This window comes from Epinephelus lanceolatus, chromosome 11 (assembly GCF_041903045.1).
Source record: "Epinephelus lanceolatus isolate andai-2023 chromosome 11, ASM4190304v1, whole genome shotgun sequence".
NCBI classification, from domain to species: domain Eukaryota; kingdom Metazoa; phylum Chordata; class Actinopteri; order Perciformes; family Serranidae; genus Epinephelus; species Epinephelus lanceolatus.
The window spans coordinates 175,225-247,313 of NC_135744.1; the positions used below are offsets into that span (position 1 = coordinate 175,225).

The 72,089-nt window shown below is 41.2% G+C and overlaps 2 protein-coding genes and 1 pseudogene across 3 annotated transcripts; 2 read left to right on the forward strand and 1 right to left on the reverse strand.

Annotated features, from left to right (window-relative positions):
- Positions 1-1,750: 1,750 nt before the first annotated feature.
- acer3 (alkaline ceramidase 3) lies at positions 1,751-54,195 on the reverse strand. Of its 2 annotated transcripts, none has more exons than XM_033643891.2 (11): positions 54,031-54,195; positions 30,962-31,072; positions 30,699-30,751; positions 30,403-30,455; positions 22,667-22,748; positions 22,521-22,556; positions 17,901-17,959; positions 17,659-17,760; positions 15,169-15,273; positions 15,032-15,077; positions 1,751-4,366 (listed from the first exon to the last, which is right to left on the reverse strand). In XM_033643891.2, the coding sequence occupies exons 2-11, from the start codon at positions 31,047-31,049 to the stop codon at positions 4,313-4,315; spliced, it is 678 nt and encodes a 225-aa protein (XP_033499782.1). In that variant the 5' UTR covers positions 31,050-31,072; positions 54,031-54,195; the 3' UTR covers positions 1,751-4,312. The 2 variants fall into 2 exon arrangements, with proteins under 2 accessions (XP_033499782.1, XP_033499765.1); XM_033643874.2 differs by lacking the exon at positions 54,031-54,195 and adding an exon at positions 52,833-53,090.
- LOC144464578 (zinc finger BED domain-containing protein 4-like) lies at positions 10,589-11,508 on the forward strand (annotated as a pseudogene).
- Positions 27,219-29,103, forward strand: LOC117267853 (uncharacterized). Its single transcript, XM_033643904.2, has 4 exons — positions 27,219-27,399; positions 27,527-27,760; positions 27,864-28,016; positions 28,123-29,103. The coding sequence occupies exons 1-4, from the start codon at positions 27,310-27,312 to the stop codon at positions 28,321-28,323; spliced, it is 678 nt and encodes a 225-aa protein (XP_033499795.1). The 5' UTR covers positions 27,219-27,309; the 3' UTR covers positions 28,324-29,103.
- Positions 54,196-72,089: the final 17,894 nt, after the last annotated feature.

Here is a 72,089-nt window from a genome sequence, read left to right on the forward strand (position 1 = left end):
ATCGAAAATACTTCGTCGTCGCTCGGGCCCTAATAATAATAATAAACAGCGCGATTACAATAGGGTTCTACACGGACAACTTCATCGTCCCTTGGGCCCTAATAAACAGCGCGATTACAATAGGGTTCTCACGGATGGCTTCGTCGTCGCTCGGGCCCTAATAAACACTGCGATTACAATAGGGTCCTCACGGACGACTTCGTCATCATTTGGGCCCTAATAATTAATAATAATAATAATAATAATAATAAACAATGCGATTACAATAGGGTCCTCACGGACAACTTCGTTGTCGCTTGGGCCATAATAATATTGTCGTCGCTCAGGCCCTAATAAACAGCGCGATTACAATAGGGTTCTCACGGACGACTTCGTCGTCGCTTGGGCCCTAATAAACACTGCGATTACAATAGGGTCCTCACGGACGACTTCGTCGTTTTTCGGGCCCTAATAATAAATAATAATAATAATACTAATAATAAACAGTGCGATTACAATAGGGTCCTCATGGACAACTTCGTCGTCGCTCAGGCCCTAATAATAATAATAAACAGCGCGATTACAATAGGGTCCCCACGGACGACTTCGTCGTCGCTCGGGCCCTAATAAACAGCCCGATTACAATAGGGTCCTCACGGACGACTTCGTCATCGCTTGGGCCCTAATGAACAGCGCGATTACAATAGGGTCCTAGGCGGACGACTTCGTCGTCGCTCAGGCCCTACCAATAATAATAATAATAATAAACAGCACGATTACAATAGGGTCCTACGCGGATGACTTCGTCATCACTCGGGCCCTACTAAACAGCCCGATTTCAATAGGGTCCTCTGCGGATGACTTCGTCATCGCTCTGGCCCTAATAATTCCTTCAGTTTAATAATAATAATAAAAAATCCTTACATTTCAATAGGGTCCTCACACCACTAGGTGCTCGGGCCCTAATAATAATAATAATAATTCCTTCAGTTTCAATAGGGCCTTCGCCTGGCCTTCAGTCGGTGCTCAGGCCCTAATAATAAATGGAGCAGTTTCAATAGGGCCTTCGCCCGGCCTTTGGTCAGTGCTCGGGCCCTAATAATAATAATAATAATGATAAATCCTTGCATTTCAATAGGGTCCTTGCACCACTAGGTGCTTGGGCCCTAATAATGATAATAATAATTCCTTCAGTTTCAATAGGGCCTTCGCCCAGCCTTCGGTCGGTGCTCGGGCCCTAATAATAATAATAAACGCAGCAAAAACAAGAGGGACTTTGGCCAAGGTCCCTAATAATAATAAACACAGCAAAAACAATAGGGTCCTCGGCCGAGGTCCCTAATGATTACCTCCTGGTACAAAAAAACCTTTTGGTCTCTATATCTAATTTCAACTTTCATGACATTTATACAGGTTTGAACTTCTGTTTACATTTTATTGAGGCTTAAAGGTATGCATAATTAAGGGCAGGCCACTCTGAGTGACAGGCTGTCTGCTGATGGTGTTCTCACCACCCCTCACTCCTCCATAGAGCCAGCCTCTCGGCCCAAATATGGTTACAAAATCCAAGATGGTGACAGCTGAAAAGCCAAACTCCAGGCTTCAAAACAGGAATCCACAAACAAATTGGTAACATCACATCAGCTACGTCCATTATTTTTAAGTCTATGTTACTGACACTGCAGCCTTTTTGATATATTTAAATTGCATACATGTGTGTTATGGCACTTTCCAAGTGAGAGGCTAAGAAAAAGTTCTTAGGTAATCAAACTGTCTGACACATTTGCTTTTATTTGACTATGCAGGGCATCAGTAAAGACTGGCACATGAAGTTCAACAAAAATCACAGCGTTTGATAGAGTTGATGATAGAGGCCAGAAGAGCAGAGTTTGCTCCTCTGGACTCAACACATACATTTTTTTCACTTACAGCTACAGTTAACATCATTAGAACAACCTGTAACTAAAACGTTGGACACATGAAATGAATAAGAGGCCAAAGAATCGGGTACCGACTTTGCATTTAAAGCCGATAGTGTTTGTCCTCATGGCAAAACTGCTTGGAACCAGAGGACGGGCACACAAGGGACAGTTAAATGGTTTGTTTATCATGCACATCAAGGCAACTTGGATCACTTGGACTACAACAATAAGGCACCCTCCTTGACAACAGCTCACCTTTACTGATGAGCAGCCATTTCAAGACAGTAATGTACATTAAAGATTCCACAAAGACATTTGGACAATAGTTATCTTTCATACATTGTGCTTATGAATGTTTGTAACACTGGGTTCACATTGTTATACCCAAACATATAAGGGTTAGTTACATAGCATGTAAGTATAATAGAATATGAATGTATCGTGTTGTCTGGAGATATCCCTGCACACAGCAGTTTAGGAGGCCACACAAATACAAATATCTCCATACAACAAAGATGTTGTGCATCTTCAAACAGTTACTTCAAGCTCCAGGTTCTATTGTTTCAATTACATATCCATGATTTCACAGCAGCAAAATAAACATGTTAAATGCAAAGCCCTTCATTTCACACCACAGATGCAGTACATGAAAACTGAGTCCAAGATTCAAAGAGTTCTACAGTGGGTTTACAGTAGTTCCTCCATGTACAATGGAATGTTTGGCAATGTCTGAAATAAGCTGGAAAAGTATGCAATCTAGTGGTTGGATCATAAACTGTTTTACAAAGATATTCCCCATCAGTGTGCATGTGTGCCGCTGGACTCTTCACCTGGATGCAATGATGTGAATAAATAGACCAGAAAAGGACTAATAAATAAGAGTGTAATACATTAAATGTAGTAGTATTGTTGGATATGTTTAAGTCTTCACTACCTGTAGATAAAACAATGTCAACACGTCTTTAATGAAGTACTTTTCTGACAAGAAGGGAAGGACCTTCACTTCCATTTCTTTTTTCTCACAGAACAGCAAATCTTGAAGAGATTTGATGTTATGAAGGCAGGAGGCAGAAAGTCTTATCAGAAATGGCTGTGTCTGGCAGCCCATTTCCTGCAGCTCATGAAGATGCAATCATTCAGACATGTCCCATTTATTTGCTTGGTCCTTTGATTGAATATTAACAATTAGAAATAGGAAATCTTCCTCTTAAACAGGTTGTCTTTCTAGCTGGCTTCATTCGCTGGACTTCAATTATCTATAGTGGAGCTGATGCATTTCTACTGACGTTTCTGCACATTTACAGTATTTGATCAGACCATGCAGATGTTAGTCACACCCCAACAAACAGGTTTCTTAACACAACACACACCGAGGGAGGCTCATTGTGAGTCTTATACAACCCAGTACTCAACCCCTGTGGGCTTGAGGGGTGGCTGTAAAATTTTAGTCCTTCACAGAGCACAAATTTGTGTGCAGTATCACTTTAAAGAATGTGAAAGTGTTTCTCTGTCTACAGAAGCTCGAGCTGTAGAAAGTGGTTCAACTTACTTTATATGCCTGAAAAAAGATGTGGAACCCTGTCCTAAACAAAATTAAAATTCCATATGATGATGTATAACAAAACCATGAGAATTGCATCTCTTTCTTGAATACAACAAGGAAAGGCTTTAACATGTCTCTCACATTACATGACTGTTTTAAATCCCAGAACAACTTTGGCAAAGGAAAAAACAAAGGAATTTTCATTCCAGTCTTGGCATGTTTTGATAGGTAAATTTCAAGTAAAAATGAAGCCTGTGGCCAAGGAAATGAAGGAGGATCTCCTGGTCAAGACAGCTGAGCCACAATATCACAGTATCACTTTCCCTTTCAAGTTGGCAGTTTCTGTCCCAAAAACAAGACAATACTCCTTGAAATGGGATATGACAACACTATGTCATAAGTAGAGCTCCCTCTGCAACTTGTAAAACTACACATAAATAAGAATCTTAGTTGTATTTTAGTTCAGGAAGAGATCTGAATACCTACAGAAGAAGAATCATAACAAAAAAATATTCTGATGTAAATTTTGAATGACAGTTTTCCCTTTTCCCAAACCCTAATTAAGATAACACCAAAACTCCCCTCAACATTTACCACTGCAGCAGATCACACGTAATGTTTGCTTTGAAAATGAATAAGCAAATGAATTTATTACACCTGAATAAGATCACAGAACCCAATTCTAACAAATAATGATTTATGAAAAAAAAATCCCAGCAGAAGCAAAGGGTCCCTGGGGTGGTACCTTGGGGTCTACCTGTCCCCTAGCTGTGTGGAGTTCTCAGCAGCAGGCACTGGCAGGTCCCTGTGCCGAAGGTGTCTGGATATGGCAGTCGTCATTCTTCAGTTGATCCCCTTCCATTTCATTTCAACTTGTCTTCTGTGGTTCAATGTGCAACGTGGGCCAAACTCCACAAAGAAACTAGTTGGCATGAGACAGGACAAATAATTAAATGAATAGATGAACCCAATAATAAATTAATGCAATTAAATAAAAGCTGCTATATGGGGCGTCGGTGGCTTAGTGGATAGAGTAGGCGCCCCATGAACAAGGCTGTTGCCGAAGCGGCGCAGGTTTGACTCCAGCCTTTGGCCTTTTGCTGCATGTCATTCCTTCTCTCTACCCCCTTCACACGTAGCTGTCCTATCAATTAAAGGCAAAAACGACCAAAAAATATCTTTAAAAAAAATAATAATAAAATAAAAACTGCAATATATACAAAGGCTAAGGGCTAGAGCAGTGATATTGATGAAATGATGTAGTGAGTCCCCAGGACCCACAGCTCGTCATTTTAGTGGGTCCAAGAAAAACTGATTTGGCCCCAGATAAAATTTGTGGTTTTTGACAATTTGGTTTTGGTCTAATGGCATATTGTTATAATTATGGTTATATTTATTTATGTTGGAAATCTATCTGGAAAAAAATCCCAAGTCTGAAAACTATATTTAGAAAAAAACACACAGAGTGTATATGTTGTTGTTTTTTTTTTGTTTGTTTGTTTGTTTTTAAGGATTTTTTTTTTTTTTTTTTTGTGCATTTTTGCCTTTAATGCACAGGACAGGTAAGTATGAAAGGGGGAGAGAGAGGGGATGACATGTAGCAAAGGAGAAACATACAAACATACAAAATCATTTCAGCACAATTAAACATACACAAAACAAAAAAAATGCACTTGCACAATTGCACTAAAATATATTCTCCCATCTATTACTCTCCCTTTCATTTTATAATGTGTAAAATAGGAACATTTGAACAACAGATGTCACACTTCCTCATTTTTCCATCAAGATCTTCTGACAGCAATTTTCAGTCGTCCCAATAGTTAATAGTCTAGCCATGTAATAAAGGTACTTAAAGCAGTTCAGGTCTCCGTGATCTTATATATCTGATCCATTTTGACCACCATCTCTTAAATTTCTCAGATTGTAGTTTTAAAGCGAACGTCAGTCTCTCCATGATGTAGATTTCATGAACAGTTCTTTGCCAGTCTTCCAGTGTCGGTGCGTTGGGTTGTAGCCACTTCCTTGTTACAGCTTTCTTCACTCCAATCAATAATATCTTCATTAGATATTTGTCTGCTATTGATTGAGTATGCAATGCCATGGTACCAAAATACATTGAGCTGACATCAAATTGTATAGTAATTTGAAATATGTATTCCAGACAATTTTTTTTATATATATATACTTTATTAATCCCGAGGGGAAATTCAATTTTTTACTCTGTTTGTCAATTACACACACATGCAAAAACTGGACCTATACATGCACTAAGTGGAGAGATGTCAGAGTGGGCTGCCCATGACAGGCGCTCCAAGCAGTTGGGGAGTTCGGTGCCTTGCTCAGGGGCACCTTGGCAGTGCCCAGGAGGTGAACTGGCACCTCTCCAGCTACCAGTCCACGCTCCATATTTTGGTCCAGACGGGGACTTGAACAGGCAACCCTCCGGTTCCCAACCCAAGTCCATATGGACTGAGCTACTGCCGCCCCAATCATGAATGTCATGCCAGTAAGACAAAAGTTTCGGACAATCCCAAAATAAATGATAATGGTTGGCTGTATCCGAACCACACATCCTCCAACAATTTGTTCCACTACCTTGATGTCTCTTCTGAGCAGGTGTTATAAAGAATCTCATAATGTTTTTCCATCCAAACTCCCGCCAGCTGTGTGAAGTTGTGGTTTTCCATTGTAATTTACAAATGTTTTCCCATTCATCCTCAGGCATGACCAGATCACCCTCCCTTTCCCATCTACATTTAATATGCAGGGTGTTCGATTTTGAGGAGTATTGGAAACTTTTGTGTAATCTAGACATTAGTCTCTTTACACTCCCAGATTTGTAAGATGAAACAAAGACCTTCAGGATATCACTTCTCAAGTACTCTGTCAAAATTGTATTTAATCGATGCCTTACTTGAAGGTATCTGAAAAAATCTTGCTTCTCTAAACCATATTCCCTTTTGAGATCCTCCCTCTTCTATTTTCTTACACCTGGCCCTGAACTGCAGGTCACAGAGATACACCAAGGATCTTATTTGAGCCGCATAGTAGTAATCTTTTAAATTTGGCAGTGCCATCCCCCCTTTGTCTTTTGATAATTGCATTACTATATATATATATATAGTATACATACATACATACATACACATATATATATATATATATATACATATATATACACATACAGTATATATATATACATATATATATATACATACACACATATATATATATATACATATATATATATATATATATATATATATATATATATTTATTCTTGGTTTTTTTACCCATCCAGATATATTGAGAAACTAATTTCTGCCATTCAATGAACTGTCGATCACTTATTTCAATTGGCAGTGATAGGAAGAGATACAACAGGCGTGGCAAAATCACCATTTTGACCGATTCAATCCTTGAGGTTAGACTGAGAAAAGGTAAGTGATTCCATTTGGAGATGTCAGACTTAATTTTAAGGTTGAGAGGAATATAGTTGGCTTCAAATAATTTTGTAATGTCTTGGGTAAGATTAATTCCCAGATACTTCATTGATTTCTTGTTACAACTCAAGCTGTATTTAGTTACCAAATCATCTGGTGGGTTAAAATTAAAAATCATAGCCTGGGTTTTCTGGATATTTATCTTATAGCCTGATAATTGACCAAACATATCCATCGACGACATTAAAGTTGGTAGTCACTACTAGAAGACCAGGAATTTTAAGAGAGAGTGGACATCCTTTTTGGAAATAAATGACTCTCCAGACACCTCTGCAACTTTACTCTGGCAAACTGGAAAAGCTGTTTTAAGGGGCAAAATAATTTCATGCTCATCTTACAAAAAACGAAAAGATACAGCATTGCAAATCGAAATAGAAAAGAAAATTAAAGAACTTGAAAACACCCATGCAACTAATCCTACTGAAAGCATCTACTATGAACTACAGAAGTACAAAATGGAACTGAATAAACTTAAATTTCTAATTGAAAGACTAAGGGCTCTAGTTTCACAGACCAGGCGAAGCACACCTGTGCTTCGCCAACTGGGTGTGGCCAGGCGGATTTTGCAAGTTTGGCACACCGTGCGCCTGGCGCAGCTACTCCTCTTTCCCCCTTCTGTCCCTCCTACCTGCGCAAGTCGGAAAGAGGGAGGAGAGAAGGCGTGGAGTGGGTTTTACACACATCACACCAATCAAATGAGCCCCTCTCCTCGCCCTTAAATGCTCCGCGTGAAGGCGTAATGAGAGTTTACTCAATTCGCCATGGCAGAAGAGAGCAGCAGCGTCAGATGGCCAAACTTCTCCCAGAAGGAAACTGATGTTTTGGTCCAGGAGGTCCAAGCTCGCAGTGTCCGAATATACGGAACTGCAGACCTCCTTGGGCTGATGATGCAAAGGTAGCCTGGGAGGAGGTCACCACAATCGTAAATCAATGTTGGGTTTCTCTCGTGCGCGCGTGCGCTCTCTCTTTCTCTCTCGCAGTCTCACTCTGTTTCTTTTCTTTTGACTTTTCTAAGATGACAGATGCTGAATATATACTCCCTATCTGATGCTGTGGCTGTTTGTGGTTGGCTGAGAGGGATGTGAACTCATTAGTTTGCAGCTGTGTTAATCAAATCAGGTTGGGTTTCCATTACACGTGCCAAACATGACAAACAGTGCCAATCCCCTTTGATCTGACATCAGATGTGACGGGACAGTCGATATAGAGATACATTTATGTGCTGATTGCAGAAAGTTGCATTGAATAGTGTTTTTTGGGGTATTTATTGCATTGTTAATGTGCCTGATATTCTGGAAACCTGCCTGTGAGATTTTGGTGACGTGTGCACACTGTCAGCCGGTCAGCCAAACTTCAGCTTACACCGCCTGCACTCTGCCTGCGCTCCGCCTGCGCTGACAGTAGACCTGGTTTCAGCTGGCAAGCTTTTAGCGCACCTTCGGTGAAGCCTTTTGGCACGAAACTGTCACTGCGCCAAGCTAGATCTGTCGACACCTCCCCCTGCTGCGCCGCCAGACCCATCTCAGCGCACCTCGGTCTGCCAAACTACCAAACTGAGCGCGCCTCGGGTTGCGCTGCTCGAAACTAGCTCTGAGCGGGGTTCGCCACCCTGCACCACCCTGCGCTGCGCCGGGAAACTAGAGCCCTAAGACTTAACACATCTCAACACAGTAATAGATAAACAGCGTATCTGGCAAATCTGGTTAAACAAAATAAGGATAGAACAATCATAACAGTAATTAAGGACTCAGCAGGGAAGCCACACCATGACCCAAAAGACATCAACAATATATTTAAGAATTATTATCAAGATTTATTCACACTCTCTCACAACCCAAGTACTCATGATATACATAAAGTCTTGAGTAATATCAATCTACCCCAATTAACACCAGAACAAACTAAGTCACTCGAACAGCCATTAACCTCAGATGAATTTCACAACACACTCAGTAAAATGCAAAACAATAAGGCCCCCGGTCCCGATGGCTTCCCTGCTGAGTTCTACAAACATTTCTGGTCCACCATTTCACCTCTTTCTTTCAGAATGATTGATGAATTCCGCAAAAATAAAAGAATATCTCCTACCATGAATACAGCCTTAATCACCTTACTTTTAAAACTTGATAAAGACCCCACTCATCTAGCTAGTTATTGTCCTCTCTCTCTAATCAACACAGACACAAAAATCATAAGCAAGGCACCAGAGATGGGGACTCGAGTTTGCGACTCGGACTCGAGTCGCACTTAAGTCTCACACACAGAGACTTCAGACTTGACTTGAACTTGTGCTCAAAATACTTCAGACTTGACTCGGATTCGTGTTTTGGGACTCGTGAACAATCATTATATTTTCTATTTTTGGCGTATTAACATTAAGGAAACTTTGAAACGTCTGACGAGTTTCCTTCCATAGTACTATAGTAACCATAGTAACCATATTACGCGGGTGCGCGCCTCACGCACGAGTACCTCAGATGACGGTAACACTATGGCGACCGGCAAACCTGCAGCTGCTGCTGTACCCTTTGTAATTACATTTGGTTATAAGAACTTCAAACAAGACGGCACCAACAAAAGAAGCGCAGACTGCAAAGTCTGCAGTATCAAAATTAAGGATGCTGGATCAACGACATCAAATTTTATCAGGCACCTGAAAACTCACCTGGAGGGGTCAGTCACATTAGCGCATATGGATGGTTAGCAAACATGTTTAGCTCAGCATCTGCTATGTAACGTTAACCTAGCTTGCTACTAGCTTTGGAACTGAATATTTGAAAAGATGAGTGAATGTTAGTTTGCTTGTCACACTTGTTTGCACTGAGTGGTGTTGACATGACGTAAAAAAAGGTCGGTAATGTTAATCATCTACGTTCCGCTGCCACCATCTACTAGCTAACGTTAAACGTAGAAAAATACATACATACTGTCGGCTTACAGGCAGGTTACAGGTTTATTGTTGACCACGTAACGTTAATGTTACAGGTTTATTAGGTTACCATTACACTGGGTTTGAGAGAGAGGATAGTGGAATGTGTTAATTTATAGTAGACTTTCCATGTTGTTCATCTACAGGTTTTCTGAATTCAACAAAGTGAAAAAACTGGCCAGTGGAGAGGGACAGAGCAGCCTTGATGCGTTCTTGACTCAGGCAAAAGGTGTGCAGATATACAGCCAGGGCCATCCCAGACAGAAGGCCATTACTGAATCCATAATACAGGATCTCATCATTTCATGCAATCTGCCTCTGTCTTTGATTGGCAAGCCTAGCTTCAAGAATTTCATGTCAGTGGTAGAGGAGAGATACTGCCCAGTAAGTCGAAGCACCGTAACCAGACGTCTGAGTGAACTAGCAGCAGACAGAGTCCAAGATCAAATCCAAACTAGAAAAGACAGACAATGTGTCTGTGACTGTTGATATCTGGACTGACCGAAGCATGCGTGGCTTTTTAGGGGTAACAGCCCACTTCATGGAAATAGAGAAAAACAGCCCAAGCCTGCAAACTGTTCTCTTAAGTTGTGAACGATTCACAGGGTCACACACTGGAGAAAGAATAAGTGAGAAATTTGAGGAGATATGCGACAACTTCAATATAAAACACAAATTAGATGACATTATCTGTGACAATGCAGCAAATATGAGGAAAGCCTTCACAGTTTGTTTCCCCTCTGCAACAACTGAGAGTGAAGATGGTGAAGACGACCTGGAAAACAGCAACTTATGGGAGGATATAAGTGAGAATTTCCAGGACGATGTGGAATCTATCCAGAGCAGCTGCCATCAACAGCGACTACAGTGCTTTGCACATTCATTACAGCTTGTTGTGTGAGATGGACTGAAGGACACAAAGACTCTGAACAGTGCAATGGCAAAAGTGACAAAATTCTGCAGTTTACTTCATTCCACTTGTGGGCTGAAAGAAGCATTTGAGGGAGAGTATGGAGCCAATCGAAGCATCCCCTTTGCTCTATCAACACGATGGAATTACAACTCTCTGCCTTGTGGAGGCAATCACTGACCTGGATCCTCAAAGCCTAAATACTCTTCTGGAAGCCCAAGGACATAAAGGCCTGTGCTTATCAGCAAGAGAATGGAATCAGCTGAAAGAGCTTGTGGAAATTTTGGCCCCATTTCTCAAGCAACAGACCTCACACAAGGGGAGAAAGTGGTGACTCTAAGTGCGGCTCTGCCTTGCGTTCTCTCACTCAACAGCCACCTCAACAGTATGCTGAATACAACTCGGCATCTGGCCGGTTTTGTGAAAGCTCTCCAGAAGTCACTGCAACGCCGTTTCCGGGGGATCTTTGCAAATGTCAGAATGGATGACTCAGTTCAACCCGCAGGAGATCTTCCATTTGGAGATATGGTCTACATGATGTCTGCACTACTAGACCCATCATTCTGCGTCTTTTGGCTAGAGCAAGATGTCCTTGCACCAGATGAAGTCAAGAGTGAGGTGAAGGAGATGATAATAGGTAGGTGAATGCACACCATTTCCAAACACATTATCATCACATTATGCATCATTCATGGCTTGGAGTTTTCAGGCACCTTTCATTTCCTTCTCCTCCCAACTTTTCAGGCACTCAAATCTTTTCTCGCTTTCAATAACATCAGTAAAATCTCATTTAGACTTACTTATCGTTCATTAACTTAACCATCACCACTGTCAACGTCATAATATTGTAACTAACCATGATTTTTGTGCAACTTTTTCAGACCTTGTCTTGGCTGAGGCTCGGAAAGTCACCATACTTGCTGAGAGCAGTAGTGGAGAGGATGATAAGGATGAGCCACCTGCTAAAACTCCACGCCTTTTCACTGGCTACAGGAAATAAAGCAACAAGAAGGATGACCATGTATCATCTGTCAAGGCTGAGCTCATTCGCTACATCCAGGTGTGCTCTGATGAAGAAGAAGCAGACTGCCTAGGTTTCTGGAAAAGGCATGCAAAGGTCTTCCCAAGGCTCTATCTTGTGGCTATGAGAGTGCTCGCTGTTCCTGCCACCAGTGCACCAGTGGAAAGAGTATACAGTCACGGAGGCCTTATAATGCGCCCTCACCAAGCCAGGCTTAGTGCAAGGACACTGTCCAGCTTGATCTTTTTGAAATGTAACCATTCTGTTGCATAACACTTTTCTAGGTCTTACAGTAGGCCACTGGAGGACAACTACAAGCTTGTTAATGTTTTGTGGCCCATACCCAGTGTATTGAGAGAAGAATAACGTAAACCATTCTGATCTTATTGCAGGTTTGTTATTGTTACATATTTTGTTCTTGGCAAAACAACACAGGTGATTGTTTCCACAAAAAGGTTACTGTTTTGTTAGTAAAGGAGTCAAGATAGCCAATAACTCCAGTGATATTCCATATTTTGTTCCTTGAGTTTTACTTTTATGCAAGGAATCATTTTTGTCATACAAAGAAAGGTGCCAATTTTCACAAATGGTAGATATCTCTTTTGGAACAGGTCATGTATATTTTTGTAATTCTCTGAGTTTGGTATATAGAGAATTGAGCCTCCCCCTTCTACATTTTTTTAGTGATGAGGAAATAGAAATTATTTTCCCCCTCAGGACTGCCTTGAATGCATCCCACACCATAGGAGGGGACACATTGTTGTTTTCTTTAAAATAGGTATCTATTGCCTTTTCCAACTCTCCTTTTACCTGGGGGTTATTCAATAAACTTGAGTTCAATTTCCATAGTGTCGATTTTTGGTTATTATCAATATTAATTGTCATTACTATTGGTGAATGATCAGATATACCAATTGTTCCAATATCACGACTGAATTCTAAATCGTTCTCTCTTGAATGCAAAAAATAGTCAATCCTTGAATAAGCAGATTGAGGTGCAGACAAATAAGTGTAGTCATGGCCTGTTGGATTAAACTCCCTATCTTTAGTCTCTGAAATGTGTTCATATTGGACTTGATTTGAAATAAGGATGGCAGACCCTCTTCTATGTCCTGATTTATAGGATGAGTGAAATACATATTTGAAGCCTCCTCTTCTCAGTTTTGCATGTTCAGTTTCAGATAAATGTGTTTCCTGAAGGAATGCTACCTGAGCACGCTCCCTTCTCAATTCTGACAGTATCTTGCCTCTCTTAATTGGATTGAGTATTCCATTTACATTGAAGGAGACCATTTTCAAATTTAGATGGGAGATTGTGTGACATCTCTATTCCTGCTCTGAACTGCAGCGAACACATGAACAAAACAACAACTTTAGCATAGGCTTTTATTTGAAAGTCTGTGTCACTGTCAAACAGCGGTAGGCAGATGGCAAGCAGCCAAGAGAAAGATGATGAGGATAACATTATTTACTCAGGAATAAATCAGCAGAGTGGAAGAATTTTGGATTTCGGAGAAAATACAGGACAACAGTTACCTGCCTGGACCAGCCTCTCACTCCACTAACCTCTTGCTTTAGCAACATTAGTACATTAGCAACATTACAATAGTTTTAACTAAGGGTGTCCCCGACTAAGAATTTTCATAGTCGAATCTGAATTGACAGATTTTTCCTTTAGCCGACTAATCGTCGAATCATGTTATTTTCCCCCTCATTGATTAATGAGCTCATTTGCATCAGTTTCTGCTCCAGAGAAAAGAGCTAAAACACCCAAATAAACAAATTTAATTCTTCAGTTGGCATAATAAGATAATAATAATTATAAAAGTAAAAGTAAAACAGTTTTCCTTATTTCTGACTTCAAGTTACTTCATTAATCAACTCAGGTTCATACAAGTTCATCCACACGGACCGTGTGTCACCGCTCTCAATCGTCTGACAAAAGTAGCCAAATAAAAAATCAGAGTCTATCAAGAAAACAATCAGCGGTGAAATTCGGTTCAAGACTTAATAATCCTTCAAAAAAGTTTGATTGGAAAGCACATACCTCCTCCAAAGTGTTTGTTTATGCGCTCCACCACCGTTAATCATCACCACATGATTCCCGAGCACGGCACCGCTGCTGCTCACCGCTCTCTCGGGAAAAAAAATCTCAAGGAAAAATATTTGTGGCTAGTGGCGGGAGCAAAATAAAATAAATAGATTCCAATAAAGCCACCTTCCTCCTCTGATAGGTTAAGAACAGTCCCTTCAGTGCGGTGAGGTTTGTGGACCATTACCTGCCACAAAGAGAGAAATGTGAACGGCTCCTTTCTCCTCTCCTCTCCATGTCACATACCTGTGTGCCGCCACGGCTCGGCTGTTCGGGTATTTCTGGGCAGTCATGACACCAACGAAAAGGAAATTATTGGACCTGGAGCCGGGCTTCTCGGTGGCCAGTAAACCGTTATCTTGTGGTGGCCATAGTGCTCCGCCGTTTTCCTGTATATGACCCCTGTTCAACCCACAACTGGCAGGATTCTGCTTGCACAGAACTATTTTTAGTCGCAAACGCAAGTAAAATGCGTAGAGCTCTGAATGAGGCTAAAAACAGAGTTCAAATGACGTTTTTCCAGACAACTTTTTATGTCAGGGCTTCAGGACACATGGATCACTACGGACGAGCAGTATGGAGATATTTTGTGGTTTCAATTATTTGTTTTTGGACGTTTGAATCTGGGGCACCGTAAGCCTCCATTAGGTGGAGTTTTGTTGCTACCTCCTCTCCCTTTGGATCTCCGCAAATGTTGTGAGGACTCTAAAACTTCACCTGATCCTCCATTGGCATGAGGGTGAGTAGATAATGGGTGAATTTTCATGTTGGTTGCACTATCCCTTGAACAGGTGTGTAAACTAACTAGCAGCTATCGCTCGTTCATGACAGAGTCATGGAGGACGAGGGGCGAGCTAGCTCTGTTGTGTTTGATAACATTGTTGAATGTAAACAGAAGTGAAGCCCAACGGTGCTTAGCCTGCCTTTAATACTGAATTAAAGCCAAGTCCTTTCGAGTCATCTGTCTCAAGTCAAAGTCAAGTCTCAAGTCATGAATACAAAGTCAATGTCAAGTCGAGTCTTTTATCAACGTTAGTCAAGCAAGTCTCAAATCATCATATTTGCGACTTAAGTCTGACTCGAGTCAAGTCATGTTACTCGAGTCCCCCATCTCTGCTGCTAGACATACCTTTACATTTGGTCTGTACTTGAGGTAGGTTGACCTGATCTGCAGGCTAGAAGAAGATATAAATAAGATTTCAATGCAAATAAACATGTCTCACCACAACAAAATCACTGTGGCTGTCTCCTGAAATGGCAGCTTACCTGAGAAGTATGTGCAGGTAGGATCCAAGGCCTGTAAAGATGTGCCACCAGGCATGGAACTGTGTGATTACTCCAACACCAGGGGGTAGTGTTTGCCTTCTGGCTCTGAATAACAAAGCAAACTAGAATTACTGTCCCGCAGTTGTATACCTCCATGCACCAGTCAAGTTTCTCTTACAGTTTACATCCATGTCAGTGAAAATACGGATGCTTCACACGCGTCTTCCCCCCAACAGCACAAACGATCTACACAGTCAGCACAGTTTCAAGGTGGACACCCAAAATGAGTGTCACCAATATCTAATCAAATGTCTCCCCTTCTAATCCTGAGATATGACATTGAGTAATGGCCAAAAAAGTGTTTTTGCAGAATATTACGATGTCACAGTGAAGCTGACCATTGACCTTTTGGATATAAATGTCATAACATCATCATTTTATCCTATTGGACATTTGTGTGAATTTTTGTCATAATTAGCATGAGAATTAGAATTATAGCTGCTGCGCAGCAATGGTCGGGGCCGGGCAATTTTAGGCAAAATTAGGCAATTCTGAGCAACACACACACTAAAACAAAGCATATCACAACATAGAAGTTACATCATATAATTATGGCATGACCTTCAAGTTGTGGATGAGTGGCTGAAGTGATCAGACTCATAAAAGACAAAGGAAAGAAAAAACTCAAGAACAAGAAAGTAAGAATAACATTAACTGCTAGCAATTATGAACAAACTGGCCTGATCTAGCTTAAAGCTAAACATTATCCATGGTGACAAAGATGAAAACATTTTTTAAAATGTAAAAGTAGCTATTGGATAGACTCTGCATATTGACTGATAGCTAAGCCAAATAAACAGGGAAAAGAGACAAGGAATAAGAGGGGAAAGTGTTGATAAAGAGTATTTGTCTCTCTGCGAAACAGCCTGGATCATAATTATTTTAACCTTAGTAGTCTCTAATCCACATAGCATGATGCCTGAACATAGGACTTTCACATTAGAATGTCCGTTCTGCCTTAGCTGAGGCTTGAACTCACAACTTCTGAGACTGAGGTCCGTCTTCGATCTCACTGAGCTAATTGGCAAGTGACAGTTCATGTGTGGCTTCACAAATTGACTAAGTCAAGCATCAGGGTGCCAGACAGTAGCCATCCATGCTATGGAAAAGCAAATTTCAAAGTGAAAGTTCCAAAGCTGTAGCACATATGGTTGATTTGTTATGAATTTTCAAAGTTTTGGAATTTAGAGGCTTGCTGTAGCGCCACCATCAGGACTATTGTCTTGTGTTTCCAGTTGAGGACATGTGGCATGGGACTGGACCTTTATGAAAAGTTTGGGTAGATTTCTCATATGGAAATGTTGCACGAGCTGAGGCTTGAACTCACAATCTTCAACACCAAGAACCATCCTCTGTCTCACTGAGCTAATTGGCAAATGGAAATGTCACATGTAGCTTCACAAATTGACTAAGCCAGTCACCTGTGTGCAAGACAGCAGCTGTTAGTGTGTAAAGGCAGATTTTAAACGGCTGTCACAAATTCAGTTATTAAGAAAAAAATCCAAAAATACACAAATTGCATCTAGACAGCATGGGGATGTTGGTAATTTGTTTTTAACAATGATTTATTGGCTCCATAATGAAAAACTGATGTTTAAAAATGCCATTTTTGCATTGACTCCAATTATTCGCATGAGAGCAAAATTCAAAATGCTGTAAAAAATTTTTACAGTAATTTTACAGTGTTTACAGTATTAACAGTTGACGTTCACAAACAACAACCAGAATCACCAGTGCGTTCCATGGGTTAGGTTGACCTCTGACCACCAAATTTTAATCAGTCCATATGGACATTTGGGTTAACTTTGGAGAAATTCCCTCAAGGTATTCTTGAGATATCACTTTCACAAGAATGAGACAGACACACTCACAGTGAACTTAACCTTAAACCTTTGACCATCTAAATCTAATCAGTTCATCATTGAGTCCAAGTGGACATTTTATTTAAAGAAATTCTTTCAAGACGTTTGTGCGATATCGGCTCATGAGAAGGGGACAGCCGTACATATGTGAGGATGGATGAACAACCTGAAAACATAATGCCTCCAGCTAGAGCTATTTCCAGTAGAAATGTATCTCCAACAGTAAATGATTCTCTAAGAGATGTTGCTAAGAAATTGTTCTGATAAATGTTTTATCTTAAACGTGAATCAAAACCTAAACAGGCATTTTAGATTAGTTGGTTCGGTGTCTTATTCCACAGTAAATGAGCTGATACATTTTCAGGCACTGATATTACTGAGTTTTCCTGACTTCTCCTTGAGAATAGAAAAAAATGATTTACATTATTGTTGTGATGTCACAACTGACACAGCTACTACTGACACAGCTACTATTAAAAGGATGATTATTAACTTTGCTCTATGAATTCCAAAATTAAGCAAGTTAATATATAATATCCCTTATTAATTTTTCACAGCAAATACTTACCTTAATATGTCACAGAAGATATTGTCAATGTTCCACAGTAGGAACCCTAACATAAAGACTCCTAAGGAGGTGTAGCACAGCGGTCTGAGCCATGGGTACACCCTAACATTGAAACAAAAACAACAAAGAAAACACTTCAGGAAGTTGTTACGTGACTCATTTTCTCAATTATTAAATGTTAACAAAAAACACATTTGATATGCTTATGTTTTTAATGTTAACGGTCAACTTGGCAAACTTACCATGTAACAATGAAGATAGATCGCATCACTAGGCAAGCTACTAGAGCACCATACATGACCTAGAAGAGGACATGATTATTAATTTGGCTTTGATACACCGCAAGGGCGTGTGGGCCAAGATGAATCAAACTGTGTACAAATTTTCATCAACATTTTTTCTCTCTGGCAGCCAAAGTTGTACACTGAGATAAATGTTAACAGTCTGCTAGCTTTTCCAATACACACAATGTTGTCTCTAAAAAGTTTTCCTCTCCAACTTTTTTTTTCCTTTGGGTATTATAAGAATTTACACTTAAGTGAGAGCTTTCACTATTACAGCTGTAGACTTTTAGACAGTTTACAGGATAAATGATTTCAACTATTCATCTTTTATCAGTATTATTTTATCATTTTATTTAGAATTTTTGGTAATCCTTAAAATTAGGCGATTGGTTTAAAGTGCAGGTACTGTTTGAAATACACACAACTCCTGTCCACACCAAGGCCATAAAGGTTACAAATAGTCTTGGCTTCATTTAAAAGAAGTCAATAGTATATACATATATATATATATATATATATATATATATATACATACATATATAAATTCATGGGTATGGGTACAGGTATGGGTAAGAATGAACTACACGTGGGCGGGCAGCAGATGAGAACAAAAATATTTTTCAGAATACAACAATTGAAAAAGATGTGCAGTGTATGTGTGACATTTTGACATGTATCCCTATTATGAAGCTGCATCCTTTTATTTTGAAACTCAACAACACAAGTCAATCCTTTGACCCCGTTGTCACATTTGTCACCAATGTGGAGGACTCCAGTGATGAAACTTTGCAGCCCGAGGATGAGGTGGCAGCCTACATCCAGTTCAAGACAGCCAAGGAAGATCCTTTTGAGGTTTTATGGTGGCGGAAGGAGCATGCTAAAATGTTTCCTATCCTGGCAGTGATTAAATGTTTTCACAAGCGCAGCCAGTGAAATAGACATCCCCTCCTCTGGATTTGTAATTGAAGAACAGAGAACTGAGCTTAATGTGACTGACTGTAGCCTTTGTGTAACGGGTTGGTTCTGGTGCGGAAATTTACAGGTACAGGCGGGTGTGGGTTTTCAAAAATGGACCTGTGCAGGCCTCTGTTGGGAACCACTGTGCTGTATTACTGTAAAACACAAGTATATGTTACATTGCAAAAATTTGGAAAACCAACACGAATGCTATGTGCATTCACTACAATCCCTATTTAAAGTACAAAACTACTCATAATTAAAGTGGCCATTTGGACCACACTCTGTAAACTAAGCACAAAAAGTAAGGAAATTTGTGTCTGGTAGATTATTTCTTTGTTGTCAAAATGCTTCTTGGCAATAAATCATATACTATTGGAAAGCCTGTCTATTTCCCTTTTAGATGGTGCCACATTTGTAAGGAACATGCATTTGTGGGATGAGTCACAAAAAATCGCAAAATCTTTTCTGCCAATTCCAAACAGCTGTATTTTTTTGCTGTTGCTATTGCCTCTTGTTTTGAGCCTCTGGTACCCCCAGGTGAACATGGGCCCTGCTACAGTGGCCAGTTGGTGTATGTTCCAAGAATTGGCATGCCCATTTGACTGATCTGGATAGGACCCGTGCAATAGGGCAACTTCAAGCTGGTGTTCTGCAAAACCAAGTTCCGGCATTATTTGGAGTGAGCCTTAGTACCATCTGCAAACTGAAGGCCAGGTTCCATATTAACAGGGGATGTCAGAGACAGGCTGCAAAGTGGGCGTCCCAAGAAAACGGCACCCCAAGAAGACTGTGTCCTCATCCTGTCAGCACTTCCGAACCGTAGGCAGTCTTCTACAGATTTGCAGTCAAGGTTTGCAGGAAGACATGACTGACGGCTCTCTGCCCAGACAATCCGGAACAGACTGCACGCAGCCAATCTCTAGTTTCATAGGGCTGCCAGGAGGCCTGCCATGACTGGCCTTCACCATCAGGCCTGTTTGCGCTTGTGTCAGCGAGGAACGGTATGTTCAGCGATGAGTCCGGATTCTGCCTGCGGCAATTGGATCATAGGGTCAAAGTGTGGAGAAGAGGAGGAGAACGCTTTGCTGATTGCTGCACCGATAGAGTAACATCTTTTGGTGGCAGTCTGATGGCAGTGTGATGGTGTGGGGCAACATCTCCCTCACTGGAATGAGGGAGGCTTGAGGCTTGTCATCAACGGAGGCAATCTCAAGGCAGAGATATCAAGATGATAGCCAGCAGTCCTGACCTCAACCCCATTGAACACTTGTGGGATCAGCTTGGGTGTGCTGTTCGTGCCAGAGTGACCAACACAACCACGTTGGCTGATTTGCGACAAATGCTGGCTGAGGATTAGGATAGCGTCCCAGAGCAGTGTTTGACCAGGCTGGTGACTAGCATGAGGTGGAGGTGGCAGGCTGTTGTGGCTATGTATGATTCTTCCACAGAATACTGAGGCTCCTGTTTGTTAAATGAATAAATTGTTAAATTGCCTATATGTCTTGTTTCTGCAGACTTTAATCATCCAATCCACCAAACAACACCAAACAAGAGTCAACAGCAAAAAAAAGCCGTTTGGCATTGGCAGAGATGATTTGGCAAATTTTTCATAGGCGCAACCTACATACTCAGCTCTGCTACTCATCCCACAAATGCATGTTCCTTACAAATGTGGCACCATTTAAAAGGGAAATAAACCGGCTTTCCAACAGCATTAGATTTATTGCCAAGAAGCACTGTTCCAACAAAGAAATAATCTACCAAATACAAATGTCCTTACTTTTTGTGCTTAGTTTACTTGTTCACTGTGCTCAGTTTTGCTGAGCCATCATAGAGCAGTGTGATCGGTAAACAGTCAGTTTACTAAAGCAAATTTGACACATTGTTCTGGCTGTTATAAAGAAACACATACACAATGTGAGACTCTACAAAACTACAGACAAAATCTGTATAACAGAAGTGGCCGTGCACATCTTTAAAGGTTTATATGCTTACTGTATATGGTTAGAGCTATGCAATTCTTCTTGGCAATAATCTTCACTAGTTTGATCCCACATTTATGGATTCAGCACGGCATAGTATCTGGGTTTTTTAAATGCTACACGTTAATAAACACTTTAAAGTATATCATGCAGAAATTGTCAGCAACTGTTTGTAAATAGTATCGTCAGTGAAAGTGAACCCCACCTTTGTCCATCTGGTGTTTCATCTCCCAGCAAGCAATAGTCATGATTTAAACGTATTGGCTATATTTAGCTCCAATTTAGTCTAGCTACATGTAACCCAAATCTAGTCAATTTAATTTTGAAATTGATTAAATGTAATTTTCACCATTGCAATCACGTATGGAGAGTCAACAGTAATTAAAATATATTTATCTCCATTTTTTGGACATGGTCTCTACATAGCTGTATAATTGATGATGTCTACACTTTGGCTATGGTTAGACGTCTACCAAATTTTCACTGACAGCCCAAATTCAGCCGTGATTTAGCCTAGACGTCAGGTCTAGACGCTTTTTAAACCAAAAAATGCTTGGTGGGCTTGCAACATTTGCATTTTTCAGTGCTGTATACGCAATTTTTGTAGCTTCCACTTGGATGCATGCTGCTTCACGTCTGGCACCTGGTCATTGCCTGTTTATTGAGTCCTGACCCAAGATTAGTGTCACCAAATAAGTATTTGACCAAATATTTCCCCTTCTGTTCCTGATAAATGAGGTTGAATAATGGCCAGACAAGTGTTTTTGCAACATTATGATGTCACAGTGAAGTTGATCTTTAATCTTATAAAATGTCATCAATTCATTATTTTATCCTATCAGACATTAGAGTAGAGTTTTGTCATATTTAGCAAATGAATACTTGAGTTATGGCCAAAAACATATTTTGTGAGGTCAGACTGACCTTGTCCTTTGACCTTCAACCAAAAAATTCTAATCAACTTATTCTTCCAAGTGGACGTTTATGACAAATTTTTAAAACAAAATTGACCTGAGGTGTTTTTGAGACATCGCGTTCACAAGAGGCAGATGCAAGATTACATTGACCTTGATGTTTGACCACCAAAATTGAATCAGTTCATCATTGAGTCCTATTGGACATTTGTGCCAGATTTGAAGAAATTCGCTTGAGACGTGAGATATTTTGTTCACAAGGATGGACTGAGGGACGTACAGATGACACAAATACATAATGCCTCCATCCACGGCTATCACTGACACGGAGGCATGATAAGAAAATCCAGGCAGAGGACAGAAACTCTGCAGATAAATACACAGCCACACACTAAGCGTGCGTCACAAGTGACATTTAAGAGGGATTACTACTGTATAAGTCTATAAATTGTTTTTTAGGAAATTCCTGCAGAGTATACCTTTAACTGATCATCATCAAACAGTAAAATAACATCAATGATGCAATATTTTGCATTTTTGCTTTGGTATGAAATGCTGCTTTATGTTTAACAAACAGCATCCACCAAAGTGAGAGATGTACTGTATGCTGCGTTGACAAGTCCAATGTTTACCCAAGGTAGTAATGACTTAAGGTAGGCTGAGCCCTAATAGCAAACAATGAGCGATCTGAGCCAGTTGAGCATCATGCAGAGCTCTCTTACCTGGTGAAATACTGGCTCCTTCCACTGTAAGTATACCTGCAACATGAAATACAGGAACTACTCAAGAGAATATGATGCATGTTCTAATTTATTTACTTCATGGTTAAAACTAAATGATCACCATTGAAGTAAAAGTGGATACTCACCACAGTGACTGAGACACTAAAGATGAATAATAATGCAATAGGAAATAAGCTGATGCCCTTCTCTTGTTTGAAACACTCGTATCTGAAAAAGAAAGTGATTACGTGTTCAACTTGAATAACCATAAAGAAGAGAGAGCAAATAAGTTTGTCCAAGTGGAGAGACTATCTCTCAACTCTACATGTGCACAGAGACTAACCCCTATAGAGGAAGCTGACGTGGATGTTCTTAATGACACATCACCTGTGGTGGTCGCTGAAAGACACACCGCAAGAAAACCAAACACATCCAGCTACTCCTGTGGTACCATGAAATTTCAAATGTGATGTCACTACCACACCATGCAGTGTTTCCCATACATTCATTTATCTGTGGCGGTGCGCCACGAATAAATTATCTCCGCCACATATAGATTTTTCTGCTTTTGGTGCTACCTGTTCGACCTCGCTCATAAACACATTATAATGGGACTCACTGTCTGTGAATGTAGCTTGTCGTTACAATTCCGGTGCAATAGGTGGCGGTATGCATCATAAACCACAGAAGACGCACTTAACGCACCTGGTCCGCCAGAAGAAGAAGAAGAAGAAGCAGACGTAGTAGCAGAACGGATCCAAAGACGAAGGTAAGACCTCTCGGTACAAATATGTGGGCAAACTAACTCATCATGTTATATTAGCCTGTGTCTGTATTAACATAGCTGAAAGCTCAAAATGAGCAGAGACATTAACTCACGCTGTTAGTAGTGTTAACGTTAGCCAACAGGCTAACCACTGCACACGTGTTGAGCTGCTGCCGCTTAAGTTTAGCCGGCGCTGTACATAGAGCAGTTCTGCTCGTTAGTAATTAACTCTGACGTTGGATGTTCACTCCTTCACACAGATGAGTATTGAAAAATATTTTCAGCGGCAGAAAAAGCCTCATCCTGAAGAGGAGGTACAGTCCGGACCGCAGGAGGTATTATCAAAATGGTGTAGACACTTAAGAAACACACATGGAAGAGTGAACAGACGTCCATCAGTGTGAAAATGAATTTGCTTCCAATATTTCCAGGCTTCAACTAGTGCCGCAGCTGTGGCAGCTGAGGCAGTAAGAGAGGGTCAGGAGGAAGGGATAGGAGCGGTAGGTACTCAGGGAGATGTAGGGAGGAAGGGGAGGAAGAGGAGGAAGACAGCAGGCAGCATGCAGTAGTGCCAGCTAGGGTAGAGGCAACAGGTGAGACTCAGCAAACACAGGGAAATAAAGCAGGGGTCAGATCAGAAATGCATCTTTCTCAGGAAAAGGGTCCTAATTTCTATTCTTTTGTGCCTTATAGAGATGACTGCATCAGCAAAACACAGAGTCACTGGTTTTGATCCAGAATGGCTGAAAATGCCCCAATTCAAGTCCTGGCTCTACGACACACAGCACGGTAAATTTAGTATCTGCATTATTTCTTCAATTATTGATAACCATGTTTTGTTTTTTGTTCTCTTTGTAATGTTATGATTGCTCTACATTTTAGGGATGTTTTGTTGATTGTGCAGACAGCACAAGCCCGCTGCTAGGAAAGGCCCAGGAAAGAGGGCCTTTGTTGAGTTTGGAGGAGGAGTATATAGAAAGGACTACTTAGAAAGGCACATCACCACAGAGCACCACCAGGAGAGTGTTAGATGCCAAGCATCTCTCGCATCTGGTAGGTTCCAGTTTCAACATCAAATAATGCAATTATAATAACATTTGAGTTTAACATTATAAAACATTTAATCATTTACAGGCATCTCGGTGATGAATGCCTTTGAGCCCACAGTTGTTGTGGAGCATGAGGCGGTAATTGGTGGCTTCAAGTGCCTTTACTGGCTGATCAAAAATAAACTGGCCCCCCACACTAACTACCCCAAGCTTTTGAGCCTGGCTGAGCTTCTGGGGTGTGATTTTTTTTTAGGAAATTGAAGGTAAAGGTCACCAAGATATTATTTAAAATAAAATTAGTCTTTACATTAATAAATAAAAATTACAAAACAAATTTTCTCTTTTTCCTAATGTCAAGATTGACCAGGGCAAAAACTACAGATCTCATCGCATTATCGATGAAATGCTGGAGATCTTGGGAGAGGTTATTGAGGACCCAGTCCTCTCTGAAATCCAATCTTCAAAGGCAATTACCCTGGAGGTTGATGAGAGTACAGACGTCTCCACAGCCAGGCAGCTCGATGTGCATGTCCGGTATGGAAGTAGAATTTCATCAAAATCCCACAGATCCTGGGTCATAAATGTGAATACTAAATACTTTGCTTTCTCTCAGATACCTGGATAAAGAGGGGCATGTTTTCAATCAGTTCCTGGACCTGGTCGAAATTGCTGATGGCAAAGCAGACACTATTGTGACAGCCATAAAGACTGCAATCTGTAAGAAAGGCCTGCCAACAGAAAAAACTTTATGGAGTGGGGACTGATGGAGCAGCTGTTATGACAGGTATTATTATACATATCATGTAAAATTGTTTGTTATAACCTATGTTTGTTACTGATTTATTTTAAAAAACATTTTTTTTTAATTCAGGGTGTGTGAATGGTGTTGTGAAGCAACTTGCGGACAGCTACCCAAAGATCGTGGGTGTGGCTTGTGCAGCCCATAGATTAGCCCTTGCTTGCAAGGACTCATCCAATGATGTTAAGTACATGGCCACCTTCAGAGATCACCTGCAAGAGCTCCACTTTTTCTCCTGCAACAGTGCTAATCGCACTGCAGCGCTCAAGGCAGCGTCCATCACCCTGGGTGTTAGTGATTTAAAAATAAAGGTAATCGTAATTTGATACTGTAGTAGTTATCTTTTGTTTATTCATAATGTAGTCTGAGTGGGCGGAAGTTCGCTGCATAGATCAGTCTCTCATTGGGCGGAACGAGCCACCCGCTGAAGTCCCGCCCTACCACCTCCGGTTGCAGTTTTAAACACGTCCTTTACTAACTTTTGCGGTGTTTGATCTTGCGGGGATGTAGCCATTTTTCTGCCTGTAGGCGATATTTTTGTGGGCGTGTTACACGAACACCTGTTTCCCCCTGGCAATATTTTTGCAAGTGCACCGTTGCTGTGGCACCACCCAGAACGACTGTGATTAGTTGAAAGAAATACAAGCATCCAGGGCGTTTTTTTTCTCCAATCTTAAAGTGAGAGTCGGCCCAGCCAGACCTTTCTTTTCTTGAGAAAGGTCTGGTGAGCGAGACTATTCATAATGTAAAATGTGATACCATAGTTATTTTCTGTCTATCAGTAACTATATCCTCTCTTTGTTGAAACATTTCCAGGAAGTAAAAGATACACGTTGGCTGTCTCAGCACAAGGCAATTTAGAACTTGCAGAGAAACCTTACAGCAGTCCTGGCAGCCCTGGCAGAGGAGGCAGAAGTGTGTAGATGTCCGGTGGCAAAGGGGCTCTACACCTTTTGTGCCACCTACAGATTAGAGGGTGACACGGGAGTGGATTTTCAGTCCCGTCCCATCCCATCCCACTCCCACAAAAATAATCCCATCCCATCCCGCTCCTGTGTTGTGTTTCAGTTACAGTAAAAAAATATCTATAGTACATGGATCACACAATGCCTACCTTAGTTGAATATAAACCCAAATATGACATCTAATGTTGTGTTTTGATGTTTATTGCCTAATTATTTTAACATTCACTCCACCTTGATGCTGTTCAGAATGACAAACACATTTGATTTCTGATGTGGTCAGACGTCTGTCATTTGGTTTAAATCCAAAACGCACCCACACAGGGGCTGTGGCATTTGGTTTAGGAACAAGTTCCATGTCTTTCTCTTACGCACAACTCTCTGTTTTCTTCTTTGCTTCGTCTCCCCCTCACAAAGATCACACTGTGTGTGTGTAGCCCAGAGCCCCGCCTCCCCCACAGAGACAAAGACACTCGATGACAAGAGCTTTCCCTCCGTTCATTACACTAATGAACCAACTCACCTGGCTGCCAGACGATGCACAGAAGTGAACGCTCTTGTCATCCAGTCTCTTTGGTGGAGAGAGACGAGGAAAACAAACACGCATGAATATGGCAATTAATCCCTTTTAATTTACCGTGCAATTAACCGACTTATCGCATATCACGACAGGCCTAATTATGATTCCCAGTCCCGCCTGCTCCCGTTGACTTTTTTCCCATCCCGTCCCAATCACATCAAGAATAGTGAAACTGATTCGTGGGAATCCCACGGGAATCACATGACCCGCGGGACTCCCAGAAAAAGTCAGCCTCTACTACAGATATGTGGCTGCTGTTTACCTACAGGCTGATGTTTTGCCCCACCTTGCAAGTCTGTCTGAAGGGAGATGGCGTATTTCAAAAAGCAGACGTCAACTTCCTTCATATAAAGGAGATGGTATGCTGAATGTGCACATTTACTTGAAACAATTAGTGTGATAAAAGTCAGTGTGTTTTGATACATTGAAATAGGGGTCCTTTCCATGTCTGACCAGTAACAGCAGCTATGTTTTTTTTTTTTGTAGTTGTTTTTTTTTTTTTTTTTATTTAGGTCCCTGTCACCATTGATACTCTGAGGAACATCAGAGAAGCTCCACTCCCGAGATCATTCCTGTCTCGCCTCCACCAGGACCTGGATAATCCCTAAGGACCTGGGGCCTTTAACATTCGGCATGAGGAGGAGAGGAACAGGAGAGGACAGGGGCAAGGAGATGTCCAGGAAGCCCCAAGGGGGGGAGCAGTGGGCCAGATTCCAGCAAGAGGTAAATAATGATTGAAGTAATGATTTACCTCTTTCATGATTTATATTTGTATTCCTGACTCTATGGTCTGACCCTTAATGACTATATTAAAGGTGGCTGTAAGCTCATCTTCCTATGTTCATTGTAGGTCATCCACCCTTACCTAAGTGGCCTGGAAAAAAACCTTCACCTGAGGTTCCATGACCTGGACATACTTGGGGCTTTCAGTGTCTTCGGACCTAAATCGGCTGCTCTGCAAGATGACTCTGCAAACATTGCCAATCTGAAGATTCTTGCCAGAAAATTCTGCCCTGAGCAAGAGAATGAGGTCCTGCAGGAGTGGACATCATTTAAGAACCATGTCCTTACTGGGGCATTCAAGGTGGGTGAATTAAACTGATTTATAATTATAGGATTCATAGGATAGGATTCATAACACACTCACACACTCACTAACTAACTAATCCCAAACCTGTTTTTTGAAGGACAAGAACCAGGCTGACATCCTTACTCTGCTGGCAAGTGAGTTCGATGAGTGGGATAATATCTACCCCTGCCTCAGCCTCCTCGCAGGCATTGCCTTGGTGATCCCCGTTTCAAGCATGAATTGTGAAAGGGATTTTTCTACTCTTAATAGGGTAAGAGCATCACTTTGAGGAGCAAAACAAATATTTTCACATTTTCTTTATTGGTGCAGTTTATGACATATAAAGTTTTTTGTTTTTTTTTTTGATGAATCCTTAGGTGAAAACAGACCTTAGAAACCACCTGCAAGGAGAACACCTGGCTGCCTGCCTGAGAATTTCGATCAAGGGGCCTGACCCCAAGGACTTTCCATACGATACGACGAGTATTTTTTTTAGGAAGCCCCGAAAAATTCATTGCCCTGACAAAGGGTGCAAACTGCAGGAAGAAGGGAAACACAGGATTAACTGTAGGGAGTAAAACTGATGACTGCAGGCTATCTGCAAGCTATCTGTATATCTATTTATCTATATATCTATATCTGGATATATCTATATCTCTCTATATATATATCTATATATCTGTATATGTATATGTATATCTCTATATCTGTATATCAATATATGTATATCTATATCTGTATCTGCCTGTATTCAATGAAAGTGTTGTAGTTCTATTCAAACTCCTCGTTTTTCTTGGTCGCACCGCTGCCACCACAAACAGATTCCTGTCCTGTGGGAAACACTGCCATGTGCTCAGATAAAGGAACTATTCATAAATATTCCCTATGTACATTAGGGATAGGCACTAATTATGTTTTCTAAGAGAGAGTGATCGCATGAATTACTCAAGAGGGCATAATTTTCTTGTAGAGGGAAATCTAATTTTAGGTCACATTTTAAGGAGCATGGCAGCAGCAATAACAATGCACAGCACTGATTCTGATGCATCATGCTTATTTTCAATTAAAACAATTACAATTGCCATTTAAGATAAAGATATTTTTTACAACTAAACATTAAAAAAGCATTAAATAATAGCCTGTGGAGAGCCTGGTGTGCCACCCACAGCTCGAAGAATCCAGGATTTACATTGGACTTTGTATTTTGGAGGCCAATATGGCTGCTAATATGAAATAGACATATACATGAACATAAACATGTTCAGATGTAGGTACAGGATCTGTGAAGTGAGTTTAATCAGGATTGCTCAAAAAGTTAGTGAGCTATGAGTTATGGCTTATTTCCCTCCAAGCCCTGCCTTTTGCTAAGTAATTTTGATAGATGGCTGCTTTGTTTTTAGGACGATCTTCCTCAGTTACAGCAGGATTTGTAACTCAGTCCCACAAGGCTGCAAACCAAGTTTGGTCTTCACAGAATCAAAATCCAGGAAAGTCTATTCATATTAGTGTTTTTCACATCATACAAATTGGCAAAGTATTCATCATGGTGTGACTCATGGCGTAAGCACCACGATCAGGCTGACTGGGATTGAAATTCTTGTAAAGTATTAGAACATAATTTCCAGTTATGGTGCCAAGTTTCCTTTCTTTAGGTTATGCTCAGTCACAGTAATTTGAGTAAAGGCATAATATAGCATATAATGCTAAGTAGGCCATGCCCACATGCACTAATCATCATGACACATTAGATCTTGGTTAATACTTCCCCTGAGAGCATGTGTACCGAAATTGAAATTCTGTTCACCAAATGCTTAAGTGCCTTTACTCCCCAACATGTACTGAAGGTATCTGCCAAGATTTATGTTCACTGGAAAAAACAGTTAATGAGTTATGGCCAATTAACTTATAAGCCCTGCCCTTTCAAAGTTTTTTTTTATTTTTATTTATGGTGACTGTGTTTTTTAACTGATCATGCTCATTTATTGTACCAATGTGTATCACAGTCCCACAAGGCTGTATAAAAAATTTGGTGTCAATAGAGTCAAAATTAAGAAAAGTCTATTGTTTTTCACATTATGCAAATTAGCAAAAAAATCCATTATGGCAGACTTTTATGGTCCAAAATGATTTGTTGTAGAGCACATTCAGTTGGATATGTTTGCCAAATTTCAGGTGGATCGGACTTACAGTGTGAGGGGCGTGGCCTTTCTAAAATCCAATTTTTGGTTGTTAATTACTGCACCACAACATGGCTGATTTGAGTCATATTTCTTGCAAGACATTTGCACATTATTTTCCAGTTATCAGACTACTAATCTTTCTAGCTCATTCCAGCTCCCAGCAATGTAACTCACAACGGAAAACAACTAATACTTTATTAGATTTAATTTTGTCTTAAGAGGTATTGAGACTAATCACATATTTGTCTCATCATGTCAATGTATGAAGAGTTTCTACAACTGCAGATTCAAATAATAAATAGTTCAATTATATACAGCACACTCTACAGCTACAGGGTGATAATATTCTCTTTGAGTGTATCAATTGATCAGTAAGGTTAATGGCTCATTTTACAGCCACAGTCACAATGAATATGTTCTCAGTGACCATCAGTTACTGCTTCAACAACAATACATCCACAAAGTTGAGCAACTTACAGGCAGTAGACAAAGACGCATGTACTGTAAATCATCGGCAACTCATCCAGTAACTGCAAATGAGAGTAAGAAGAAAACATAAATACATTGTTTCAGCATAATGTCACATTGCGTTAGACAGCAAATGTTTGACCTCTCAAATCCACATTGCCCAAGACAACAATGGGTCTGATTCATGCAGTTTCAGCAAGACATTGATATTCAGAAAAGATAACACTCAACAATCACCCCGTCGTGATTCTGTAAGGGTACTTTTTGCTGACATATTAAGGTTTTCATGTAACACTGTAGCCCACCTGCATCTCATATAGCAGTGTCATGTGGAAGCACCAGGAACCAACACCAACAGCTGGGGGACACACAGGCAACCCCACCAAACATTAAAATTGAAAGTCAGGACATTCTCATGTGCATGTAACATGACTGATGGCATCAGCAGGATATACTGTACAATGGGAAAGTCCTCTGTCAACAGATACAATATGTAAACAAGAGTTGTGTTTGCTTCAGTATTGTCACTAATGTAAAGCTAGGTACTTCATGGTTGCAACATACTAACCCGCAAGTCCGAGGAAAGAGCAGATGTAGCGAAGCTCAAGGCCGTCACGAATTGTCTGGATGGCCCCATAAATGGGAGGAAGAATCATGATCAGGTTGCTGACAGTGTTCCCTGTTCAAAAAGACAATAGAGACAAAGGAGAATATTTGCATTTTCTGAAGAAAGTGCGTGTGAGAGCTGAAAGCTGTTAGCTGCTGCTGCTGCACTTGCTCCCACCTGTGGCTGCTGCCAGCTGCAAGCTGCTGCTGTTACAACAACAATTTTTCAAATCTTTTAGGGCCAACTACAGGTGAAATCGAATGTATCTGTATCAAATGATACAGACTTGGTTAGCACCCCTATCTGTAGTTTACTAAATTTGGTTACCCTGGAATATTACATTTAAGAGATATGGCACTTATTACGTAGTGTGGTGGTGTTGATGATGGGGCTATTGGTGTATTGGTGACATCATTAAATATGTCATACACATGATCATGGAGAACTTGTTTACCACGTTTAATTCTATTTAAGTACACAGAGTTGTAAACCAAAAGAATCCAATTGTGATGTTACTGTGGCACAATCTATGGGTAAAACTGTATGAAAATTTACACACTTGTACAATGTGCACAACATTGCCAAATTTGGTTGCAATCTAATTTGGCATTGAAGAGTTTTGTCCCATTAAGTGCATCAGGCCACACCTACAAATCTTTGGTAATCAATTAAAAACACATGGTAAGTGATACCCGAAACAAACTTATCAGTTTTGTTTGAGGTCATCTAAATATGCTATGTACTGTGGTGTGATTGCTGCGAACTGATAAGATGCAGCTGCGGCTGATTGCATGCATTTGTCTGTGTGTCTGGGGAGCAATTTGTTGTATGTGCGGCTACGTTCATCCTGGAAGGGAGGGTGTCGTTCGCGGCTGGAAGAGCCGCCGGCGACGAAGACAGCTGAGTAGGTTTAACCGTTCCTGTGTTAGGAGGGGAGGCCTGCGCCTCCTTTAGATAGTTAGGGCTGGGTTGATAAGAGCATTAACCGCCAAATGCTCTCCAGTTTAGCTGCCGCCTTCAGCACGCCACTGCTGGCTTTTCCTGCTGCTCCTGCTTCAATGGGCATTTCTTCCTCTTCCTGATGTGCCGTCCGATGAAGCTGTGGTTCCCCCGGGGAGTTGGACGGTGCCACAAGCCTAGACTTGGTGCTACTTGGTGCTACAGATTTGCAACTTTCACCAAAATGTAGCCCCAATACTGAAGAAACTTTTGTATATTTAAACCTATTGCAAATTATGAAGTACATCACTCTGTTTTTTTTCAAAAACTGTAAAACATCTTAAACCTATCTCCTCTCACAATTTTTGCTCAATTGACACCAAACTTGCTACAGAGCATCTTCAGACTGTCCTACACAAACGATCCACACAGATTTTTGATTTATCGAAAATTGAGCCTACAGTGCATCAAAATGTTTGACTGTAAACGGTATTGTAAACATATACTTGCAAATTCTTGCTAAATACATTTTCAATGTTCATTAAAAAAATGACAAAATTTTGGAGTCATGGTAGATGATGTTTGGAAAATATCAGAATTTTATCTCAAAAACTGAATTTTTTAACAGCATTTTGAATTTTGCTCTCATGCGAATAATTGGAGTCAATGCAAAAATGGCATTTTTAAACATCAGTTTTTCACTTATGGAGCCAATAAATCATTGTTAAAAACAAATTACCAACATCTCCATGCTGTCTAGATGCAATTTGTGTATTTCCAGATTTTTGTCTTAATAACTGAATTTTTGACAGCCGTTTGAAATCTGCCTTTACACACTAACAGCTGCTGTCTTGCACACAGGTGACTGGCTTAGTCAATTTGTGAAGCTACATGTGACATTTCCATTTGCCAATTAGCTCAGTGAGACAGAGGATGGTTCTTGGTGTTGAAGATTGTGAGTTCAAGCCTCAGCTCGTGCAACATTTCCATATGAGAAATCTACCCAAACTTTTCATAAAGGTCCAGTCCCATGCCACATGTCCTCAACTGGAAACACAAGACAATAGTCCTGATGGTGGCGCTACAGCAAGCCTCTAAATTTCAAAACTTTGAAAATTCATAACAAATCAACCATATGTGCTACAGCTTTGGAACTTTCACTTTGAAATTTGCTTTTCCATGGCATGGATGGCTACTGTCTGGCACCCTGATGCTTGGCTTAGTCAATTTGTGAAGCCCCAGATAAATTGTCACTTGCCAGTTAACTCAGTGAGATAGAAGATGGACCTCAGTCTCAGAAGTTGTGAGTTCAAGCCTCAACTAAGGCAGAATAATGTGAAAGTCCTATGTTCAGGCATCATGCTATGTGGATTAGAGACTGATAAGGTTAAATTGTCTATGTAATGCAGTTCAATAAAATATCTTGGTCATTGTTCAATATACTACTTCTAAGCTCCAATCAAGTATTTCTTTACAATAAATATGTGAGAGTTGTTAGTCTGTTTTGTGTGTTAACGTGTCATTGTGGTTGTTTGTGCTGTTTTGAGACCAAAACAATATTTGCACAATGACTGTTTTAGTGCAGGGCTGCCAGAGCTTTACATCTGTCCCACGGACAATAGGCCTACACACAAACAGTGCCTGGAAGATCAGCTCTGCACTCAGGATTTCCGGTAAAGAGGCCATTATATGGTGCTTGTTGAGGTTGCTTAGCATACTCAGATGCAACCTGATGCCACGCACTTGAAAGCTGGCACAGAAAAGGCACAAGAGTCGCACCTAGCACTTGACCTTGCCTTTTCCAGACAGTTAAAGACACAACATATGTAAAAAGATATGAAGATTCTCTCCACTGGTCTACATCGTAAAAAAAGTACAATATTTTAAAAATGACAAATAGTCATAGTCATATACTCTAATAATAAGTGGCTACAGATTTGGATGGATGATGAATGTTATTGGGTTCGAATGGACTAATATTTGGGTAGAGGACATTTGATGAAGTCACCTTAGGCTATAGGACACTGTGATGGGCATTTTTTGCTGTTGTATGTGTTGTATGTTTTATAGACCAAGCAATTAAACTGGCAGATTAAGCAATAATGAAAATAACTGTTAGTTGTCACTCTAACTGTTTTACAGTATGTTGCTGCACTATTTTGTAGTGCCCTGGTTGTACTGTTGTCATTTGTGACAGACTGGTGTATTAATTTTGTCATTTTTGAAGAAGATGAACTGAACAGAAGTGTGACAAGAGCACTGCTGATTGGAAACCTGATAACAGCTAAGAAAACCTGGGGTGGGGATGTGGGGATGGCCTCAACAACATCAAAGCCTTATCTGCAGAAGTGGCCTATGGTTGAGCAGGTCATAGTGTCTGTCTACGTAAACCTCTCCCCTAGGCTATTGCAGAGTTCTTGCTGTGCTGTTTTCAGGCCCATGGGGAACCTGATAAAACAGAAGTCAGCACTGATCCTGACGTTGGTCATTCTAGGTGTGGTAAATGATGCACAAATATGGGCATGTAAAACAATCTGCTCAAAAATTCTGCTTACTAGTATTTACATAACCAACATGACACTTTACCTTTATCTGCAGGTGTCCGATAAAAGCCAAAGACCTTTCCAGGAGACTTCAGAGTGGCCATTTCAAAATGTGTGGACTTTGGTTACTGATAATAAATGCACACATGCCACACATACTACAGCATGTGTTTTGCTTTTCACATATCAATGTCATTAGACACCGTCTTTATGACCTCTCTCTTTGTCTGCATTCTCCCATCACCATGTGCTGATGTTTTTACAAAGAGAGATAATACATAAAAGCACACAACACATAATGATTTAATCCATGCTGGTGTCTCTTTTCTACATGAACAATTCCACATTCCAGCCATGGCAATCTGAATCAACATTTAAATGCCAAACAATTCTCCTACGGCAGAAAACAATGATGTCGCTAGGCCACCATGTGTCATTTATATAAATAGAAGCTTCAACTGAGTGTCCTTTATATAATAATAATATATATAGTAGGCCTACACAACTTGCACTTCACAACTAATTACCTAGAGTTGGACTTTTTAGGACAATAAAATGTAGTGTATATCACTGCAAAAGCCTCTTAGTTAGCATGGATGAAATAAACAGAATATAAGAAGGCAGCAATACAACTGAACTCTGACCCACTTGGCTTCAGTTTACCTTGGACTAACTGTTGCATCACTGAGCACCTTGAGTACCATTGACAATAAGACAGCAACTGGAAGGCCCTTGATATACAATGAATAAATTGCACTCCAAAGATTTAAACTTCAATCGGGGTTTCCAAACATTTTTATCAGTGACCCTTTGCTGCATGTCGTCCCCCCACTCTCCGTCTCTCTCCCCATTTTACACTGTCCTGTCCATTAATGGCAAAAAGCCCCCCAAAAACGTAAAAAAAAAACCCACACACACAAAAACTTTACTCATTTGTTAGACATTCCCGCTGCCACCTGAGTTCATCAGCTGAACTCAGATAAAACAGAGCTTATTGTCATTGGGTTCCAGCACATCACACAACAAATTCTGCCTTTCTGTCTGGTTTGACAGTAATTTAAGTTTTAGGTTAAGGTTAAGGAACCATGTCACAAAGTTTGTGCAATTGTGTTTCCATCACCTTAGAAATATTTAAAAAAAAAAAAAAAAAGACCCATTTTAAAGTGCAACTTGCAGATTAAATTTTTTAAAAAATATATACATAACCTTGTCTGAAAATTACCATATGAGAAGTTAATTCAGAATTTATTATGGTTTACACGACACAAGGGCACAAATTCAGAGGAAAAAGTGGCTCTTTTTAGCTTCTCTTCTAAAAACGCCTTTTTTTTTCAGCATCGCCTAATACTACGTCACGAGAGGGACTCTGCCTCCTTGACCCTGCCTCTGTCCAATGTGCAGTAGTAGGTGGTAGTGAGTCTGAGCGGTAGTAAACTTGTGAGTTAGTATTTTTTTGGTTGTTAACAGTGCATTTCACCATTTGTGATTATGCCGAATTATTGTGTTTGTGCAGGTTGCACAAACTCGAGTATGTCAGGGCATCGAGTCCACCGTTTTCCAGACAGAAAAAGGAGTGGAGTTAGTTTTCGTGTCTGGGTGTGTTTTGTGCAGGTGAAGAGGCGCGATTTCACAGCTTCATCTGTGACCAAAAAGGCGGTCATGTCATATTTTGGACAGGAGGATTATGTTCCTCGCACATACCCCCGAGCCTCGGGTCTCCCTCTCAGGGCGGGCGGGCTCTGCGGAGAGGGAGACCTCCGTGTTTGAGATGGGAGCGGGCGGCGTGAGGGTTGATGGGCAGTGTGAGGCATATTATGTCTGGTCTGGGGGTCAGATTCTCCACCAGAGCCCAGAAGGCATCCACCTCCCTATCGTACAAAAAATTATCAGGAAATCTTCGTATCTCTCTCTCTCTCTCTCTTCCTCTCTCCCCTGCGGACATCAGTACACCGTAATGCAGAGTTATAACACACATAGCAAGATACGTCTGATACAAGCTGATATTTGCACATTAGTTTCTGTTATGGGTAAGTAGCATTAGTTATCTAATACTGGCAGAACTATTGGTAGCTTTGTTATAACCTAATACGTGATGGCAAACTTAATGTTGTGATGTGAACACAGCGTTAGACATTGTTAGCTGTTGTTAGCTAACGCTAGTCGCTACATTTTCAACCTCTTCAGTCTCAAAACTAGTACTGGGATCCATGTTTATTAATGTTACACTCAATCGCACTAGGCCGGACTCCCTTACACTACGTCACTTCCGGTTAGTGGCTTTTTAGATTCGGAAGCAAAATTCTCTCACAAAAACGACCCCAAAAATCACTTTAGTATGTATGTTTTTGTTTTTTGTTTTAATCGAGTTTCTACATAATTTTCCTACACATTTATTCACCATGGTCTCCAACCTGCAAGTTGGGCTTTAACTTTTTTTAAAGACACACAGACAATTTCACACGCCTTCATCTCTTCACGCCTGGATTACTGCAACAGCCTCTTTTCTTGTCTGAATCAAAAATCTATTAATCAACTCCAGAATGTACATAATTCAGCTGTCAGCTGCTTCACTACCTCAGCGACTTCTGCCCCAGAAATTGGACGACCCGGCCCCGAGACCCCAGCTCTGTTTCCTCACTGGAATACATGTTGGTGGGATTGATTTGATTTCCTCAAAATATTCCTTCCACCGCCCGACAATGTCCCCAGTTGACGTCAGCAACTGCCCTCGGGACGCGGTCGAAGCTCTCCCAGAGGTGGGAGCTGAAGATCATCTGGACAGGTTCTTCCACCAGGCATTCCCAGGCAGACCCTCACTGTTCGTTTGGGCCTGCCAGGTCTGCGTGGCATCCTCCCCTGCCATCTGATCCAACTCACCACCAGGTGGTGATCAGTTGACAGCTCTGCTTCTCTCTTCACCCGAGTGTCCAGAACATACGGCTGCAGGTCAAATGATACGACTACAAATGACATACGGCGCCCCAGATTAACGTCCAAGAACACAAAATTGAATCCACAAAGTACCTCCATACTGCTCATCTGTAGAGATCCAAGTGTGCTGCAGCCCTGACATAAAAAGTTGTTTCGAAAAACGTCATATGAACTCTGTTTTTAGCCTCACTGTAGCCTGTAGCTCTGACTGCTTCTCTGTGCTCCGTGTTCACGTGTGCGCGCTCAGGGTGATCGGTGATGCATGGTCTCTGAAGAGCAGCAGTCTCATCAGTACTGATGTCCAGATTCTCAAGTGCAGGCATCGCCAATTCCCAGTCTGAGCAGCAAAGACTTTCCTCATTCGTTGGCATTGCTTTGCATTTGAAACAACGACACCACCAGGTTTCCAGTGCTCGACTCCGGTATTCTGTGGTTGGCTGAGGGTTAGGCTCATAAGCTGCGGTGGCTGCTTCGTCCAGTAGCCTGAGTTCCGTCCATATACTCGTGCTCAAACAAATACGGCTCAACAAAGAAATAGATAGTAGATAATGGCTGAATTTTCATTTTTGGGTGCACTATCCCTTTAACTGAATTGACCGCTACTCTTCCTACCCTTCCCTCCATGTGTGTCTGCATGCTGGCCTGGTGGATTGACAGTAAGTGCTGGAGCGGATCACTGGAATGGACTGCTTGAATCGCGGAGCCCTGGGCTGGCCGGAAAACCTGGATCGGACTCCATGAAAAACTGGATCGGAGTTCTGGGATCAGCATTTTTCCATGCAGTCCAATATGATGCACGTTTTTTGCTAATATCGGTGGCCGATACCGATCCGAATATCGGATCGGGACATCCCTACATTTAAAACCACTCCATGATCCGTCTGTGGATCCTGAAGAAGAGCGAACAGCGAAAGAATATAGCCCTGAGGGGAACCACTGTTAGAAGTGATGGGGGTAGATGTGTGGTCATTAACGAAGACACGCTGCACTCTGTCTGTTAAAAAGTTTAAAAGCAACAATAAGATCTGATGTAGTGCAGGCTCCATCACTGAATTCTTTTAAAATTAGACTAGATAAATTCTGGTCAAATAAGGATTTTTTTTATAATTATAAAGTAAGGATATGATTTTTGTGGATTTGGATTATTTTTGAGATAATGTGCAATTATCTTGGATATATTGTTATATGTATTAAGTGAAATGTATGTATTATTGAGGTTATTAACTGTATTGTGTTTTGTTTTTCTTGTATGGTTGATAGTATTTTGAGTCTGATGTAGAGGATTTATATCCTGTATGTATTTTCATTAAATTTTCATTAAATTTTCATTAAGCATAAAATCATCATAAAATAAGAGGCTAGCCGTTCAATTAAAATATGGGGCTGCATCTTATTAAAAGCGGAAGAAATATCGGCAAATAAAAGTCTCACGTGGGTTTGGGTTTTTCCAGGTGCTTTAGTGCTCTGTCTAAAATGAAGTTTTGCGTCATCAACACCTTTACCAGCTTGATAAGCAAACTGCAGTGGATCCAGTCTGCCATCAATTAAGGAGACCACTTTTTCTTTTAAGATTTTTTCAAAGATCAAAGTCCAGCTGGAGGTGTCCCGGCACATCCCACTAGTAGGAGGCCCTGGGGCAGACCCAGAACACGCTGGAGGGATTACATATCTCGTCTGGCCTGGGAACACCTTGGGGTCCCCCAGGAGGAGCTGGAAAGCACTGCCAGGGAGAGGGATGTCTGGGGTGCTTTGCTCGGCCTGCTGCCCCGCGACCCGGCCCCAGATAAGCGGATGAAAATGGATGGATGGATGGATGGATGGAAATTGAGCAATTTTGCTCAGGTTCGGGCCCACTTGACATGCTGCTGTGTTGTGCAATGCCCTATTCACTAGGGTTGGGTACAGAAACCCAGTACTTTTTGTACTTGGTACCAATTCACGTCGGTACTACCGAGTACCGATTCACTTAAAATGCATCGGTGCCAAATTTCGGTACCTGAGGTGGAGGCAGAGCGAGAGCGCATGACTCGCACCTCAGACTCAGCAACAATGGCGACAAAAAAAATGTGTAGACAAAAGTTAACGTGCAGCACTGTTCCTAAATGTCCTCAATAAAATGTTGACTTTAACCCTATGGGCCTGAACGATGCATAGTGCGTCACACCCGTTCTTCTCTGTGGATTTTCTCTGCGACCGTGCGTCATAGCGAGAAGCCACGCATATCACATGAAACAACGGAACTGTAGCTTTCCGACAAGGTAATCCAGTGGTTTCACAGCGAAAAAAAATGATAAAGTTACAATAAAATGATGTATACAGCTTTGCACAAACATTACTGTTGGATGGATTACTCGCGAACGCAGGCTTGCCACGCATATCACATGAAAGCGCAGGACCAGAGCTTATCCAGATACCACACATATCATTGTGCTGTCATCCCATCACGCCATAAATCCAGATCAATTGTCTACAAAATAAAAACCTGACGAATTTCTTTACAATCCATTACACATATCTTGTTATCAGTTGCTTCATATAGTGAGGAATATCGTATCTTAACACGTCTTAGGCTTGCGTGTGTTTCTCCCTGTCTATCCACATTTGTAGTCCGGCTTTCAAGATGCAAATATCTCCATATTGTCCAGTTGACACTCCATCAAACTTTGTATGACAAGACAACCCAGACAACCGCAGCCTAATTATGCATGCTGACAGGGCAGTAGTCACCATATACATTGAGGGGGACACTAGCCCCCCCACCAATGCCCAAAATGCACCCCCAATATAAAACTGAAACTGAAAAACAAATATTATCTTGGAGGACATCATTGCACTTTGTTGACTATTTTTTTATTATCTTAGATGTAAATATTGCATGTTTCTTTCAGATAAAATAAATTTTTGACTTGTGAACGAGTCAATGGAATTTCTTGCAATAATGAAAAAATACTGGCAATTATGTCCGCCCGGCACAAACCACGTTTTGGACAGCTGTGAAGTGACAGAATGTCCCACCATCATGGTTCTTATATTGCCAGATTCCAGAGAGTCCCCCCTCTTCATATATGGCAGAATATGTCAACCTCCGACTTGCTATGGTGAGATACATGTAAAAATGTAAGAATTTAGGCACACAGATTTGTTTTTTCATTGATATAAAAATGAATATAAAATAGAGGCACATAGAAGGAAATGGAATGGTGGCAAATCTGGTTACCCCAGATTGTCCTGAAAAAAAAAACAAGATATAGCATGTGTATGTAGCCTTTATAATGACTGTGATATGAGCTTAAAAGTAAAGGCAGTAAAAATACCCCAAAAAGGCCTAGGGTCCATAGGGTTAAAAAGTACCGAAATAAGGTACCATTTGGTACCAATACCGAACTCCAGATACCGGTACCGGTACCGTATCGGTTCAATTATGAATGGTACCCAACCCTACTATTCACATGCTGGAATTTATCATTTATGTGACAACACCTAAACGCAACACAGACTGAGTGTGTGTACAGTGCCGTGCTGCAATGCTGTGCGAGAGCCATGTTTGACTGTGCGTAACAGCAGTCTGTTGATGGTCATTTACACACTGTCCATAACAATAACTGTCAGACCAGTGCCCCCCTAATATAATGTAGGGCAACCATTGAATCAAGCAAGAAGACCCATGATACCATTTATTTATTATATTGTAATTGTAATCGCAATCGCAATCGCAAATCGCGATATTGTCCATCAAAACTGCAATCGCACATTTTTATCAATCATGCAGCACTAATACAGTACTAATATATCGCACAAACCTTTGATGGAAACATGATTATCATGTCCAACAGCTCTAAAATCAGTAATGTGTTCATCTCTTGTGTCTATTTTTGGAATTAATTTGTTTGAATGGGACAACAGGTTTTGGGTGAATGGGAAAGCATGGTTTTGGGTGATAGGAACAGTGCTATAAGACTTTGCCAATAAAGAAAATGATCAACCATGCAATAGAGAACCATTGTGTATGCAATGCATGGTCTAGTTTAGTGCTTCCCAATCTCTTCATGTGCGCAGAATCCTAATCGAGTGGAGGCTGGCACGTCTTGTTGCCGCTACTCACCGGTAACTTTTAAGTGTTTTTACGGCTCTCAAACTGTCCATGCAACTCCCCTCTAGTGGGAATCTAACCCTCTACCTTCGCCTGATGTTCGTTATTCGTGCTGCCATCGCCCATCGTGTTTCTGAGAGCAGGCTAACTTCAGCCTACCTGCTCGGCTCACCACCTGGCTCCACGTCTCATCCTCTCCGCCACGCTCCACGATGTGGGTCAGCGGGGTCTAGGTGTCGGCTATTCTGGTGTGGACTGTCTTGTCGCTCCTCCATCTTCCCGTGGAAGGACTCCTCCAGTACTCACCGGCAGAGCTTCTCAGGCTCCGCTCCCAGCAGTCTGGATCTCCACCGGCAGCTCTGCACCTCCATCCGGACATCGCCCTCCTGCCTCGTCGGAGATACATCCACCGCGGGTCTCCGTGGGGATTCCACTACAGCGGTTCCAAGGGGAATGCCTCCTTTTGGTCCTCCACTTGCCGCCCACCCAGAAACACCGGCCGGTCTGTGGACCACAGTGTGTTAGCCGGCCTGGCTAGGTCGGCTAGCGCTCCCCACAACAACAACACCGGCGTCAGCTTCGGTCTGCTGAACATCCGATCCCTCACCGGCATCTTATCCAGGATCTCCTTAACGACCGTAAGCTTGATTTTCTTTGCTTAAACGAGACGTGGCAAGTTCCTGGTGACTATTCCCAATTGAATGACTCTACTCCAGCGGGGTTTGTTTATATCTGCAAACCTCGTGGCTCGGGTCGTGGGGGAGGTCTTGCGATACTCTACCGCGAGAAGTGGAAGGTCCTTCCTGTTTCTGTGCCTCCCCTCTCCTCACTGGAATGCCTTGTCTGTCAGATCCCCGGACCCACCCCCACAATCATTGACACAGTTTACCGTCCCCCCAAGCCTCACAGTGACTTTTTAAATGAATTCTCCGCCCTCCTTACCCACCTCTCCACTCTCTCACCCAATATAATTCTGCTAGGAGATTTCAATATCCACATGGACAATACTGCTCTTCCCCTCACCATGGACTTCTCATCACTACTTCACAGCTTTGGTTTCCAAAAGTTTGCAGACTTCTCCACACACATAAAAGGTCACACAATTGATTTAATTTGCTGCTCAGGTCTCACCCCCTCCAACTGTACTGGTGACAAACTTCACATTACGGACCATTTCCTCCTCTCTTTTAACGTCACCCTCCAGCTCTCCATCTGCAAACCTCTCCGTATCATCTCATACCGCAATATTAACGACATTAACATGGACTCCCTCTCCTCCTGCATCACCACCCTGACTCTGGACCGACTTCCACCCCCGATGATCTCGTCACACAGTACAATAATGGACTCTCCAACATACTCAACACACTTGCTCCTGTCAAATCCCGCTCTGTCTCCTTTACCGGTCTGCCCCCTGGTTCACTCCCCATCTCCGTTCCATGAAATCCCAAAATCGACAGCTTGAAAGACTCTTAAGGAAAGCCGGTCTCAATATCCACAAGCTCAGTTAACTCTCTATAAGGACTCCATTTCTCATGCCAAATCTCAATACTACTCTGGACTCATCTGCTCAAATGCTGGAAACACCAAGACTCTCTTCTCCGTTTATAACAGAATCATTCAACCCCCGGACTCCCTACCCCCCCACATGTACTCCTCAGACACCTGTGAGTCCCTCCTCCGGTTTTTCAATGACAAAATCAATAAAATTCACCAGCACTTGGGCTCCACTTTCTCACCACTCCCCTCCTCTGAACTCCTCCCTCCTTATCAACCATTCTTCACCTTCAAACTCCCTCATCCCTCAGTTATCTCTGACCTCATCAGAAAGTCCAAACCTTCATCCTGCCAGCTAGACCCCCTCCCCACTCCTCTGGTCAAATCCTGCCTCCCCTCTCTGCTCCCCTTCATCTCAGCCATTATCCACTCCTCACTGTCCACTGGAACTGTTCCCACCCCTTTGAAAACCGCAGCCGTCAGTCCCATCCTGAAAAAACCTGGTTCAGACCCCAACGATTTCAATAACCTCCGCCCCATTTCTCACCTCCCCTTCATTTCCAAAATCCTTGAAAAAACTGTTGCCTCTCAACTCCACTCCCATCTCACCCATAACAGCCTCTATGAACAGTTCCAGTCCGGCTTCCGTCCCCTCCATAGCACAGAAACAGCCCTCATCAAGATCACCAACGACCTCCTCATGGCAGCTGACTCCGGTTTAATCTCCATTCTCATCCTCCTCGATCTGAGTGCGGCCTTCGACACTATTTCTCACCCAGTCCTCCTCCATAGACTCTCCTCCATAGGTATCACCCACACCCCCCTTCACTGGTTTCACTCTTACCTCACTGGCCGCACTGAGTTCATCCAACTCAAATCCTTCACTTCACAGCCCTCCCCCGTCACTTCAGGTGTGCCCCAGGGTTGCGTCCTGGGGCCCCTCCTCTTCATTATCTATCCCCTCCCACTTGGCAATATTTTCTGTAAATTTGGTATTCACTTTCACTGCTTCGCGGATGACACCCAGCTCTACTTATCCAGTAAACCCGACACCTCTCTTCCACCCTCCTCCCTCACCCACTGCCTCTCAGAAATTAAATCCTGGTTCACCTCCAACTTCCTCAAACTCAACTCTGATAAAAGAGAACTCCTCCTGGTCGGTACCAAATCCATTTTATCCAAAACTGACAGTTTCTCCCTCACTATTGACAGTTCCACAGTGTCCCCCTCCCCTCAGGTTAAGAGTCTGGGTGTCATGCTCGACAGCTCACTGTCATTCCACTCACACATCAATAACATCACCCGGTCTGCATATTTCCACCTACGAAACATTAACCGTCTCCGCCCCTCCCTCACCCCTCACACCACGGCTATCCTGGTCCACAGCCTCGTCACCTCCCGCATTGATTATTGTAACTCACTCCTCCTTGGTGCCCCTCACAAATCCCTCCATAAGCTTCAACTGGTCCAAAACTCTGCAGCCCACATTATTACCAGAACCCCCTCCTTTCACCACATCACCCCTGTCCTCCAGCAGCTTCACTGGCTTCCAGTCAAATTCAGAATCCATTACAAAATCCTTCTGTATACTTTCAAGGCCATTCACAACCTCGCCCCCCCCCCCACCTGTCTGATCTCCTCCACATCGCCACCCCCTCTCGCTCCCTCAGATTGTCCTCCACCTCTCTGTGCCCCCGCCCGGCTCAGCACCATGGGGAGCAGAGCTTTCAGTCGCTCTGCTCCCAAACTCTGGAACTCTCTCTCCCCGGACCTCAGAAACATGGACTCTCTACCCCATTTCAAATCACAACTCAAAACCCATCTGTTCCAAATTGCATATTCCCTTTAATTGCCCACATCCATCTTTACTTTGTGTCACTCGTCTGTTGTTTTTATTTATTTTAATTGTGATTTTAATTGTGTTTTTAATGCTCTGTAAGTGTCCTTGAGTGTTGAGAAAGGCGCTTTTAAATAAAATGTATTATTATTATTATTAATCAACCAAAAAATAAATATATATATATATATATATATATATATATATATATACATATATATATATATATATATATATATAGTTATATATGGATTAGCTTGCTTTTGCTAGGTGTGTTTTTTTTTTTTTTGCGCGTCATTGTTGCTAGCTGGACTAGCCAGCTAACAAAAAGCACCAAGTTTACACTAATACACTATTCAACCCAACCCTTACTAATCCTGAATATGCATTGTTTTAACCTCAGTTAATTTTTTTTTTTAAATCAAGCATTTTTGTTAAACCCAATCAAATGTATTCAATAGATTTCAGACTTAAATATTTTTTTTTAAATCTAAGTCAAATGTGTTCAATGAAATTTGTAGGGCTGTAGTCAACCAAAGAAAATCTTGGTCCACTGAAGTTATACATATACATCTTCAACTAATCAATTAGTCTTGAGAAAAAAAAATCTGCACGTTATTTTTACTTCTGTGGTGGTGTGTCTGTGTCACTCTGCAGTTACACCTCCGAAACACTAGTCGGCGGTGGAGGACTCTGTTAAGTGCTGTAAAGTTTACTTGATTCAAAACACACATTAAATATGGCTTAATAGAGACAATTTCAAACACACGTAGGTAAATTGGCTTCACTATAAATCGCAGCATTGACAAACACTGGTCTTTATCTCAATCAATCAATCAATCAATCAATCAATCAATTAATTTTATTTATAAAGCCCAATATCACAAATCACAATTTGCCTCACAGGGCTTTACAGCATACGACATCCCTCTGTCCTTAGGACCCTCACAGCGGACACATCTGGACACATTTCCCCTACCAATACAACATGCTAACATTATTAGCACAAGCCTATGGCATTTCACATTGTATAAATTAGCCTAGTGGCTAGCGATCTTTCCCTCTTCTCATATAAAACCAGGGACAACAGCAACATTTAACAAAGGTAACAACACACAATTTGGCTCAATTACAACTCACAAGATACACCGACAAATCAACTGTCACACTAAACACGTTTTCCAAACAAATACAACATGCTAACATTATTAGCGCCAGCCTATGGCATTTTACATTGTATAAATTAGCCTAGCGACGAGTAAAGTTTTCCTCTGTTTATATGAAGCCAGGATAAATCCCGAAGTATAAATCCCTAAAGGATATATCACAAAGAAGCTTTACTGTCTTCGCAATTTATTGTTTCTTATCTGTGAAATACAAGTAAATACACGCTTTGTTACCACTGAGGGAAAAGGTGTCAGTATACAGAAACTGACAGTAGGTCTGCATCATGGCGATGCTGAGTGTTAAGGTGGGGGAGTTCAAAAATGTGTAAACAAAGGGGGTGTTTTGAAAACACCCCCATTTTCATAGCCTGTCCCTCCCGCCACAGGAAATAATGGATTAACCCTGGAAAGCTATTGATGTAGCACTTTCCTCCTTATGAAAGAAGCTAGGCAATTATTCGACCAATGAGAATTTGGTCAGATGAGAACATATCAACCAAATAATCGATCAGTTGACCGGGAGACTACAGCCCTAGAAATTTGGTGAGAGAGAATTAAGAAAGGATATGGAAGGGAGGAGGTTATTGTGACAGGGAGAACTATGGGTGGGTTAAAAATATCGATATTTAGATACTGAATCGATATTCATGTGTAGGAACAATTATCAAACCCGTTCGTTTTTTTGTTTGGTTTGCCCCGTTAGTCTCTCGTGGTTTAGTGCTTAGCGCAACGTTATTGCAGTCAGATGATCAGATCCAGGCCATGTGCTTCAGAATGAAGAACCAGCATGGCAGAAGCGGACGCTCAGCTGATGTCACCGTCACATTTAAAAGCCAATGTCTGGCGGCACTATGGCTTCAAAAAGAAAGAAAACTGTGAAGAACTGGACAAAAACAACGCTGTGTGCAAAATGTGGAAGTGAACTACAACGGCAACACAACAAATCTCCGGAGCCATTTGACAAGGCATCACCCAGAGCATACTCAACAACAACCAGGAAACAAGTCACTGCAACAACCCTCGCTGGAGAAAGCATTTGGGACGATGTTTCAGTCCACGTCTCCACATGCAGAGAAAATCGCTTCGGCTCTGGCAACTTTTATCTGCAAGGATCTCCGACCATACAGCTAGTCGAAAATGTAGGCTTCAGACATCTCGTCAAGACACTGGAACCACGCTATGCGATACCGACATGGAAACAACTGAGGCAAGTGACAATCCCAAAGCTGTACACAGAGGTTAAAAACAACATCGCAACTGCACTGAAATCAGCAGAGAGAGTTGCTATCACTTGCGACAGCTGGACAAGCAGAGCTACGGATTCCTACTTGACCATCACTTCTCATTACATCAACAGTGACTGGTGCCTCATGTCCCATGTTTTACAAACGCAGGTGATTGAAGCCAGCCACACCGTGAGTCATCTTCAATCAATCAATCAATCAATTTTATTTATAAAGCCCAATATCACAAATCACAATTTGCCTCACAGGGCTTTACAGCATACGACATTCCTCTGTCCTTATGACCCTCGCAGCGGATAAGGAAAAACTCCCCAAAAAAAACCCTTTAACGGGGAAAAAAACGGTAGAAACCTCAGGAAGAGCAACTGTTGAGCTGTTGACTGAGGCTCTTCGAGAGAGGGAGCTCACGGACAAAGGCCCAGCCATCGTTACAGACAACACGGCCAACATGGTCCGGGCAGTGGCCTCAATGGAGTTGCATGTTGGCTGTTTCGCCCACACGCTGAACTTAGCCTAACAAGCAGCACTCAGAATAACCTCTGTTGCCCGACTGCTTGGCCGAGTAAGGCGGATTACAGCCTTCTCTCATTGCAGCACAATGACAAGCAACATGCTTAAGAGAAGCAAAAGATTCTGGAGCTGCCTCAACACGGCGTGGTGACCCGCTGGAACAGCGCACTGCGCATGCTGGAAGACTTCTTGGAGCAACATCCAGCGATCACAGGTGAATACCATTAGGGGCGCATATGCGTGTGCTGACCCTAGGCACTCTTATGGCTAGGTAGCTTGGCTGGCTAGGTAGCTTGACTGGCTGGCTGGCTAGGTAGCTTGGTTGGCTAGGTAGCTTGGATGGCTAGGTAGCTTGGCTGGCTAGGTAGTTTGGCTGGGTGGCTAGGTACTAGCTTGGCTGGCTAGTTAGCTTGGCTGGCTAAGTAGCTTGGATGGGTGGGCGGAGCTTGGCTGTGTGGGCGATGTGTGTCTGACTGCAGGGTGTCCTGCATGGCGGTGTAGGCCTGGTCTCATCTCAGACCGACAGAAAGACAGACAGACAGACAGACAGATATAATATGTTTAATGATGTTTGTCTGTCTATGTGCCAGTGCCAAAGATGAATTTCAATTTAATATTAATTGGACAATAAAGTTTTTCTTATCTTATCACAGCAACTCTGCTCTCACCTGCGGCAACAAACAAGACCTCTGCACCCTGACAGAGGCTGACGTGACAGTGGCAGAAAATATTGTGAAAGCTCTCCAGCCACTGAAGGTATCACTCGTCTTATTCTTATGTTTTGTATTTTCTCATTTTTGTTTCTTTTGTCGTTTGTCTTATCTTAGCTCATCCTTTACTGCAGTACTTTGAGATCTGTTTCAGATATAAAGTGCTATACACAAATATAATGTATTATCATTATTATTATTATTATTATTATTATTATTATTACTGAAGGCAGCCACACTGGTCATGTCCGAAGAGATGACCCCAACACTCTTCGTCATTGCAACCCTGCACACACAACTGTTGGATGAGATGATCAGTGTCCCCAACGAGTCACCCGTGATTAAGGACCTCAAGACTGCCGTGCACGACAACTTGGATTCAAGGTATGCTTACTTAACGTGTGTGTGTGTGTGTGTGTGTGTGTGTGTGTGTCTCTGTCTCTCTCTCTCTGTGTGTGTGTGTCTCCGTGTGAGGGAGGGGGTGGCTAGCTTGTAGTTTGATGGGTTGAATAGCAGACTAATACATTGGTTGTCTGTACAAAATTCAATCTAATGGGTTTCCAGCAAAGACAAATTTATAACCCCTAGTGTGTGCTCAGTTATTTTGCATTATAAAATAGTTAAAATACACTGGGGTGTGTCTGTGCATGTAAGTGTACTGTATACACACTGTATACCTGTATCTATGCAAAGCCAATGCAATGAATCAATGCTGCTGTTTCTGTACAGCAGGAAGACAGCTCCCTTGCTGCTGATCCTCCTCCAACAAAGAGGTCCAAGGAGCCTTCTTCTGCACTGATGTCTCTCCTGGGTTCAGCCTACAAGCCAAAAGAACCAGCGGTACCAGTGAGAAGTGCACCTGAGAAGGCACAGGATGAAGTCAAAGGATACAGAGAAGTAGATCCTCTCCCACTCTCTGAAAATCCACTGAGCTGGTGGATGAAGCATGAGGCGAGTTACCCCCTTTTAGCTCACCAAGCGAAGCGTTTGTGTGCCTGGGACCAGTGTCCCTTCTGAGAGGGTATTCTCAACCATTGGTGACATTGTCACAGCAAAAAGGAGCTGCCTCACTCCAGAACATGCCGATCAGCTGCTTTTCTTGCAGAGAAATCTTACGGTCCCCAGCAAATAGTGAGGAAGCAGTCATGAAGGGGCCTTAGTGTCATGGACTTTACAGTTGGGTTTAGATTGTCCAGATGTTTTAGACAACCACTTTTCTTTTCTTTTAAAATGCACTTTAGTTCAGAGGTGGGTTTTTTCAATTTCTATTCAAATTGCACCAAAGCTTTGTGAGACAATCAATGCAGTGATTGTATGTTTTCATGAGGTACACTTCAGTATTACCTTTTGTCTATATGTTTAGTGTCCATGGATGTGGGACTGGTCTGGTTAGTCTGGTCTGGGTCTAGCCTGGTCTGATCTGGGTCTGGGTCTGGTGTGGTCTGGTGTGGTCTGGGTCTGGTCTGGTCTGGTCTGGTCGGGTCTGGTCGGGTCTGGGTCTGGTCAAAGCTTTGGACTGGGTCTGGGTCTGGGTCTGGCCTGGTCTGGGTCTAGTGATTGTTTACATTTTCTATTATTATTGTTTACATTGGTTGGCTGCTGGTGATCTGAGTGAGCAAGAGTCTCACCGCCACACACTGGTAATACTAATAAGTAGGGATGCACCGAATATTCGGCCGAATATTGCAAAAAACCACACATTCGGTATTCGGTGGAATAAGTTAAAAGCAAGGCCGAATAATAGTGGCGTGTTTTGATAACGCAATCAAACAGCGTCCGTGACGGGTGGAGTAAAATGTCGGCAGTGTAGCTATCTGCCCGTCACGGCACTCGCATTTGCGACTAAAAATAGTTTTGAGCGAGCAAAATAGGCTTAAATCATTCAGCACGCTGTGCGAGCAGCCTCCAGATTTTGACCACCAGCAGAAACGAAAGGCGAATCCCATCGGTTGTGGGTTGAACGGGGGTCACAGACACAGACAGTAATGTTTTCCTGTCAAATACAGCGGCCATTGGCTTACCGCGACAGAGAAGTCGGCTCCAATAATATCCTCTTCTTGGTGTCATGACTGCCCAAAAGTACCTGAACAGCCGAGCCAGCCGAACACAGGTATGTGATGTGTCAGAGGAGAAACGAGCCGTTCACGGCCCACAAACCTCACCGCACTTTAGGGACTGTTCGTTACTTATGAAGGGACTTGTCAGGGGAGGAGGGTGGCTGGTTGATTCTTATTTTATTTATTTATTTTATTTTGATTCCCCCTATGTTAATCACTTATTGATGCTGTTTTTGAAGTATGAATAAGTCAATAAGTAATTTATTCCACTGAAATATCATTGATGTATTATAGAAAAGTGATTTATCTTTTTATAAATGACAAAAGGCACATCTGCCTCATTTTCGCTGTGGTATCGTGATACTACTCAGAACCATGATATTTTCATTGGTATCGTACAGTGGGTCCCAATATTGGTTCCCTGACAACACTAATCTGGAGGGGGTTCATCTGCAAAAACTAATGAAAAACTAAACAACAATATTCGGTATTCAGTACTCGGTATTCAGCCAAGCGTTTAGTATTATTCGGTTTCGGCTTCGGCCACAAATTTTCATTTCGGTGCATCCCTACTAATAGGTGTTAACTAGGTTGAGAATGTGCATTGCATGCACCATGAGCCAGATGTACAGACCTAAAATCTGTTTGATGTCCTGTCCCAATCACCAAAAGCTCCTGTCCCAAAGGTCCTGTCCGGGGACATAAATAAAGAAAGTGCAGGCAATGCGGTTGCACTGGGGCCCATGGGGTTGGGGGGCCTGTAGAGAGAGCAGTTGGAGGGCATGCTTTCTCTAGGGCAGAGAATAGGCCCATTCGAGTGGTTCAACTTGCCACCTCAGAAATACCCCTTTGTTCAAAGAAGAACACGCATTAAAATACAAATGCAGTCATCTGTTTTACACCCTCAAGAAGGCAAACCAATCTCTGTCTGTTTCTTTTTTTTTCCTTTTCTGAAATAGTCAGTAGTGTTCTATAACAAAATTATATGTTCAATTATATGTTCAACTATTTTAAAAATCAATTCATTGATTAATTTCTTATTTTATTTGGTATTTTTCGTCACATAGATTTGCAGCGATTCTTGGTAATTTGTATGTTGATTTTGTTTAACGTCAAGTCTGTACTTGATTATGTAAAGATACGATTAAAAATACAGTAGCTGTTTCGACACAAAATCTGGCACTGGGGCCCATCATAATAGCGTGCACTGGGGCCTATCCTAACTACTGTATGCCACTGATCTTGTCCCTATCACCCAAATGTTACCAAAAACAGAGGTTTGGAATCAGTTTAATTAAAAGGGTATGTCACGCCTCCTTGGAAAATGATATAACTGTCTTTCCCAGACAAATAGATAGGTAACATCATCAGTATTACATGTATCATTTGTTAGGTTATTTTTCTATTTTAGGCTAGAAACCTTACAGATGGAGGATATTCAAAAACTACCCTTAATTCACCCCCTATGAATTCTGCAAAGTAGGATATTATAGAATTTCTTGCTGAATTACGTGTTGGTGTGGCAGCCATTAACTGAAAAAGACTGTCCTTTGAAAAGCTAATTAATACCATGCACAGGAAAGAGGGCTGGACTACAAATCCTCTGAATTCATTCCCCAAATAACTTTCTTGGGCTTAAATTGCCTGCACAGTGATGAGTTACCTTCATGAAAGCCTGCTTACAGTTTTTGAACACTATGACACTAACTGTGTTTAAAATCTAGATAATGGTTCCTGAGGAACCAGTTTGTTATGGTTAGACTAAGCAATGAGGCGCCTTGGTAGTCTGGAGGAGACGTTTCATCAAGTTTCAAGTGAATGACGTTAATGCACCTTGCGAGGGGAAACATTCATAACCACATACTACAGTCGAGCTGAAATACAACTAAGTGCCGGACTGAAATTAAAATGTGATGTGTCTATGGGCTGACACTGTACCGAGCGAAACAAAAACCTTAAGTAAAGCTATGCAAAACAGCCTGACTGGGGTATTATCTCCGCGGCACACAGCTTTTCTTTTTCCTCATTACAGCTCAACATGGTAAAATCCCGTGCGAGCTAGCTAACAAGTAGCATATTGACAGACCGTAAATTCATAAAACCCGAGCAAACAAGGTAACGTTAACAGAAACATATTCTACGATTGTTACAGCCGCTGCTCCCACGTCATGTTTACGTTATTCAGGGACGATTGTAAATCCACAATTCTGTGGATTTACAATCGTTCGGCCGTCCTCCCCCAAAGTCTCCTCAAACCAGCCACGAATCTCACACTTTCCACTATGAGCGATTAAATGTATTTACTTACAGAATTCCGCGATGTAAAAAGAGACGACATAATTTTCTTCGCACCAGTCCAGCGTTGAGGTCGGCCGCCCCCAGTATCCTTGCCTTTCTGCCGACGGAGCCATGATGGAAGAGGAGGAGGCTGTGTGGGTAGGCTACTAACGGATAGTCCCATCACAGCACGAGCTCTCCTCGAGCCCTCCTCCTCACGAGCCATAGGAAGTCCAGGTACTGTTGATCAACTCAGTTACTACTACTACTAATAATAATAACAACAACAATAATAATAATAATGCATTGTATTTATAGGCACCTTTCAGTGGCGGTTATAGGCCAGTTTAAATGGGAGGGCCAAGCTCAGGCCAGTCCTTTTGATACAGGGGCACATACAAGTAGGGTCAAATACCATATCTAAGTCTGAACAATAAGAGGTTGTGATGATAAATACTGATAAAAACACTAGTGGTATGTTATGGTTACACTTAAAATATGGCTAAGGATTAGTGGTTAAACATTTCAGTAATCAAAAAAAAAAAAAATTACTAACGTACTGATCTGCCTCTGGAGGGCTATTTTATCATTTTAAATCATGTGCAGACAAAATATTCTTTTAAACTCTCTCACTCACAAACACAGTTACAGATTGACAAAACAATACAAAATGCGCAATACGAAAAGAACAAAAGGTAAGACTCAAATCAATTACACACAAATAGACACAAATTACTGCTTTCCTCCTTCCCTCCCTCCCTCACGATGTGCAAGTACGGCACCCTGAATCAGAGCATTTAATTTTACGCGGCTTCGAAAAGATTTCAAAAGCCCTCTGGTAGTTGAATGCCTCAGGCCCATTTATGGCAACCCATGGGATTCGTTGCTTGCGCGATCTAGCTGAGGCACGGGTGCAGGAGCTTATAGCGGCCATTCAAGTCAATGTAAGCTGCTCCACCAGCCGTGGCCTAGAAGTGGCTCGGCGCTCCGCTCCGCTAAAAATACGTGCCGGGTCCCTTTCTGATGGACGCTGCACAACGGCACATCAATTTGCACAGACCAAATGAGTCAAACAGGAAGTCAGGCGTAGAAAAGACGAGAGTATCCAGTCAATTTTCAAAATAAAACACCTATGAAAACTCGGATCGTATTTCACATCGCTACATCAACATGATGTGACATGTAACTACCATGAGCCAAATGAGAAAGAAGAATTTTTCAGAGCTTACTTAAATGGTGCTGTCTGTTGCCTTGCAGTTTCAGAGTTGTCTTAAATACAGCCACACAATTCTCTGCCGATGTTTTCCGGGTGTTTTCAAGAATGCTTCACAAAGTGGATATCGGTATTCCTCAGTATTCCGCTTAGAAATGCGTTCTGCTCTATCAACTCAAGCTCACGCTAGCGCTAGGAGAGCAACGTCTGTGGTGAGGCCGGGGAGGGTGAGAGGGAGGAAGAGGGGAGCCAAAGAATTCTCAGTGGGCGCTCCAGCTGGTGCGCTACAGAAAGACGTTCATTTACCAGAGGCATTTTATATCTGGCCGATTGTTGGAGACTTTAAGTGATCAGACCAGCAACCTGTTGAGACGATTTAGTTCCGCGTTGCACGTCTGACTCTTCGGCGGGGGGGCCACAGGGGGGGCCGGACTCAGAGTTACGGGGGCACTGGCCCCTGCTGGGACACCTTGTAAGACACAGTTAAAATGTATCGATAGATCATGAAGTCAAACAATTGAGTAATATATGTACGTTTATTGTAACTAATAACTCAACAAAAATCATTACTATGAAAATCATCACCACAAAGTCATAATCAGTGCAAGTCTCGATATGTGTAAAATGAAATAAAAGTGAAGTAGATTATTGACGCATTATTTTGAGCACATTTAGGCTGAATCTTTTACTTGATACTTCTGCTCAATTGTGACCTGAAATCATCCGTATGTTGCCTGCTAATTCTACTTATTGTGCCAAAATCTTAAAATTCTACAGTAGTTGTTTTTCTGAGTGTTTTCTAGGGCAATTTATTGAAAAATTAAAAATTACACAAAACACAAAATAAAACTTTTATAAGCAATAAAAAAAACAGGATCCTCAGCAACATATGAACAGCAATTGAGCAACTCAGATAATATCGTTCATGTTCAACAGGGGTGAGAAGAAGTTAAAAACGTTTCTGGTCCTACCCCCTCTTATTTCTATATATTAATCACAGAAAATGAAAGTTTAATTTACAGCCATCAGTGTCCATGATATTTATCTCAGTTGAACAAATCAACCTGTTTGGATAGAACAAGAACAGAATAATCAGAACAGATGTACCAAGCCCATCAAACAACACACAAACAAGAAATAACCATAGAGAAAACCACTGGCCCAGCTCATAACCATTCAATGGTTTGTTTCTGAAGAGTGTTTCTTAAGTGTGGATAAAATCTCACATTACATTTTGCATTTGTCCTTAATGGTGTTTGTTTGAATAAACAGGTAACTCTCAAATTGTGTTTGTATTCTCTTAGCTGGAACAACCCCTGGATACTACTAGGCAACTACTGATTTGTTGCTCTGAACATAATTTGAATAGTTTTAAAATTATCAAATCTTGAAATGTTAGTGTTTTTAGATTGATAGATAATGGATCTTTTGGCTCTCTGTAAGTGGTTTTATGAATAATTCATACAGCTCTTTTTTGGAGGATGAAGATTGGATGTGTATTTGTTTTGTATGTGTTCCGCCATACTTCCACACAGTAAGTCATGTACTGTAGTATGAAGGGGCAGCATAAACAAAACACAAAACACCATCACATGGATCCGCATCGGGAGGCGGCAACCCGGCCACCCTCCGCTCCACCAGGGGAGAGCAGACCCCAAGCCAGCGCCACAGAACCAGCGGCAGCCCCCTGGCGCACACGGCTCCCACTGAGGAAACATTGGAGTTAAGAACTAAACTATGATAAATGACACAAAATATTAAGATGTAGGCCTAACATAAAATAAATTCGTTATTAAATAAATTAAAACATATAGCCCACAGTAGATAAAAGTAGAGCATGCTAAAAGTAAATACAATAATAGGCTAAATAGTATCTAAGCATTAATAAAGTGTCTAAACAATAATACATTGTATCTAAGTTATCTATTAGGCTACCATTCCACTCTGTAAATAGATTTTAAAATTTCAATATAATTTTAATATTATTTTTGCTTATTTCATTATTGTTAATATTGGTTTACTTTTTAGTAGTATTGTCTTGTCTGCGGATGACTTATTCAAGTTCAAGTTTTATTAATGTCCCAAAGGGCAATTTAGGTTGCAGCAGCAGGAAAAGCACAAAATACACAAGACATACAAGAGATACAGACAGGAAGTGCAGGTAGCATGCACACAGACTACTGACACAGACAGCAATCACTGAGCAACAGGACTAAAGCAGGACTAAAATTGCGAAAATTAAATTCTGGGCACACAGTGTGCAATAAAGTGCGCGAGTGACAGTAAGGTGCACATGTCCCATAAGTGCAATCCCTCTAAGGGGAGATAAAGGCCCAATCCCAATTCCTATTTTAACCCTCAATATTAATTTTCAAGCTCAACCCTCAATCTCACTAGCCCTCAAAACCCAGTGTTAAGGACTATCTTGTGACTTTAAAATGGGACACCCCTCAAAGGCAAATACATCTTAAGACTGTGGGGGTCAGCAATACGCCAAAACTCCATCCAGTCTGTCAATTCAAAGAAGAAGAAATATACGTCATCAGTAGTCGTCGGACCATTTGTTGAGGTGGGGGGACCATCAGCGGAGGCAGAGGTTGAGGGATCATCGGTTGAGGGATTACCAGCAGAGGTTGAGGTGGAGGGACCACCAACAATCGCCTGGAAAAAAAAGAACCGGGTGACATGGCCATGAGTCTCATACAATTATGTTACAAAAAACATGTGATTGTTGCTAGTCTTCGAAACTTACCTCAAGAATAGCAGTAAAGTCCCCATCTGTTGGAGTGAATGACGCCACCACCAGAGGAGGGCCAATTGATGGCCGACCACCCAAAACATCATGCATATTCTGATAATATTTCCAGTTAGATGCAGTTCCCGACCCAGTGTTGGGATTATTCAGTTCCTGACACACACACACACACACACACACACTTTATTACTCAATATTACAAATACTGACAAGAACTAACAATAGATTTTAATGATGAGATAAGGGTTTTTCACATCACTTTGTATCGTGTTTTCAAGTTCTCCCATTTTTTTGATGTTCTACTATTCCCTCCAAGCCAGCCTCTTTGATGAATTGCCTGTGTAATAAAAAAAAGTCAAAGGTTATGACTGAATGGTGAAACATATGTATTAGGTCATACATTGTTTATGAAATGTTCATATTGAAACAGAATGCTTGATCACTAAGGGAACAGTTGCCGTTTTGACCGAGAATTATGTTATGAATATGAACAGTTCACAAGTTACAAATTACTCATTCCCATAGTTTTTTGGGCCCTGAAATGGAACAGAGATAACAGCATTACTTTCTCTTTTTTGTTTTTTTGGGCTACCTGACAGATATTCGTTAAGTTATTAGTTCATGCAGTATTGTAAGTATTATCACAATGAATACTGTAGTCATCCAGCAGAACTAGTGAGGCTCTTTACATGATCACACTTTTGACTTGTGTGACTGTGTTATCTGGTGACTTTCATCCACGTTAATGTTTCACTCTTTGGGTTATAAGTTGATATTCAACCAAATAACCTGTACCACAACAACTGACTAACTTATTCAGCGGAAAGTCACCAGATAATACGATCACTAACGTTAACCTGCAGCTGTAACGTTACCAGCTGCAGACTCTACGGCCACAGGAGATGACACCGTCTGGTCATCTTACAAAAATGTTGATGCAAACATTTCATGTATATTAAAACAGCTTAACAACTACATTATCACTGAGATAAATGACTTTTTGTAACTGAATGACAGCATTACTTGGTTATCAGAGAACCGGGGTTACGTGCGGGGCAGGTAAGCCGTCGCAGCTAGCCAAAAAAATATGTGTGTTACGCTACAAAGAGGTCTATAGTCCATAAAATGACGTTAAACTAAGAAAATACTATGGTTATCATAATTTTAAAACAACTATTAACAAGGAAATAACTCTGCTTCCTTATGCTTGTTGCCGCCATCTTGCATTGACTGAATCGTCTGTACTCAGTCGGGTTCGGCTGGGCTCAGCAAATGATACACAAAGGATTCTGGGATAGCACTCACCACCAAGGGTGGTCCTGGAAAATCTTAAAAGTGAGGGCCATACAGCCCTTATTTTCGACCCTCAACTCAACACTCTGAGAATTGGGACAGCACTAGCACTTTGGGGGAGCGTGGATTTTTAAGACTGAGGGTTAAGATTTAGGGTTAAGATAGGAATTGGGTAAAGTGCGCAAATGACACATTAACTGCACAAAAATGACAGTGTCAAGTGCAATCTGTTAAAGAGGAGATCCAACAGTACAATGTTAAAAAATAGGAAACAGCAATGTATACATTCATCATTTTAGTAACTATCTACAGTAAAAAAAGAAAAAAACAAGCAAAGAAACAAACAAAAATAATTTTATACACTGGGCTTTCAAAGTGGTCTCTGAAACTAGACCTGGCATGGCTTGTGTCCAAAAAATGAAAAAAATCAAAACTTTGTCGTAGAGCTAAGCCAAATACATCATTGGAAAAGGTCTCAACCTGGAGAGTAACATATGTCAGTATGAAGATTCTGTTTCAAATATTTTTATTGAGCCATGAAACCTTATACATAAATTACACTACTGTATCAATGCTCATTTTCATTTAAGTCCAGGGCAAACAAATAAAACATAAAAAAGACAGCTTGAACTTGTGTTCTTGACAAACAGAGCAGGCATAAGGATTGTGTCCTGAGATTGCGACAGTGTCAAAGCATACAATCCACAAAAGAAAACAGACAAACAATAGAAACAAATAAACAGACAAGGTAGTCTAGAAACACTAGCCCCTTATCTTCCCTTCTCTGTAACCCTCCCCATCTACCTAACCTTCTCCCATTTCCCTATACTCCACTCTTATTCCCTCGTTCACTCATTGGATGATACGTACAACGATGTATAAATCTATATTACAGTTCAAGTCCTTCTACGTTCGAGGTATGCTATGAGGGGTTGCCAAATCTTATTATACTGTCCAAGTCTGTCTTTTAAAACATACCTTATCCTTTCCAAATGTAATGTATTGGCTATATCATGTAGCCACAGTTTGGAGGTAGGGACGTTTGTTTCTTTCCATGACATAAGTAATAATTTTTTGCTGTAATGAGTTTCCAATACACCTAGAATAATCAATAAAGGTTCTGGTTCTAAATGGATATTAATGATTTCTGAGATAATGTTAAAGATATTTGTCCAGAAAGGTGCAATTTTAAGGCATGTTACGAAGCTATGCAAATGAGTTGCGTCTGAGGTCTGACATTTATTACACGTGGGTGATACATTCGGATATATATTATGCAATTTTACCTTTGAGTAATGGAGTCTATATAGTATTTTGTATTGTATAAGACAGTGTCTGGCATTGTTTGAGCATTTGTGTATATGTTCGAAGCTTTCTTCCCATAGGTCTTCTGAAATCTGTATTCCCATTTCGTTTTCTCAGTTGGTCCTGAACCTTTCAGAAGATGGAGAGGATACTGATAGTAGAATATCGTATAGGTAGGAGATGAAGTGGTCTTGATACGGCACCGTTTGGAGCCTATGGCTTATGCTGACGAATGTTCGGTTTCGAATCCAATTAAATATTTTCGCACATAATCCCTAATTTGTAAATACCTGAAAAAGTTGCTGTTTGAGAGTTAATATTTCTTTTATAGCTGTGTGAAGGAGGCGAACGTGCCCTCAATATATAGATCTTTGACGCGATGGATTCATACGTCACTCCAAGTCCAAAAAGCTCTATCCAAATTGGATGGGACGAATGTCTATGTCTCTTGCTATAGGGAGAGCAAGAGACATAGATTTGAGACCGAAATGGGATTTGATCTGTTTCCATATACGTATTAAGTTGTGTATGATAGGGTTACAGTTGTAGATGGATTTATTGATTGGAGTGGGGGCTAGGAGTATCGCTCCTATGGAGTAGGGATGACAGTCTTCTTGTTCCATTTTTAACCAGGTGGGTGGGGAGATTGTGGTATCTAGCCAGAAAGCAAAGGACATGATGGCGGAAGTCCAGTAGTATAACATGAAATTTGGGAGGGCTAATCCTCCCTTCAATTTAGGTTTGTGGAGATGTTTTCTGTTTATCTTATGAGATTTGTAATTCCATAAGAAAGGTATTATTATTGAATATATTTTCTTAAAAAATGTCTTTGTCAGGACAACAGGGATGTTTTGTATAAGATAGTATTTGAGGTACGAACATCATCTTCATGGAGTTAGCTTTGCCGATTAGGGAGATAGGAAGTGTTTTCCAAAGTTGAATTTTACTCTGTAATTTATCTACCAAGGGTGGAAAGTTGGCCTGAAAAAGAGAGGTATGCTGTCTCATGACCTAGATTTCTAAATAGGTCAGTTTTTCTGTAGATATCCTGAACGGAAAGTGATCTGAAGTATTTTGAGGAACAGAGAGGATTGGCATTAATATACTTTTATTCCAATTAATTCTGTATCCAGAGAATGTGCCAAATAAGTTAATTTTTTCTAAGTTTGTTGGTATTGTGGTTTGGGGTTTTGTAACGTACAGGAGAATGTCATCAACTTATAATGAAATTTTGTTTGACATCTTTTTCGTTTCATAACCATAAATTTGGGGGTCTAATCAAATACTTTGGGCGAGTGGTTCTATGGCTAATGTAAATATTAACGTTGACAGAGGGCAGCCTTGCCTCGTCCCTCTGAATAATTTAAAGGGAGGGGATAGTGTCTGGTTTGTGAGTATTTGTGCCGTTGGATTCGTATAAAGAAGTTTAATCCATGCTAGGAAGTTGCTCCCAAAATTATATCTCTGAAGGACTTCACATAAATATGACCATTCAGTCTGGTCATATGCTTTTTCAGCATCAAGTGACAGTATAACCAGATCTTCAGTTCCCTCCCTTTTTGTATACAAAATATTAAAAAGGCGTCTCAGATTGAAAGTGGAGTCTCTGTTGGGTATGAAGCCCATTTGATCTGCATGGACTAGTTTGCTTATTACGGGATTTAATCTATTGGCTAAAATTTTTACGAACAGCTTTCCATCTAAGTTCAGTAGGGATATAGGGCGGTATGAGCCTACTTCCTGTGCATCTTTCCCTTTCTTATAGATCACTGTAATTGTGGCTTCAGTTAAAGTAGGTGGTAGAGTGCGATCTAAATGGGCTTGTGTATACATCCTGTGTAGGTATGGTGAGGGTATGCTGCTGAATTTCTTGTATAGTTCGCTTGGAAACCCGTCTGGCCCTGGGGTCTTTCCACTCTTGAGCGATATGATGGCCTTTTGGATTTCTGTGACACTAAGCTCAGCATTGAGATTTTTACATTCTTCTTCACTGAATTTAGGAAGATCACATTCGTCAAAAAATTCCCTCATAGTAGAAGAATCTGCAGTGTTCTTTGATGTGTATAGATTAGAGTAAAATTGTAAGAACCTATCATTTATGTCTTTGGGATTCGTCAACATAGCGCCATTGTTACTTTTAATTCTATGTATTGTTCGATTATCTCTATTTTCCTAAGGTGCTGTGCCAGTAATTTGTGTGGTTTATCTCCGAATTCAAAGTATTTTTGTTTAGTGTATAGAAATGCTTTGCTTATTTTAGTAGAAAGTAGTTGATTATACTCATACTTCAAATTTGCTATTCTTCTGTTTAAGTCCGAGGAAGGAGTGAGGGCGTTCTCCCTATCTAGTTGTTGGATGTGTCTTTCTAATTCTTCCATTTTTGATCTATTATTCCATTTTCTTGCACCTTCAAATGACATCACACAGCCCCTAAGATATGCTTTGAAAGCCTCCCACAAAGTGGAGGGGGTCGTCTCCGGGCTGTATTTTGTTTCAAAATATTGTTTTATTTGAGTCTTCAAATATTCACAGAAATTATTTTCAGTTTGTAATTGGGGGTTTAATCTCCAAAATCTACGTGATGTCTTAATGTATTCTAAATATAGTGAAAAGGTGAGGGGGCTATGATCTGAAATTCCGATATTATGATATTTAGTATTTGTTGTGAAGGGCATCAATTTGGCATCAACTAGGAAATAATGAATTCTGCTATATGAATTATGTACTGAGGAATAGAATGAATAATCTCTGCCGGAGGGGTTCATGGACCGCCATATGTCTAAAATATTTGAATTTTTGAGGAATGTGTTTAGGAATTCACTCGAGTTACTTTTTGGGATTCTTCTGGTTGAGGATCTGTCCAAGTACGGGTCAAGAGTAGTATTAAAGTCTCCTCCTATTACCAAATTGGTGTGGGATATATCTGGTATTAATGCAAAGACCTTCTGGAAAAACGATGGGCTATCTATATTTGGAGCATATAAATTTACTAGAGTCAGAGAAGTGTTGTGTATCTCCCCTATTATTACTAGATATCGTCCCTCCTTGATTTTTTTTTGTGTGAAAGGTATTCCCTTTCTTATTAATATTGCCACACCTCTTGTTTTCATGGAAAAAGTTGAGTGATATATGTCCTTTATCCATCCTGTTCTGAGTCTATTGTGGGAATCATTTTTAAATGTGTCTCTTGTAGAAACATTATATTTGAGTTCAATGATTTTAAATGGGCCAGAACCTTGCCACTTTTGACTGGGTTATTGAGTCCTCTAGTATTCCAGCTCCTAAATGTTAAACCTCTCTTGCCACCTCTAGAATGATCACTCATACTGTTTTGCATCTGTGTTCTGTATCATATTGAGTTCTTCGATCGTTCTGGATCAAATAAGTTAGTGTCTGAGTGAGCGACCCTCCCAACCCAACCCACCCCTCCCCAACTAAATTCCCTATCCTTGCACAAATAACAATAGTAGCAAAGCAAACAGCAGTAACGGCCAAAATAACATCTCTAGCCATTACTAAAAAAAAGTACAGCGCAAGTTCACTATCGGAAAAAAAACTAAACCTAAACTCCAGTATCTACTTCTTCAGCTCAAGTAGCTCGACAATTTTAGTATGGGTAACAAAAACAGCTGTGTACAGCATTTATATATATATCCCAGATTGGTTGGACGTGTTTAGAGAATGATTAAAAAACAAAACAAATGGTAGGCTAGGTCTTAGTATATTCTACATCCACATGTAAGGACAGGGCAAACCTTGGTTCAAAACCTCATATTGTTAAACATGTTGTAGGGTTCTCAAACCTTCAAATAAGTACATGTGAAAATGAAACAAAACACATTGTTAAACATGTTAAATGGTTGGCGGGTAATCAGGGAAGATTTGTATCCTCTTGCCTTGGTATTGGAGGTTCTTCATCGCCGCTGCTTTGCGCATGATGTCTTCCGGTGTGTGGTAGTAGTGTAGGCGGAGGACGAAGGGCCGGGGTGGTTCTTCGGGTCCTGGCCGTTGTCAGAGAGTCCAATGGGCTCTATCGATGAGCGGTTTCTTCTCCAGAGAAAGTGTCTCCTGCAGCAGTTGGGCAATAAAGTCTTTTGGTCTGGGCCCTTCTTTCCCTTCGGGTATCCCCGTTAGTCTGATATTGTGCTGTCTTTAACGGCCCTCTAGATCCTCGCATTTTTGAGTGAGTTTCTCCACTTCTGAGTTGAGATGAGTTACCTGGCGTTGCAGCGTGCTAACGTTATCAGAGTGAAAAGTGGTGGATTTCTCTATCTCCTGTATAGTGTTGCCGTGGGCTGTCAGCGTTGTCTTGAGTGTTACAATGGATGTTTGTAGGTCCACTTTAGCTGCAGCTATTTCTTCTCTCAAGTCTGTATATGCTTTTGATACGGCTGTCGATGGTCGCACATATGTCACTCTTGATTTGGGTTATTTCACCTCGTAACGCTGTGATGGTGGTTAGCACTGCGCTGATGGGCGGGTCCTCCTCCTCACTTATCTCATTCGGGATCTCCTGGCCAGGTGAGCGCGGGGCTTGGTCCGAGCTGTCTGGGCCTTGTCTGTTTCGCTCGTCTTTCTTGTTTTTAGTCCTCCTCATGTCGATTTCCCCTCTCTCTACACCGTTTCCAACTTGTTCTTAAAGTTAGTTGAGTTTTAAAAGTACTCTGGGAACGAGTTTAACTGTGTTTTTGTATATTTCAACTATTAGTTTCTCGGAGCTACCGGGCAGTGTGTCTTACTCCTTCATCACTCGTGTAGTCACCATCAGTATGAAGATTCTAAATGGCTCCTGCTTTGAGCCATTGACCATTGAACCTTGATCTCAGTGCATGTTTGAAGGCATATAACTCAGCAACAAAAGGGGGTACAGACATGGGACTAACTGTTATAGAGAGCTCTTGACCTCAACTATCATGTGAGTGTAGTCAACAACTGGGGGTGCTGTCAGATATGGGTAAAATATGGATAAAATTAATTTTCACCCATTTAGAAATTAGATTTTAAAATCACACAAGTCAAATTACACAAGTGTGTTTACCATCCCCTTAAAGTCCACAGTGTACTCTCAATTCATTGTTTACAACTTCCAAATCTAGGAAAACACTTATTTTTCAAAAACTACAATTCCCTAGGACCGCGCCATGCAGCTTGATACATATCAGTAACAGAGTTGTAGTTCTTCTGATTTGCAAAGTAGGGTTCTAAATAGGGTTGTAAAAAGATATATCTACTGAATATATCTAATATCTAGTAAAGCCGAACTCGTAAATACACTGCACCTAGATGAACTATGTTAAGAAAAAGTAAATATGTCAGCTAAAGATGTTGATATTTTAGCTAATACGCTAAAAACAGTGTTTTTGGGACTGTAAGTTTTTGCGGTTTGTAAAATAGAGTTGTAAAATAGGGTCGTAAAAAGATAGGTCTACTGAATATATGTAATATCTAGTAAATCCAAACTAGTAATGACACTACACCTAGATGAACTATGTTAAGAAAAAGCAAGGATGTTGGCTAATTTCAGATATTTTAGATAGTACTCTAGAAAAGGCATTTTTGGGATGTTAGTTTTTTGCGGCTTGTTGTAAAATAGAGTCGTAAAAAGATACATCTGCTGAATATATCAAATGTCTAGTAACGCTGAACTAGTAATGACACTGCACCTAGATGAAATATGTTAAGAAAAAGTAAGGATGATGGTTAATTTCAGATATTTTAGCAAGTTCTCCAGAAACAACGTTTTTGGGACTCCGGTTGTAGAGTTGTCAAGTAGTGTTGTAAAAAAGTAAATATACTGAATATATCAAATACCTAGTACAGCCGAACTATCATATTATTATTGTTATTATTATTATTATTGTTGGTGGGAAATTATAACACAGGAATATATTTGCCGTTTTAATATCAAGAACACTTTAGTGTTTTTGTGTGTATACGGGACGTTGTTGAATCAGGGAATCCGTGTGTCCACCACGACAATGGATCCTAATTGACTTTACATTGGCATTGTTTCCGTGGTATCGGCATGTAATTTCAACCCATTACATGCTGCCACCACAGAATGCGGTGTTAAGAGGTCGTGGTCATTTCACGTATTTCTGTGAGATCAGGTTGGGTAATCCAGCTACTCCAGGACGGCACATCCATACATGCGGCCCTAAAATGGTTTGCTGTGTCTCCCAGCACATTCTCATGAGCATGGAGGAGATACCAGGAGACCGGCCATTACACGACGAGAGCTGGACAGGGCCTCTAAAAGGGCATCAACCCAGCAGCAGGACCAGTATCTGCTTCTTGTGCGAGGAGGAACAGAAGAAGCATTGCAGGAGCCCCTCAAAATGACCTCCAACAGGCTACTGGTATGCGTGTTTCTGACCAAACTGTCAGAAACAGACTCTGTGAGGGTGGCATGAGGGCCTGACGACCTCCAGTGGGACCTGTGCTCACAGCCCAGCACAATGCAGCTCAACTGGCATTCGCCGGAGAACACCAGAATTGGCAGGTCTGCCATTTGTGCCCCGTTCTCTTCACAGATGAGAGCAGGTTCATACTGAGCACATGTGACAAGAGTGAAAGAGTCTGGAGATGCCATGGTGAATGTTGTGCTGCCTTTAACATCATCCAGCATGACTGGTTTGGTGGTGGGTCAGTGATGGTCTGGGGAGGCATACCATTGGAGGGTCACACAGATCTCCATGTCATAGCCATAGCCATTGACTGGCTCTCTCATTCCCCTGACTTAAATCCAATTGAGCACCAATGGGACATTATGTAATGATGCATTCAACACCGTTAAGTACTGCCACAGACTGTCCAGGAGCTCACTGATACCCTGATCCAGGTCGGGGAGAAGATCCATCATCCCTAAATTCATCAGGAGCATGCCCAGATGTTGTGGGGAGTGTATACAGACATGCAGGGGCCATACACACTAGTGAGTCACATTATGAGTTGCTGTGATAAAATTCACGCAAATTGGATCAGCCTGAGATTTTAATTTTTTACTTTGATTATTGGTGTGATTTTGAATCCAGCCCTCAGTGAGTTGATGATTTTGGTTTCCATTGTTATGTCATTTCGTTCTCGACAAATTGTACAGTGTACTTCAGTAAAGATTTTCAGTTTGAATAATTTGTCCATCAAGATCTGGTATGTGATTTAAGTGTTCCCCTAATTTTTTGAGCAGTGTATCAGGGTTAAGTCAGGTAATGTAGGACACCAGGTAAAACGAGACATAGAAGGTTTTACATCTTGGGCTCTCTAAATATTAGCAGCCAGTTACCAAACATCATTGCATTAAAAATCATTTTTATTGGTCTGAGATAACCCAGTAGGCCTATGGGCACACCAAAGGTTAAAGGGACAATGTGTAACATTTTCAGTTTTTTATTGGCAAAAATCAATGTCTGCATTCATAAATATGTCATCACTGGTGTACTATTACCACCACCAATAATCTGACTTAATCTCGTAAAAAGGAGAATTTTGGATTTGTTTGTACATTGTGTGGGTAAGTCGTCTGGGGGGTTCCATAACGTTTTGCCATCTTGAGAATACATCCGCCAGCAAGGGACATACAGCCCCGCCTTCTGCGTTTTTGTGAAGAGCCAGGCCAGCGCTGCGTGACTGAGAAGCCGAAGGAGAGGAGCAAGAGGCGCTTCGCTACTACCCCTGTATTACTGCAGCAAAACAAAGTCCCACTCTTTGAGCATAATGCAGGATCATGCATATGCAGCATCACGGGAGATAGAATCCTCGTTGACGAGAAAGCGCAAAAGGGAATCAAAAAGGCAATGTAACTGGCGAATTAAAAAAACGAGGGTCAACATCGGGGTAGCCTTTCCCACGTGGAAAGAGCTGCTGAAGGAGAAAGGTAATGCAATCACAGCTAACAGCGCTAACAGCTAACAGCGGCGCTGGCCGCTAACAATGCTGCGCTGTTAGCTGCTGTTAGCGGTGCAGTCATGGGAGGAGAGCAGGGCTGCCAACTCTCACGCATTGGCCGTGAGACACACGCATTTGATTGGCTTCACACGCTATCACGCCACACCCCTGATTTCTCACGCTCAGTGTCCGTCTGAGCCAAAACAAAAGAAGTCCCTGTTTCAATGCGCAATACACCTCCCGAATGCTACATTGGATGTTGGTGGCACTGTGGCCCAATTGACACCCGAAATCCAAGCAGTCATCCTGAATCCTGAATCCTGCCCTGATTGTCCCGAAAATTACACCAAGGTTGCCGGGGAGGTCAGATACTTGCGTACTAGGGCAGACAGCTTTTCATAGGCTCCTGAGTGAGCAGACCACCACTGCTGGGCTCTGCTTTGTAGCGCTGCAGCTCTCCCACAACTCAAGCACAAAGAAGCCCAATCGTGGGCCAATGGGGGACTTTGAGAAAAACTTTGCAAACACATTGTGAAACAATGCACTAATCACGAAGAATATAGTGATGTTGCACGTCAAATTAAACAGCAGAACCTGGGCTACTAGGCTGTATAAACCCTTTTTACATGCCCCAAACACAGCTCAAACAACAACTAAATGAATAACAACAAATCAAACTCCATGCAGCACCGATGTGCCGACCCACTCGACATATTTCGGACTCTAACTCGACGCCAAGTTATGTAAAACACACCACAGACCAGAGTCCTGCACTGGGTCGGGTACCCGCGAAAACAGCTGATTTGCAGGTGGTTTTTAAAAAACCATTTTTTCCCAGGTTCGGATCTGGGTGGAAAAAATAAGATGCAGGTCGGATCGTGGGTTTTAGATAAACACATCAGTCACTAATTCGGTAAACTACAGATAACTATCTTGGTCATTATTTACTCTCTGAGGATCGCCTCCGCTATTTCGCAACGGTCATTGGTTCAGCTGTTTACACGCGTTTCACCCTCTAATAACACAATTTGTGATTGGACGACAGAATCAATATGGCTGCCACCGTCTAACAAGCGCCACTTCCAAAACAGTAAATAATTATTTAGGTATTTGAGAAATAAGTGGATAAAACGTACAACTATCACTTTATAATGTTCCTGAAGTGTTTCCCTGATGGATTACTTCTCTCCTCGATGGATTCTAAAAACACGTGACGGCTCGTAACTGCTGAACATCGTTCTGGACAGAAAGTAAGTCTATTATTACACATGTAAAGTTCCTTTACATAGATTAAAAGTTTAAAAGCATTAAACGTAACAAACGAGTGCTTTTACAGTTGTATGGGAGAAGAACACAGAGGGTTGATGATGGAGCTGAAGTCAGGTTTTTATTGTGAGAGCTGCTTCATTCAGGTCGTTGTTTACTTACTGGCACCTTAACTGTGGCAATATGCTGTTCAATATTCAGCCAATATGACCCAAAATGATTACTTTAAATCCGGGTTACAGGTCGGGCTGCGGGTCGTGTTTCAACGGACCGGGTTGCGGTACTAATTGGCCTGATGCGCGGGTTTGCGGTTTGGGTGTGGGTTTGTATGTCGCCGGGTCGGGTCGGGGTGGATCTTGAAAACTGGACCCGTGCAGGACTCTGCCGCAGACACCTCAAATGAAAGCAGAGACTCCGCTGTTTCCACACATACACACCAAAGCACTCTACACCAAAGCATCAGAGAGATAGGGGCCAAAGAACGATGATGACTCTCCTACTTGCTCTCCTGCTACCTTTTTGTTTTTAACAAAAAAATCGTCTAATATCCATACTTACAACAAGACTAAGTAAAACGCGGCGACTCAGTGCTGGCCACCAGTATGCACAATAAATACAATTGTAATACAGAGTAGCCTACTGACGTTGCACTTGAAAATTGTAACAAGTTATCATTCTGACTGCCCATATAATATGCCATGTAAATTGGTGAGACAGTGAGTGCTGTGCTGCGTGCGCTGCTGTCTGTTGTGTACTGTGCCATGGACTTTAAGTTGGAAACAAGGTGCTTTATTAGTTTAAAAATAACAAAAACAAAAAAACGGAGGCTTAAAAGATCAGGGGCTGAGCCCAAAAGTTCCGGGCTATAGCCAGGAATGCCCAGGTCTAACGATGTCCATGGATGGGAGAAATTCTTACTGTGGCTTTAAAAAATCACTGTTCCCACAACACTTCTTGTATAAAAGAGAAATAGGAAAAATATTTAAATATTCAGATTGTAGAAGAGCAATGGAATCATAGTTTGAAACAGATTCATGAATGTGCTATTCATGTCAGACATTGCTTAATGCAATTTACAATAGTACATAGGTTGTATATTTCCCAGTCTAAGGTAAATAAGTTTTTCCCCTCTGTTTCATCTCTTTGCAACAAGTGTCAGTCTAATGAAGCCATTCTACTACACAATATGTTCTAAGGTTCAGAAGTACTGGTGCAACATTTTACATACACATTACATACATTTTTTTTAGAAATTGGTATCGGCTGCCGTTATTAGCAAAAAATGTGCATCGGCATCGGATTGGACTGCATGGAAAAATGCAGATCCCAGAACTCCGATCCAGTTTTTCACGGACCCGATCCAGGTTTTCCGGCCAGCCCAGTGCTCTGCGATTCAAGCAGTCCATTCCAGTGATCCGCTCCAGCACTTAATATCAATATACCAGGCCAGCATGCAGACACACACAGAGGGAAGGGTAGGAAGAGTAGCGGTCAATTTAGTTAACTGACTATTTGTTTTCTGCTCTGGTTTTTTGAGAGTGATATTTTTATTTGGTTTACACTCTTACTGTTTAAGTAAAGAGCACTGATGGCATTATTTTGGGCACAATTAGTGAAATTGGAGCCATGGGTGGACTATTGCTTGTTTAAACAGTTGTACAATATTGTGTGTGGTTTTTTGTCCCCTCTGTTGGTCCCAGGAAACAGCAGCACCAGGCTGGCACTGACACTGCTAAAATAACTGAAAAGGAAAGGCTGCATTGTTTGTTAAATGTCAACAATGTCTTGTGGTGTTAATCTATTTTCTATTTATTAGGGGGCCAAAGCACAAGTGTGTGGAGTCTTGCTGCTATTTTAATTTCAATGTTAGACATTTTAAAGATTTCTTGTGTTGATTTATTTTCTAAGGGGCCAAAGCAGCCAAAGGAAACCAGCTATATTTTTTATTTAATGTTAATGTTCAAGTTTAAAGTTTGTTTATTTAACCCTGTTAACAATAAACGGGTCAGTTTCTCATACCAACTGTTGTGGATCATTCTAACTAACCCGATTAAGTAGTTGTTCTTGTTAGAGTAATATCGCTTGATCAAACTTTTTCTAACATGACTGACAACAAAATAAGTGAATATGTATAATACGCGCTTGGACTGTATCGGTATCGGTATCGGCCAAAACTCAAGGCTGTAATATCGGTATCGGATCGGAAGTGAAAAGGCTGGATCGGGACATCCCTAGTAAAAACATCCCTAATGTGAAAATATGGGATATTAGAAATGAGCTGGTGAACTTATTTGATGCCATCTGGCAACCTTTCATTTAATATCTAGATAGTATAACAATGTAGCTAATGCCATTTGCAGATTTTTGTTACCAGCTTAATGTAGGACCCTTCCATTTTGGTTTTGAGTGTCTAGGTTGGGTGCTTTATCTTTCTCTTTTTACTTTTCCTTTCTTATTTTCTATTGAGTTATTTTTTCATAAATTTAACAAAGTATCAGTTTTGTAAATGCACTAATTATCTTCTACTGCAGCTAAAACAGTAAGGGTATAACAACAACAAAAAATGGTTGTAGGATGCTGCATTGCAATAAATGTTTGACTTATAATCCAAATATTTTCATAGTACATTTTTCTTTTTATGGGAAAGGGTTTTGAGTGAGTACTTAATGCATTCAGCTGAAATGGGACATTTTTCTGAACTGAAACCAGCAGTTTTTTAGGCTAGTAGGTGCAGATATTCTTAGCATTTTGTATCTTCTAAAAATGTTAAAGAAGTGCAATGAGTCCATGCCAGCCGGAACAGCCCAGAATTAGCCATCATTGTTACATGCATGCATGTCCATGGTAGACAATATGGCACCAAGGAAACAAGCAGCTGAAGAAGAGGGAGAGCACGGTAGAAAAGATGGACAATCTTTGTTAATGAATAACCACAGGTTACATAATTTATTTGCTAAATTAATGACTGAACTGATTAATGGATGTAGCCATTTAAAACACAAACAAACATTACTGTTTGATTTTTTTTTACCTTACCAGCTGTCCCATTTTACCTGAATTTTATCCCATATCAATCACATTTTATCATCAGAGTGAGGTAGGGGCTTTCAATGTGTTTGAAAGTCCAAATTTTCTACATTATTTCACTTGGCAACATATTTTCTTTATAGAAATATAACAGATAACCATAACAAGTGCTAAAATTCACACTCACAGTCAGAGTTTTGGGTAGTTTTCTTAGCAATCTACTAAAAAGTGTCAAATTACCTGACTTCACCCAAACACTTGGCCACGCCAATGCATTTACGAAGTGTGTCAGACTGATTGCACATTTTGTCTATACACAGTTTATAACACACTTTTTTCAAAAGTGTAAACACTCACTGCTTTATTATTGGTTTGCAATTCAATAACACACTTCTATCAAAATTGTAAACATTGGTCTTTACGTTGTCACACTATTTTATCAATTGTCTTTTTGTCACGGACTAGGCTGAACCCAAAAGCAGACACGAGGCAGCAGGTAAGGTTACTTGAGTCTTTAATGAAAACAATAAGGTTGTGACGGGCTG

Bases quoted from the DNA above. Each gene is read 5' to 3' on its own strand.
- acer3 (XM_033643874.2), bottom strand. From the start codon at position 52,935: ATGGCTCCGTCGGCAGAAAGGCAAGGATACTGGGGGCGGCCGACCTCA. The intron at 30,752-30,961 runs GTTAGTATGTTG...TGTGTCCCCCAG, and splicing joins CTCTTTCCTCGGACTTGCGG to CTGTTGGTGTTGGTTCCTGG. The intron at 30,456-30,698 runs GTGGGCTACAGT...TCTCATTTGCAG, and splicing joins CACTGCTATATGAGATGCAG to TTACTGGATGAGTTGCCGAT.
- LOC117267853 (XM_033643904.2), top strand. From the start codon at position 27,310: ATGAGGAGGAGAGGAACAGGAGAGGACAGGGGCAAGGAGATGTCCAGG. The intron at 27,400-27,526 runs GTAAATAATGAT...TGTTCATTGTAG, and splicing joins GGGCCAGATTCCAGCAAGAG to GTCATCCACCCTTACCTAAG. The intron at 28,017-28,122 runs GTAAGAGCATCA...ATGAATCCTTAG, and splicing joins ATTTTTCTACTCTTAATAGG to GTGAAAACAGACCTTAGAAA.